Source organism: Prorops nasuta, unplaced genomic scaffold, assembly GCF_024137725.1.
Source record: "Prorops nasuta isolate Cenicafe-Biocafe unplaced genomic scaffold, Cenicafe_Pnas_1.2 PNAS00001, whole genome shotgun sequence".
In the NCBI taxonomy this organism is placed as follows: Eukaryota; Metazoa; Arthropoda; class Insecta; order Hymenoptera; family Bethylidae; genus Prorops; species Prorops nasuta.
The window spans coordinates 2,451,672-2,523,760 of NW_027116798.1; the positions used below are offsets into that span (position 1 = coordinate 2,451,672).

General features: G+C 43.1%; 2 protein-coding genes and 2 long non-coding RNA genes across 4 annotated transcripts; 2 read left to right on the top strand and 2 right to left on the bottom strand.

Annotated features, from left to right (window-relative positions):
- Positions 1–20,396: 20,396 nt before the first annotated feature.
- Positions 20,397–22,757, top strand: LOC136774614 (uncharacterized). Its single transcript, XR_010822834.1, has 3 exons — positions 20,397–21,211; positions 21,290–21,603; positions 21,901–22,757. It is a non-coding gene; the product is annotated as an uncharacterized lncRNA (long non-coding RNA).
- A 51-nt stretch (positions 22,758–22,808) lies between these two features.
- LOC136774676 (uncharacterized) lies at positions 22,809–24,813 on the bottom strand. The gene is made up of 6 exons (XM_066729092.1): positions 24,716–24,813; positions 24,451–24,645; positions 24,027–24,378; positions 23,616–23,816; positions 23,175–23,538; positions 22,809–23,074 (listed from the first exon to the last, which is right to left on the bottom strand). The coding sequence occupies exons 1-6, from the start codon at positions 24,811–24,813 to the stop codon at positions 22,809–22,811; spliced, it is 1,476 nt and encodes a 491-aa protein (XP_066585189.1).
- Positions 24,814–25,067: 254 nt separating this feature from the next.
- On the top strand, positions 25,068–27,072 carry LOC136774684 (uncharacterized). Its single transcript, XM_066729100.1, has 6 exons — positions 25,068–25,165; positions 25,236–25,430; positions 25,503–25,854; positions 26,065–26,265; positions 26,343–26,706; positions 26,807–27,072. The coding sequence occupies exons 1-6, from the start codon at positions 25,068–25,070 to the stop codon at positions 27,070–27,072; spliced, it is 1,476 nt and encodes a 491-aa protein (XP_066585197.1).
- A 51-nt stretch (positions 27,073–27,123) lies between these two features.
- Positions 27,124–29,484, bottom strand: LOC136774562 (uncharacterized). The gene is made up of 3 exons (XR_010822832.1): positions 28,670–29,484; positions 28,278–28,591; positions 27,124–27,980 (listed from the first exon to the last, which is right to left on the bottom strand). It is a non-coding gene; the product is annotated as an uncharacterized lncRNA (long non-coding RNA).
- Between the last annotated feature and the right edge of the window lie 42,605 nt (positions 29,485–72,089).

The following is a 72,089-nucleotide window of genomic DNA, read 5'->3' on the forward strand; positions in this document are numbered from 1 at the left end:
ATAGAGGGGCTAGGGTAACTCTCTTTGGGTCAAGGAGTACTTACATTGGACTAGGCTAACTTACTTGGTGTCTGGGAGAACTTATATGGGACCAGGGTAACTCACTTGTGGCCAGGGTGAACTTATAAAGGGGCTAGGGTAACTCACTTGGGGTCAGGGAGTAGTTATAAGGGACTAGGGTAAATCACTTGGGGTATGGGAGTACATATAAAGGGGCTATGATAATTCACTTGCGGTCAGAGAGTACATATAAGGGGACTAGGATAACTCACTTGGGGTCAGGGAGTACTTATAAAGGGGCTATGGTAACTCACTTGGGGCCAGGGAGTACTAATATGAAACTAGGGTAACACACTTGGGGTCAGAGAGTACTTATAAAGGGGCTAGGATAACTCACTTGCGGTCAGAGGGTACATATAAAGGGGATAGGGTGACTCACTTGCGGTCAGGGAGTACATATAAAGGGGCTAGGATAACTCACTTGGGGTCAGGGAGTACATATAATGGGGCTAGGATAACTCACTTGCGGTCGGAGAGTACAAATAAAGGGGCTAGGATAACTCACTTGGGGTCAGGGAGTACTTATATAGGGGCTAGGTTAACTCACTTGGGGTCAGGGAGTACATATAAAGGAGCTAGGATAACTCACTTACGGTCAGAGAGTACATATAAAGGGGATAGGGTGACTCACTTGCGGTCAGAGAGTACATATAAAAGGGCTATGGTAACTCACTTGGGGTCAGGGAGTACTTATAAAGGGGCAATAGTAATTCACTTTGGGTCAGGAAGTACTTATTTGGGACTAGGGTACTCACATAGGGACAAGGAGTTCTTATTTGGGACTAGGGTAACTCACTTGCGGTCAGAGAGTACATATAAAGGGGATAGGATAACTCACTTGGGGTCAGGGAGTACATATAAAGGGGCTAGGATAACTCACTTGGGGTCAGGGAGTACATATAATGGGACTAGGATAACTCACTTGGGGTCAGGGAGTACATTTATGTGACTAAGGTAACTCACTTGCGGTCAGAGAGTACATATAAAGGGGATAGGGTGACTCACTTGCGGTCAGATTGTACATATAAAAGGGCTATGGTAACTCACTTGGGGTCAGGAAGTACTTATAAAGGGGCTAAGGTAACACACTTGGGGTCAGGGAGTACTTATATGAGACTAGGGTAACACACTTGGGGTCAGGGAGTACATATATTGGGGCTAGGATAACTCACTTGCGGTCAGAGAGTACATATAAAGGGGCTAGGATAATTCACTTGGGGTCAAGGAGTACTTATATAGGGGCTAGGTTAACTCAATTGGGGTCAGGGAGTACTTCGATGGGACTAGGATAACTCACTTGGGGTCAGGGAGTACATTTATGTGACTAAGGTAACACACTTGGGGTAAGGGAGAATTTATAAAGGTGCTACGGTGACTCATTTGGGGTCAGGGAGTACCTCTATGGGAGTAGGGTAACTCACTTGTGTTCAGGGAATACATATATGAAACTAGGGTAACACACTTGGGGTCAGAGAGTACATATAAAGGGTCTAGGATAACTCACTTAGGGTCAGGGAGTACATATAAAGGGGCTAGGATAACTCACTTGGGGTCAGGGAGTACTTATAAAGGGGCTATAGTAACTCACTTGGGGTCAGGAAGTACTTATTTGGGACTAGGGTAACTCACTTGCGGTCAGAGAGTACATATAAAGGGGATAGAATAACTCACTTGGGGTCAGGAAAAACTTATAAAGGGGCTAAGGTAACACACTTGGGTTCAGGGAGTACTTATATGAGATTAGGGTAACACACTTGGGGCCAGGGAGTACTTATAAAGGGGTTTGAATAACTCACTTGCGGTCAGAGAGTACATATATGGGACTAGGGTAACTCACTTGCGGTCAGAGAGTACATATAAAGGGGATAGGATAACTCACTTGGGGCAGGGAGTACTTATAAAGACGCTATGGTACCTCACTTGGGTTCAGGGAGTACTTATATGGGACTAGGGTAACACACTTGCGGTCAGGGAGTACTTATAAAGGGGCTAGGGTAACTCTCTTTGGGTCAAGGAGTACTTACATTGGACTAGGCTAACTTACTTTGTGTCTGGGAGAACTTATTTGGGACCAGGGTAACTCACTTGTGGCCAGGGTGAACTTATAAAGGGGCTAGGGTAACTCACTTGGGGTCAGGGAGTAGTTAAAAGGGACTAGGGTAAATCACTTGGGGTATGGGAGTACATATAAAGGGGCTATGATAATTCACTTGCGGTCAGAGAGTACATATAAGGGGGCTAGGATAACTCACTTGGGGTCAGGGAGTACTTATAAAGGGGCTATGGTAACTCACTTGGGGCCAGGGAGTACTAATATGAAACTAGGGTAACACACTTGGGGTCAGAGAGTACTTATAAAGGGGCTAGGATAACTCACTTGGGGTCAGGGAGTACTTATATAGGGGCTAGGTTAACTCACTTGGGGTCAGGGAGTACATATAAAGGAGCTAGGATAACTCACTTGCGGTCAGAGAGTACATATAAAGGGGATAGGGTGACTCACTTGCGGTCAGAGAGTACATATAAAAGGGCTATGGTAACTCACTTGGGGTCAGGGAGTACTTATAAAGGGGCTATAATAATTCACTTGGGGTCAGGAAGTACTTATTTGGGACTAGGGTACTCACATAGGGACAGGGAGTTCTTATATGGGACTAGGGTAACTCACTTGCGGTCAGAGAGTACATATAAAGGGGATAGGATAACTCACTTGGGGTCAGGGAGTACATATAAAGGGGCTAGGATAACTCACTTGGGGTCAGGGAGTACATATAATGGGACTAGGATAACTCACTTGGGGTCAGGGAGTACATTTATGTGACTAAGGTAACACACTTGGGGTCAGGGAGAATTTATAAAGGTGCTACGGTGACTCATTTGGGGTCAGGGAGTACCTCTATGGGACTAGGGTAACACACTTGTGTTCAGGGAATACATCATTGAAACTAGGGTAACATACTTGGGGTCAGGGAGTACTTATAAAGGGGCTAGGATAACTCACTTGCGGTCAGAGAGTACATATAAAAGGCTAGGATAACTCACTTGGGGTCAGGGAGTACATTTATGGGACTAAGGTAACTCTCTTGGGGTCAGGGAGTACTTATAAGGGACTAGGGTAACTCACTTGGGGTCTGGGAGTACATATAAAGCGGCTTGGGTAACTCACTTGCGGTCAGAGAGTACATATAAAGGGGCTAGGATAACTCACTTGGAGTCAGGGAGTACTTCGATGGGACTAGGACAACTCACTTGGGGTCAGGGAGTACATTTATGTGACTAAGGCAACACACTTGGGGTCAGGGAGAACTTATAAAGGTGCTACGGTGACTCATTTTGGGTCAGGGAGTACCTCTATGGGACTAGGGTAACTCACTTGTGTTCAGGGAATACATATATGAAACTAGGGTAACACACTTGGGGTCAGGGAGTACTTATAAAGGGGCTAGGATAACTCACTTGGGGTCAGGGAGTACATATAATGGGACTAGGATAACTCACTTGGGGTCAGGGAGTACATATAAAGCGGCTAGGATAACTCACTTACGGTCAGATAGTACATATAAAGGGGCTTGGGTAACTCACTTGCGGTCAGAGAGTACATATAAAGGGGCTAGGATAACTCACTTGGAGTCAGGGAGTACTTCGATGGGACTAGGACAACTCACTTGGGGTCAGGGAGTACATTTATGTGACTAAGGCAACACACTTGGGGTCAGGGAGAACTTATAAAGGTGCTACGGTGACTCATTTTGGGTCAGGGAGTACCTCTATGGGACTAGGGTAACTCACTTGTGTTCAGGGAATACATATATGAAACTAGGGTAACACACTTGGGGTCAGGGAGTACTTATAAAGGGGATAGGATAACTCACTTGCGGTCAGAGAGTACATATAAAGGGTGTAGGATAACACACTTGAGGTCAGGGAGTACATATAAAGGAGCTAAGATAACTCACTTGCGGTCAGAGAGTACATATAAAGGGGATAGGGTGACTCACTTGCGGTCAGAGAGTACATATAAAAGGGCTATGGTAACTCACTTGGGGTCAGGGAGTACTTATAAAGGGGCTATAGTAATTCACTTGGGGTCAGGAAGTACTTATTTAGGACTAGGGTACTCACATAGGGACAGGGAGTTCTTATATGGGACTAGGGTAACTCACTTGCGGTCAGAGAGTACATATAATGGGGATAGAATAACTCACTTGGGGTCAGGGAACACTTATAAAGGGGCTAAGGTAACACACTTGGGTTCAGGGAGTACTTATATGAGATTAGGGTAACACACTTGGGGCCAGGGAGTACTTATAAAGGGGTTTGAATAACTCACTTCCGGTCAGAGAGTACATATAAAGGGGATAGGATAACTCACTTGGGGTCAGGGAGTACATATATGGGACTAGGGTAACTCACTTGCGGTCAGAGAGTACATATAAAGGGGATGGGATAACTCACTTGGGCCAGGGAGTACTTATAAAGGGGCTATGGTACCTCACTTGGGGTCAGGGAATACTTATATGGGACTAGGATAACTCACTTGCGGTCAGAGAGTACATATAAAGGGGATAGGATAATTCACTTGGGGTCAGGGAGTACATATATGGTACTAGGATAACTCACTTGCGTTCAGAGAGTACATATAAATGGGATAGGATAACTCACTTGGGGTCAGGGAGTACTTATAAAGGGGCTAAGGTGACACACTTGGGGTCAGGGAGTACTTATATGCGACTAGGTTAACACACTTGGGGTAAGGGAGAATTTATAAAGTTGCTACGGTGACTCATTTGGGGTCAGGGAGTACCTCTATGGGACTAGGGTAACTCACTTGTGTTCAGGGAATACATATATGAAACTAGGGTAACACACTTGGGGTCAGGGAGTACTTATAAAGGGGCTAGGATAACTCACTTGGGGTCAGGGAGTACATATAATGGGACTAGGATAACTCACTTGGGGTCAGGGAGTACATTTATGTGACTAAGGTAACTCACTTGCGGTCAGAGAGTACATATAAAGGGGATAGGGTGACTCACTTGCGGTCAGAGAGTACATATAAAAGGGCTATGGTAACTCACTTGGGGTCAGGGAGTACTTATAAAGGGGCTATAGTAATTCACTTGGGGTCAGGAAGTACTTATTTGGGACTAGGGTACTCACATAGGGACAGGGAGTTCTTATATGGGACTAGGGTAACTCACTTGCGGTCAGAGAGTACATATAAAGGGGATAGGATAACTCACTTGGGGTCAGGGAGTACATATAAAGGGGCTAGGATAACTCACTTGGGGTCAGGGAGTACATATAATGGGACTAGGATAACTCACTTGGGGTCAGGGAGTACATTTATGTGACTAAGGTAACTCACTTGCGGTCAGAGAGTACATATAAAGGGGATAGGGTGACTCACTTGCGGTCAGAGAGTACATATAAAAGGGCTATGGTAACTCACTTGGGGTCAGGGAGTACTTATAAAGGGGCTATAGTAATTCACTTGGGGTCAGGAAGTACTTATTTGGGACTAGGGTACTCACATAGGGACAGGGAGTTCTTATATGGGACTAGGGTAACTCACTTGCGGTCAGGGAGTACTTATAAAGGGGCTAGGATAACTCACTTGCGGTCAGAGAGTACATATAAAAGGCTAGGATAACTCACTTGGGGTCAGGGAGTACATTTTTGGGACTAAGGTAACTCTCTTGGGGTCTGGGAGTACATATAAAGCGGCTAGGATAACTCACTTGCGGTCAGAGAGTACATATAAAGGGGCTTGGGTAACTCACTTGCGGTCAGAGAGTACATATAAAGGGGCTAGGATAACTCACTTGGAGTCAGGGAGTACTTCGATGGGACTAGGAAAACTCACTTGGGGTCAGGGAGTACATTTATGTGACTAAGGCAACACACTTGGGGTCAGGGAGAAATTATAAAGGTGCTACGGTGACTCATTTTGGGTCAGGGATTACCTCTATGGGACTAGGGTAACTCACTTGTGTTCAGGGAATACATATATGAAACTAGGGTAACACACTTGGGGTCAGGGAGTACATATAAAGGGGCTAGGATAACTCACTTGGGGTCAGGGAACACTTATAAAGGGGCTAAGGTAACACACTTGGGTTCAGGGTGTACTTATATGAGATTAGGGTAACACACTTGGGGCCAGGAAGTACTTATAAAGGGGCTAGGGTAACTCTCTTTGGGTCAAGGAGTACTTACATTGGACTAGGCTAACTTACTTGGTGTCTGGGAGAACTTATATGGGACCAGGGTAACTCACTTGTGGCCAGGGTGAACTTATAAAGGGGCTAGGGTAACTCACTTGGGGTCAGGGAGTAGTTAAAAGGGACTAGGGTAAATCACTTGGGGTATGGGAGTACATATAAAGGGGCTATGATAATTCACTTGCGGTCAGCGAGTACATATCAGGGGGCTAGGATAAATCACTTGGGGTCAGGGAGTACTTATAAAGGGGCTATGGTAACTCACTTGGGGCCAGGGAGTACTTATATGAAACTAGGGTAACACACTTGGGGTCAGAGAGTACTTATAAAGGGGCTAGGATAACTCACTTGGGGTCAGCGAGTACATATAAAGGGGCTAGGATAACTCACTTGGGGTCAGGGAGTACATATAATGGGGCTAGGATAACTCACTTGCGGTCGGAGAGTACATATAAAAGGGCTAGGATAACTCACTTGGGGTCAGGGAGTACTTATATAGGGGCTAGGTTAACTCACTTGGGGTCAGGGAGTACATATAATGGGACTAGGATAACTCACTTGGGGTCAGGGAGTACATTTATGTGACTAAGGTAACACACTTGGGGTCAGGGAGAATTTATAAAGGTGCTACGGTGACTCATTTGGGGTCAGGGAATACCTCTATGGGACTAGGGTAAAACACTTGTGTTCAGGGAATACATCATTGAAACTAGGGTAACACACTTGGGGTCAGGGAGTACTTATAAAGGGGCTAGGATAACTCACTTGCGGTCAGAGAGTACATATAAAAGGCTAGGATAACTCACTTGGGGTCAGGGAGTACATTTATGGGACTAAGGTAACTCTCTTGGGGTCAGGGAGTACTTATAAGGGACTAGGGTAACTCACTTGGGGTTCGGGAGTACATATAAAGCGGCTAGGATAACTCCCTTGCGGTCAGAGAGTACATATAAAGGGGCTTGGGTAACTCACTTGCGGTCAGAGAGTACATATAAAGGGGCTAGGATAACTCACTTGGAGTCAGGGAGTACTTCGATGGGACTAGGACAACTCACTTGGGGTCAGGGAGTACATTTATGTGACTAAGGCAACACACTTGGGGTCAGGGAGAACTTATAAAGGTGCTACGGTGACTCATTTTGGGTCAGGGAGTACCTCTATGGGACTGGGGTAACTCACTTGTGTTCAGGGAATACATATATGAAACTAGGGTAACACACTTGGGGTCAGGGAGTACTTATAAAGGGGCTAGGATAACTCACTTGGGGTCAGGGAGTACATATAAAGGGGCTAGGATAACTCACTTGGGGTCAGGGAGTATTTATAAAGGGGCTATAGTAACTCACTTGGGGTCAGGAAGTACTTATTTGGGACTAGGGTACTCACTTAGGGACAGGGAGTTATTATATGGGACTAGGGTAACTCACTTGCGGTCAGAGAGTACATATAAAGGGGATAGAATAACTCACTTGGGGTCAGGGAACACTTATAAAGGGGCTAAGGTAACACACTTGGGGCCAGGGAGTACTTATAAAGGGGTTTGAATAACTCACTTGCGATCAGAGAGTACATATAAAGGGGATAGGATAACTCACTTGGGGTCAGGGAGTACATATATGGGACTAGGGTAACTCACTTGCGGTCAGAGAGTACATATAAAGGGGATGGGTTAACTCACTTGGGCCAGGGAGTACTTATAAAGGGGCTATGGTACCTCACTTGGGGTCAGGGAATACTTATATGGGACTAGGATAACTCACTTGCGGTCAGAGAGTACATATAAAGGGGATAGGATAATTCACCTGGGGTCAGGGAGTACATATATGGTACTAGGATAACTCACTTGCGTTAAGAGAGTACATATAATTGGGATAGGATAACTCACTTGGGGTCAGGGAGTACTTATAAAGGGGCTAAGGTAACACACTTGGGGTCAGGGAGTACTTATATGAGACTAGGGTAACACACTTGGGGTCAGGGAGTACATATATTGGGGCTAAGATAACTCACTTGCGGTCAGAGAGTACATATAAAGGGGCTAGGATAATTCACTTGGGGTCAAGGAGTACTTATATAGGGGCTAGGTTAACTCAATTGGGGTCAGGGAGTACTTCGATGGGACTAGGATAACTCACTTGGGGTCAGGGAGTACATTTATGTGACTAAGGTAACACACTTGGGGTAAGGGAGAATTTATAAAGGTGCTACGGTGACTCATTTGGGGTCAGGGAGTACCTCTATGGGACTAGGGTAACTCACTTGTGTTCAGGGAATACATATATGAAACTAGGGTAACACACTTGGGGTCAGAGAGTACATATAAAGGGTCTAGGATAACTCACTTGGGGTCAGGGAGTACATATAAAGGGGCTAGGATAACTCACTTGGGGTCAGGGAGTACTGATAAAGGGGCTATAGTAACTCACTTGGGGTCAGGAAGTACTTATTAGGGACTAGGGTACTCACTTAGGGACAGCGAGTTCTTATATTGGACTAGGGTAACTCACTTGCGGTCAGAGAGTACATATAAAGGGGATAGAATAACTCACTTGGGGTCAGGGAACACTTATAAAGGGGCTAAGGTAACACACTTGGGTTCAAGGAGTACTTATAAAGGGGCTAGGGTAACTCTCTTTGGGTCAAGGAGTACTTACATTGGACTAGGCTAACTTACTTGGTGTCTGGGAGAACTTATATGGGACCAGGGTAACTAACTTGTGGCCAGGGTGAACTTATAAAGGGGCTAGGGTAACTCACTTGGGGTCAGGGAGTAGTTATAAGGGACTAGGGTAAATCACTTGGGGTATGGGAGTACATATAAAGGGGCTATGATAATTCACTTGCGGTCAGAGAGTACATATAAGGGGGCTAGGATAACTCACTTGGGGTCAGGGAGTACTTATAAAGGGGCTATGGTAACTCACTTGGGGCCAGGGAGTACTAATATGAAACTAGGGTAACACACTTGGGGTCAGAGAGTACTTATAAAGGGGCTAGGATAACTCACTTGCGGTCAGAGGGTACATATAAAGGGGATAGGGTGACTCACTTGCGGTCAGGGAGTACATATAAAGGGGCTAGGATGACTCACTTGGGGTCAGGGAGTACATATAATGGGGCTAGGATAACTCACTTGCGGTCGGAGAGTACATATAAAGGGGCTAGGATAACTCACTTGGGGTCAGGGAGTACTTATATAGGGGCTAGGTTAACTCACTTGGGGTCAGGGAGTACATATAAAGGAGCTAGGATAACTCACTTACGGTCAGAGAGTACATATAAAGGGGATAGGGTGACTCACTTGCGGTCAGAGAGTACATATAAAAGGGCTATGGTAACTCACTTGGGGTCAGGGAGTACTTATAAAGGGGCTATAGTAATTCACTTGGGGTCAGGAAGTACTTATTTGGGACTAGGGTACTCACATAGGGACAAGGAGTTCTTATATGGGACTAGGGTAACTCACTTGCGGTCAGAGAGTACATATAAAGGGGATAGGATAACTCACTTGGGGTCAGGGAGTACATATAAAGGGGCTAGGATAACTCACTTGGGGTCAGGGAGTACATATAATGGGACTAGGATAACTCACTTGGGGTCAGGAAGTACATTTATGTGACTAAGGTAACTCACTTGCGGTCAGAGAGTACATATAAAGGGGATAGGGTGACTCACTTGCGGTCAGATTGTACATATAAAAGGGCTATGGTAACTCACTTGGGGTCAGGAAGTACTTATAAAGGGGCTAAGGTAACACACTTGGGGTCAGGGAGTACTTATATGAGACTAGGGTAACACACTTGGGGTCAGAGAGTACATATATTGGGGCTAGGATAACTCACTTGCGGTCAGAGAGTACATATAAAGGGGCTAGGATAACTCACTTGGGGTCAGGGAGTACATATAATGGGGCTAGGATAACTCACTTGCGGTCGGAGAGTACATATAAAGGGGCTAGGATAACTCACTTGGGGTCAGGGAGAACTTATATAGGGGCTAGGTTAACTCACTTGGGGTCAGGGAGTACATATAAAAGAGCTAGGATAACTCACTTGCGGTCAGAGAGTACATATAAAGGGGATAGGGTGACTCACTTGCGGTCAGAGAGTACATATAAAAGGGCTATGGTAACTCACTTGGGGTCAGGGAGTACTTATTTGGGACTAGGGTACTCACATAGGGACAGGGAGTTCTTATATGGGACTAGGGTAACTCACTTGCGGTCAGAGAGTACATATAAAGGGGATAGGATAACTCACTTGGGGTCAGGGAGTACATATAAAGGGGCTAGGATAACTCACTTGGTGTCAGGGAGTACATATAATGGGACTAGGATAACTCACTTGGGGTCAGGGAGTACATTTATGTGACTAAGGTAACTCACTTGCGGTCAGAGAGTACATATAAAAGGGCTATGGTAACTCACTTGGGGTCAGGAAGTACTTATAAAGGGGCTAAGGTAACACACTTGGGGTTAGGGAGTACTTATATGAGACTAGGGTAACACACTTGGGGTCAGGGAGTACATATATTGGGGCTATGATAACTCACTTGCGGTCAGAGAGTACATATAAAGGGGCTAGGATAATTCACTTGGGGTCAAGGAGTACTTATATAGGGGCTAGGTTAACTCAATTGGGGTAAGGGAGTACATTTATGTGACTAAGGTAACACACTTGGGGTAAGGGAGAATTTATAAAGGTGCTACGGTGACTCATTTGGGGTCAGGGAGTACCTCTATGGGACTAGGGTAACTCACTTGTGTTCAGGGAATACATATATGAAACTAGGGTAACACACTTGGGGTCAGAGAGTACATATAAAGGGTCTAGGATAACTCACTTGGGGTCAGGGAGTACATATAAAGGGGCTAGGATAACTCACTTGGGGTCAGGGAGTATTTATAAAGGGGCTATAGTAACTCACTTGGGGTCAGGAAGTACTTATTTGGGACTAGGGTACTCACTTAGGGACAGGGAGTTATTATATGGGACTAGGGTAACTCACTTGCGGTCAGAGAGTACATATAAAGGGGATAGAATAACTCACTTGGGGTCAGGGAACACTTATAAAGGGGCTAAGGTAACACACTTGGGGCCAGGGAGTACTTATAAAGGGGTTTGAATAACTCACTTGCGATCAGAGAGTACATATAAAGGGGATAGGATAACTCACTTGGGGTCAGGGAGTACATATATGGGACTAGGGTAACTCACTTGCGGTCAGAGAGTACATATAAAGGGGATGGGATAACTCACTTGGGCCAGGGAGTACTTATAAAGGGGCTATGGTACCTCACTTGGGGTCAGGGAATACTTATATGGGACTAGGATAACTCACTTGCGGTCAGAGAGTACATATAAAGGGGATAGGATAATTCACTTGGGGTCAGGGAGCACATATAAGGTACTAGGATAACTCACTTGCGTTCAGAGAGTACATATAAATGGGATAGGATAACTCACTTGGGGTCAGGGAGTACTTATAAAGGGGCTAAGGTAACACACTTGGGGTCAGGGAGTACTTATATGAGACTAGGGTAACACACTTGGGGTCAGGGAGTACATATATTGGGGCTAAGATAACTCACTTGCGGTCAGAGAGTACATATAAAGGGGCTAGGATAATTCACTTGGGGTCAAGGAGTACTTATATAGGGGCTAGGTTAACTCAATTGGGGTCAGGGAGTACTTCGATGGGACTAGGATAACTCACTTGGGGTCAGGGAGTACATTTATGTGACTAAGGTAACACACTTGGGGTAAGGGAGAATTTATAAAGGTGCTACGGTGACTCATTTGGGGTCAGGGAGTACCTCTATGGGACTAGGGTAACTCACTTGTATTCAGGGAATACATATATGAAACTAGGGTAACACACTTGGGGTCAGAGCGTACATATAAAGGGTCTAGGATAACTCACTTGGGGTCAGGGAGTACATATAAAGGGGCTAGGATAACTCACTTGGGGTCAGGGAGTACTTATAAAGGGGCTATAGTAACTCACTTGGGGTCAGGAAGTACTTATTAGGGACTAGGGTACTCACTTAGGGACAGCGAGTTCTTATATGGGACTAGGGTAACTCACTTGCGGTCAGAGAGTACATATAAAGGGGATAGAATAACTCACTTGGGGTCAGGGAACACTTATAAAGGGGCTAAGGTAACACACTTGGGTTCAAGGAGTACTTATATGAGATTAGGGTAACAAACTTGGGGCCAGGGAGTACTTATAAAGGGGTTTGAATAACTCACTTACGGTCAGAGAGTACATATAAAGGGGATAGGATAACTCACTTGGTGTCAGGGAGTACATATATGGGACTAGGGTAACTCACTTGCGGTCAGAGAGTACATATAAAGGGGATAGGATAACTCACTTGGGGTCAGGGAGTACTTATAAAGAGGCTATGGTACCTCACTTGGGTTCAGGGAATACTTATATGGGACTAGGGTAACACACTTGCGGTCAGGGAGTACTTATAGAGGGGCTAGGGTAACTCTCTTTGGGTCAAGGAGTACTTACATTGGACTAGGCTAACTTACTTGGTGTCTGGGAGAACTTATATGGGACCAGGGTAACTCACTTGTGGCCAGGGTGAACTTATAAAGGGGCTAGGGTAACTCACTTGGGGTCAGGGAGTAGTTATAAGGGACTAGGGTAAATCACTTGGGGTATGGGAGTACATATAAAGGGGCTATGATAATTCACTTGCGGTCAGAGAGTACATATAAGGGGACTAGGATAACTCACTTGGGGTCAGGGAGTACTTATAAAGGGGCTATGGTAACTCACTTGGGGCCAGGGAGTACTAATATGAAACTAGGGTAACACACTTGGGGTCAGAGAGTACTTATAAAGGGGCTAGGATAACTCACTTGCGGTCAGAGGGTACATATAAAGGGGATAGGGTGACTCACTTGCGGTCAGGGAGTACATATAAAGGGGCTAGGATAACTCACTTGGGGTCAGGGAGTACATATAATGGGGCTAGGATAACTCACTTGCGGTCGGAGAGTACAAATAAAGGGGCTAGGATAACTCACTTGGGGTCAGGGAGTACTTATATAGGGGCTAGGTTAACTCACTTGGGGTCAGGGAGTACATATAAAGGAGCTAGGATAACTCACTTACGGTCAGAGAGTACATATAAAGGGGATAGGGTGACTCACTTGCGGTCAGAGAGTACATATAAAAGGGCTATGGTAACTCACTTGGGGTCAGGGAGTACTTATAAAGGGGCAATAGTAATTCACTTTGGGTCAGGAAGTACTTATTTGGGACTAGGGTACTCACATAGGGACAAGGAGTTCTTATTTGGGACTAGGGTAACTCACTTGCGGTCAGAGAGTACATATAAAGGGGATAGGATAACTCACTTGGGGTCAGGGAGTACATATAAAGGGGCTAGGATAACTCACTTGGGGTCAGGGAGTACATATAATGGGACTAGGATAACTCACTTGGGGTCAGGGAGTACATTTATGTGACTAAGGTAACTCACTTGCGGTCAGAGAGTACATATAAAGGGGATAGGGTGACTCACTTGCGGTCAGATTGTACATATAAAAGGGCTATGGTAACTCACTTGGGGTCAGGAAGTACTTATAAAGGGGCTAAGGTAACACACTTGGGGTCAGGGAGTACTTATATGAGACTAGGGTAACACACTTGGGGTCAGGGAGTACATATATTGGGGCTAGGATAACTCACTTGCGGTCAGAGAGTACATATAAAGGGGCTAGGATAATTCACTTGGGGTCAAGGAGTACTTATATAGGGGCTAGGTTAACTCAATTGGGGTCAGGGAGTACTTCGATGGGACTAGGATAACTCACTTGGGGTCAGGGAGTACATTTATGTGACTAAGGTAACACACTTGGGGTAAGGGAGAATTTATAAAGGTGCTACGGTGACTCATTTGGGGTCAGGGAGTACCTCTATGGGAGTAGGGTAACTCACTTGTGTTCAGGGAATACATATATGAAACTAGGGTAACACACTTGGGGTCAGAGAGTACATATAAAGGGTCTAGGATAACTCACTTAGGGTCAGGGAGTACATATAAAGGGGCTAGGATAACTCACTTGGGGTCAGGGAGTACTTATAAAGGGGCTATAGTAACTCACTTGGGGTCAGGAAGTACTTATTTGGGACTAGGGTAACTCACTTGCGGTCAGAGAGTACATATAAAGGGGATAGAATAACTCACTTGGGGTCAGGAAAAACTTATAAAGGGGCTAAGGTAACACACTTGGGTTCAGGGAGTACTTATATGAGATTAGGGTAACACACTTGGGGCCAGGGAGTACTTATAAAGGGGTTTGAATAACTCACTTGCGGTCAGAGAGTACATATATGGGACTAGGGTAACTCACTTGCGGTCAGAGAGTACATATAAAGGGGATAGGATAACTCACTTGGGGCAGGGAGTACTTATAAAGACGCTATGGTACCTCACTTGGGTTCAGGGAGTACTTATATGGGACTAGGGTAACACACTTGCGGTCAGGGAGTACTTATAAAGGGGCTAGGGTAACTCTCTTTGGGTCAAGGAGTACTTACATTGGACTAGGCTAACTTACTTTGTGTCTGGGAGAACTTATTTGGGACCAGGGTAACTCACTTGTGGCCAGGGTGAACTTATAAAGGGGCTAGGGTAACTCACTTGGGGTCAGGGAGTAGTTAAAAGGGACTAGGGTAAATCACTTGGGGTATGGGAGTACATATAAAGGGGCTATGATAATTCACTTGCGGTCAGAGAGTACATATAAGGGGGCTAGGATAACTCACTTGGGGTCAGGGAGTACTTATAAAGGGGCTATGGTAACTCACTTGGGGCCAGGGAGTACTAATATGAAACTAGGGTAACACACTTGGGGTCAGAGAGTACTTATAAAGGGGCTAGGATAACTCACTTGGGGTCAGGGAGTACTTATATAGGGGCTAGGTTAACTCACTTGGGGTCAGGGAGTACATATAAAGGAGCTAGGATAACTCACTTGCGGTCAGAGAGTACATATAAAGGGGATAGGGTGACTCACTTGCGGTCAGAGAGTACATATAAAAGGGCTATGGTAACTCACTTGGGGTCAGGGAGTACTTATAAAGGGGCTATAATAATTCACTTGGGGTCAGGAAGTACTTATTTGGGACTAGGGTACTCACATAGGGACAGGGAGTTCTTATATGGGACTAGGGTAACTCACTTGCGGTCAGAGAGTACATATAAAGGGGATAGGATAACTCACTTGGGGTCAGGGAGTACATATAAAGGGGCTAGGATAACTCACTTGGGGTCAGGGAGTACATATAATGGGACTAGGATAACTCACTTGGGGTCAGGGAGTACATTTATGTGACTAAGGTAACACACTTGGGGTCAGGGAGAATTTATAAAGGTGCTACGGTGACTCATTTGGGGTCAGGGAGTACCTCTATGGGACTAGGGTAACACACTTGTGTTCAGGGAATACATCATTGAAACTAGGGTAACATACTTGGGGTCAGGGAGTACTTATAAAGGGGCTAGGATAACTCACTTGCGGTCAGAGAGTACATATAAAAGGCTAGGATAACTCACTTGGGGTCAGGGAGTACATTTATGGGACTAAGGTAACTCTCTTGGGGTCAGGGAGTACTTATAAGGGACTAGGGTAACTCACTTGGGGTCTGGGAGTACATATAAAGCGGCTTGGGTAACTCACTTGCGGTCAGAGAGTACATATAAAGGGGCTAGGATAACTCACTTGGAGTCAGGGAGTACTTCGATGGGACTAGGACAACTCACTTGGGGTCAGGGAGTACATTTATGTGACTAAGGCAACACACTTGGGGTCAGGGAGAACTTATAAAGGTGCTACGGTGACTCATTTTGGGTCAGGGAGTACCTCTATGGGACTAGGGTAACTCACTTGTGTTCAGGGAATACATATATGAAACTAGGGTAACACACTTGGGGTCAGGGAGTACTTATAAAGGGGCTAGGATAACTCACTTGGGGTCAGGGAGTACATATAATGGGACTAGGATAACTCACTTGGGGTCAGGGAGTACATATAAAGCGGCTAGGATAACTCACTTACGGTCAGATAGTACATATAAAGGGGCTTGGGTAACTCACTTGCGGTCAGAGAGTACATATAAAGGGGCTAGGATAACTCACTTGGAGTCAGGGAGTACTTCGATGGGACTAGGACAACTCACTTGGGGTCAGGGAGTACATTTATGTGACTAAGGCAACACACTTGGGGTCAGGGAGAACTTATAAAGGTGCTACGGTGACTCATTTTGGGTCAGGGAGTACCTCTATGGGACTAGGGTAACTCACTTGTGTTCAGGGAATACATATATGAAACTAGGGTAACACACTTGGGGTCAGGGAGTACTTATAAAGGGGATAGGATAACTCACTTGCGGTCAGAGAGTACATATAAAGGGTGTAGGATAACACACTTGAGGTCAGGGAGTACATATAAAGGAGCTAAGATAACTCACTTGCGGTCAGAGAGTACATATAAAGGGGATAGGGTGACTCACTTGCGGTCAGAGAGTACATATAAAAGGGCTATGGTAACTCACTTGGGGTCAGGGAGTACTTATAAAGGGGCTATAGTAATTCACTTGGGGTCAGGAAGTACTTATTTAGGACTAGGGTACTCACATAGGGACAGGGAGTTCTTATATGGGACTAGGGTAACTCACTTGCGGTCAGAGAGTACATATAATGGGGATAGAATAACTCACTTGGGGTCAGGGAACACTTATAAAGGGGCTAAGGTAACACACTTGGGTTCAGGGAGTACTTATATGAGATTAGGGTAACACACTTGGGGCCAGGGAGTACTTATAAAGGGGTTTGAATAACTCACTTCCGGTCAGAGAGTACATATAAAGGGGATAGGATAACTCACTTGGGGTCAGGGAGTACATATATGGGACTAGGGTAACTCACTTGCGGTCAGAGAGTACATATAAAGGGGATGGGATAACTCACTTGGGCCAGGGAGTACTTATAAAGGGGCTATGGTACCTCACTTGGGGTCAGGGAATACTTATATGGGACTAGGATAACTCACTTGCGGTCAGAGAGTACATATAAAGGGGATAGGATAATTCACTTGGGGTCAGGGAGTACATATATGGTACTAGGATAACTCACTTGCGTTCAGAGAGTACATATAAATGGGATAGGATAACTCACTTGGGGTCAGGGAGTACTTATAAAGGGGCTAAGGTGACACACTTGGGGTCAGGGAGTACTTATATGCGACTAGGTTAACACACTTGGGGTAAGGGAGAATTTATAAAGTTGCTACGGTGACTCATTTGGGGTCAGGGAGTACCTCTATGGGACTAGGGTAACTCACTTGTGTTCAGGGAATACATATATGAAACTAGGGTAACACACTTGGGGTCAGGGAGTACTTATAAAGGGGCTAGGATAACTCACTTGGGGTCAGGGAGTACATATAATGGGACTAGGATAACTCACTTGGGGTCAGGGAGTACATTTATGTGACTAAGGTAACTCACTTGCGGTCAGAGAGTACATATAAAGGGGATAGGGTGACTCACTTGCGGTCAGAGAGTACATATAAAAGGGCTATGGTAACTCACTTGGGGTCAGGGAGTACTTATAAAGGGGCTATAGTAATTCACTTGGGGTCAGGAAGTACTTATTTGGGACTAGGGTACTCACATAGGGACAGGGAGTTCTTATATGGGACTAGGGTAACTCACTTGCGGTCAGAGAGTACATATAAAGGGGATAGGATAACTCACTTGGGGTCAGGGAGTACATATAAAGGGGCTAGGATAACTCACTTGGGGTCAGGGAGTACATATAATGGGACTAGGATAACTCACTTGGGGTCAGGGAGTACATTTATGTGACTAAGGTAACTCACTTGCGGTCAGAGAGTACATATAAAGGGGATAGGGTGACTCACTTGCGGTCAGAGAGTACATATAAAAGGGCTATGGTAACTCACTTGGGGTCAGGGAGTACTTATAAAGGGGCTATAGTAATTCACTTGGGGTCAGGAAGTACTTATTTGGGACTAGGGTACTCACATAGGGACAGGGAGTTCTTATATGGGACTAGGGTAACTCACTTGCGGTCAGGGAGTACTTATAAAGGGGCTAGGATAACTCACTTGCGGTCAGAGAGTACATATAAAAGGCTAGGATAACTCACTTGGGGTCAGGGAGTACATTTTTGGGACTAAGGTAACTCTCTTGGGGTCTGGGAGTACATATAAAGCGGCTAGGATAACTCACTTGCGGTCAGAGAGTACATATAAAGGGGCTTGGGTAACTCACTTGCGGTCAGAGAGTACATATAAAGGGGCTAGGATAACTCACTTGGAGTCAGGGAGTACTTCGATGGGACTAGGAAAACTCACTTGGGGTCAGGGAGTACATTTATGTGACTAAGGCAACACACTTGGGGTCAGGGAGAAATTATAAAGGTGCTACGGTGACTCATTTTGGGTCAGGGATTACCTCTATGGGACTAGGGTAACTCACTTGTGTTCAGGGAATACATATATGAAACTAGGGTAACACACTTGGGGTCAGGGAGTACTTATAAAGGGGATAGGATAACTCACTTGCGGTCAGAGAGTACATATAAAGGGTGTAGGATAACACACTTGAGGTCAGGGAGTACATATAAAGGAGCTAGGATAACTCACTTCCGGTCAGAGAGTACATATAAAGGGGATAGAATAACTCACTTGGGGTCAGGGAACACTTATAAAGGGGCTAAGGTAACACACTTGGGTTCAGGGAGTACTTATATGAGATTAGGGTAACACACTTGGGGCCAGGGAGTACTTATAAAGGGGTTTGAATAACTCACTTGCGGTCAGAGAGTACATATAAAGGGGATAGGATAAGTCACTTGGGGTCAGGGAGTACATGTATGGGACTAGGGTAACTCACTTGCGTTCAGAGAGTACATATAAAGGGGATAAGATAATTCACTTGGGGTCAGGGAGTACTTATAAAGAGGCTATGGTACCTCACTTGGGTTCAGGGAATACTTATATGGGACTAGGGTAACACACTTACGGTCAGGGAGTACTTATAATGGGGCTAGGGTAACTCTCTTTGGGTCAAGGAGTACTTACATTGGACTAGGCTAACTTACTTGGTGTCAGGGAGTAGTTATAAGGGACTAGGGTAACTCACTTGGGGTATGGGAGTACATATAAAGGGGCTATGATAATTCACTTGCGGTCAGAGAGTACATATAAGGGGGCTAGGATAACTCACTTGGGGTCAGGGAGTACTTATAAAGGGGCTATGGTAACTCACTTGGGGTCAGGGAGTACATATAATGGGACTAGGATAACTCACTTGGGGTCAGGGAGTACATTTATGTGACTAAGGTAACACACTTGGGGTCAGGGAGAATTTATAAAGGTGCTACGGTGACTCATTTGGGGTCAGGGAGTACCTCTATGGGACTAGGGTAACTCACTTGTGTTCAGGGAATACATATATGAAACTAGGGTAACACACTTGGGGTCAGGGAGTACTTATAAAGGGGATAGGATAACTCACTTGCGGTCAGAGAGTACATATAAAGGGTGTAGGATAACACACTTGAGGTCAGGGAGTACATATAAAGGAGCTAAGATAACTCACTTGCGGTCAGAGAGTACATATAAAGGGGATAGGGTGACTCACTTGCGGTCAGAGAGTACATATAAAAGGGCTATGGTAACTCACTTGGGGTCAGGGAGTACTTATAAAGGGGCTATAGTAATTCACTTGGGGTCAGGAAGTACTTATTTAGGACTAGGGTACTCACATAGGGACAGGGAGCTCTTAGATGGGACTAGGGTAACTCACTTGCGGTCAGAGAGTACATATAATGGGGATAGAATAACTCACTTGGGGTCAGGGACACTTATAAAGGGGCTAAGGTAACACACTTGGGTTCAGGGAGTACTTATATGAGATTAGGGTGGTAGTGGGTCAAATGTCCTACTTTTCAGTGGGGATAAAATGGCGGCAAGATGGGCTAATTTGCACAGAAAGTATGAAAGTCTATGTTCATTATACAAATGTGGTTGAAAATGTGTGATATTGTGATCACGTGGTTTCTCGGTACATTCAATGCCAAAAACACAAGAGAGAAGTGTCAAACTGTCAAATAGAGGAGAATATATAACATATTTTGAAAAACATAAAGGTTTAAATATTCATTCTGAAGATAATTGTGATTGAAAAATAAGTGATAAGAGGATAATATATTCAGATAAGTAATTTGGTTTCGTAAGATTAAATTAAGTATATTTAAAATGAAGAATTGAAACTCTGTGGTATTTCTAACTAGTTACAGATAAGAAGGAAAACGAACTAGGAAATAAGAAGGAGCAACATTTTATATTTTATTTGAATAAATAAGAGGAAGAGAATATGAAGTACTGAATAGAAGACAAATATCCATTTGAAAGGTGCAGTCATTTAGTCGTTAACCTTACGTTTAACAAAAGGAGTATTTACTTTTTCTAAGATACAAAGAAACGTTATGGCGTAAATATATTGTATTGTAATAAACATTTGATTATTTGGCCTGAATATGACAAAACAAAAGGAAAATCAGATTTCAGGGTAAAGCAAAATTAACACAGGCTTTACAAAAGAGATGTAAAATGTCGAATAATACTCCATCCAGCAAGATTATTGCCTAAGAGATCTTGTACAGCTGCTAGTTCATTATCATTAATCTAAGACAATGCAGTAATTCATCTAAATGCTTCAAAAAATTCTTCTGAATATGCAAACATATAGGTTGGTCATCTCACACATCTTTCAAGACTAAATTTAGCCTTTACAGTAATTTGAACTTGAGAATAAACTGTAGGAGAATCGTAATGAATATCATTGTGCAAACAGTTAAAAAAAAACAGGTATTTAAACATTACTTATATATTATTGCTAAAGTAAATTATGTATGTCAAATTAATCGATGAATTATGTTCTTTCAGATTGAAATAAAAATTAATTAATATAGTAGAAAAAGATGCTAAACTGTAAGAAAAAGAAAGATATTCTACTAATTAACCTTCAATAAAAATGGTATTGCATGATCAGGAAGAAAATATTACGAAGGAAGAAGTTAATATGGAAAAGTATGAAAAAATAAGACCATGGAATGTTGATGCAATCGATCAAGGTTCTTTCCTCATATGTAAATTGCAATCAATATCAAACAGTTAAGCAAAAAGGATGACTTAAATTTTTCAGACGAAGAGAAATAATTAAATATAATATAGTTTATATAAAGGAAATTTTGAAGAAGGTGAGAGAGATTGGATTTTTAAGATATCAATATGAGAGGATGTTTCTATAAGTAAAGATTAAAAACAATCAACTAACAATTTAGGAGTCGAAATTACATTCAGTTTGCAAATGCATTCGTAGGACATCTTATTTTTTATTAAGTTTTTTGAATGTTTAAATAACCGAATAACTCAATTATAATATTGACTGACTGCTTCTTTTAAATATAATCTTCATCTAATTACAATGAGAAAAATCCTCTTGTATATATAGATACCTTAAGAAAATCTGATGACATTAAAACGTTTTCTTGCAGAATCCAATTAGTTTCTGAAAGTACGGCAAGTTATTGAATTATTTACTGCAATCATTTGGAGTTTCATGAAATAATGAATGTAACGAGTGGTTTGAATTTGGCAATGAATGCTCCTTTTTATTTTACATTCTTATTATTTTGTTTCAGGAACATTATATTATGGAACATTCAGTAATGATATATGCTGAATGTAGTATATATTCGAAGATATCAAGATATATATATCAAAGTACAAAGCCAACAAACTATTGACATAATTCCAAAGGATTAATTCATTTTATTACTGTTAGAGAATATGGAAAATAATTCCCTTAGTTTCTAAAGAAGGATAAATTATTCTTGATTACATTGCAGAACAACTTGATTAATTACTCCAATACACTAAATATGGCAAATATTAAACAAATTAATTTTTAATTAAAAATGAAGAAGTAAATAAGAAAGCTCGGTGTCTTAATGACATCGTCTAGGTGATATAAATATCGTATCATTCAAAGGAAGTAAATGCATCGCCTAAGATTATTCAGTTCAGCTGTTAATAACTTATCGCATCATCAAGCTTGCTGGCTCCAAATTAAAAGCTCTTCTTTTAAATTATATTTGCCTGTAATTAATTATACATTTAGAGCGCAAAGCTTTTGCTTAGAGTGCATAATATAATGGTACTTGCCAGAATTTATCAGCAACGTTTAAATTAATACTGATAGGAACGAATTAATTTGTATTGTTTTCTAATTGATATCATGTGATGCTCGCCTTCTTTAATAGATACAAATTCTGCTATGCGTAATGTTAAGGTTTTATCTGTATAAAATGGAAGATGCATTAATTATTTGTTGCAAATACAGGATGTAAAAAATCTCTGGAATCGAGGGAATGGCGGTGGAATTTAATAAAAATATTATCGATTATTTACCCCTATTTATTAAGATTCGTTTTATTTTCTTCAGGAGGTTTTCATTTTTATAAACGGAAGTATATAAAAATTCGTCGACTTTATGCCTCTTTATGTTTCCATTGAATCCTTCTAGTTCCTCCAAAGTTTTCCATCCTCTTCGAAGCCACTTGTCGAAATTACGGTCGCTCCTCTTTTTGTTACTGTTTTTTATGTTTAGATGGTTTCTCATTTGGCTTAATTCCGTGACATTTGTCATTATTAAATCTTTTAATTTTACTGCAAATGTTAAATAAAATGTATTGAAAAACAATTCATTTGATAATATTGTTCGACAGATAAAAAATACATTGAGTTAGAAGGAGGCATAAACACTTACATAAAAATTTGTAGAACGTAGGCCTATGTTTCATTAGATCATTCAATGATCTGTGGTAGCGCTCCTGATTATTGTTCGTTTTGACGTCCATTTGATAAACGCTAAGCGTATGTACGCCTATCTTTTTCAGCCAAAAATTGTTAATGTATACGAAAAGCTTTCGAAATTGTGGAATCGCTAGTAATTCCTTATTGGCATTTAAATTTTCTTTAATTATTGCATATCCTATTTCAATTGAAGATGCAGGCAAAAGAGGCAAATTTTGCATCTTCCGTAAGAGGAAAATTCCTTTGATGCGAATTTCAATTTTTTGAATTTCCAAGGCTCTAAATAATCTTAATTTGTTAGCATATTTTCTAACGTCCTGATATAAGAAACATTTAATTTAAATTTGAATTGTGTGTATGTACGTGTATCATTTAGTATACTATTAAAACTTACATGAACATAGTGGAAGAAACAGCTCTTTAATTTGCAGTTTGAATAAACCACTTTAATGGCATTCCGTAACCCCAACTCAAAGTCTGTCATAAAACTATTAACGTTAAAATCTTTTAAGACAGATTCTTTAAGAAATTTAAAAACTTCTATGTAATGTTGCTCTGTTTTTCTACTCATTAGGACCCATAGGCACGGTAGAAACTGTTGAAAATTCAGAATGCTATATTATTAAAACACAAGTATTAATTATAATATATCTAAAGATTTTAAAAGAGGTGGCCGCCTAACACGTCTAAAGCATAAAAACATATATTGATTTAAAACAAAATTTAAGTCGTTAATTGGAAGAGATATACCAGTAATTTTTATTTACGATCTTTTGAAAACTCATTTCTGTTTTTGTTTACACACCTTATCATCGACTCTGCCCATAATAGTTAACAATTGGTATACATCTGTCAATTTTGGCCTAGAATAATATGTTGCGTCGACGCTGAAGTCCACAGTTTTATTCATCTTTTGTAAGAAGTTTTTGTCATACAGAAACACTTGAAATTCTGCGTTAATTTCTTGTACATGTACCGAAATTATGTGCTTGTCATCATTAATCATAAATTGCATTGCATCTTGCCAAACTTCATTATTGACAATGAGCCTTATGTCTTTCAAGGTTTTAGGATTGTACGGCATTGATTGTATCCTACTTCGTTTTAAAGTACTTCTTATACTTTTTAGAGTGACAATTGCACACGCTTCAATATTCCTACAGACAAATAAGAAGAAGGGAAAAAAATCATTTTTACGCATAGGTACATTAAATCCCCCATACACTTACTCTTTCATTTTATAATTATAAGCTTCTTTCAGGGAAATCGGCGTCTTTTTTACAAAATCCACTAATTCCTCCCTAAACTTTGCTGTTTTTACATATTTACTTTCTTTCGCGTGATTGTGGACTCTTACAGCAGAAAGTTTATTGTTCATTATTTTAGCACTTCCAGAGCAATCTCTTCTTTTACATTTCAGATACCTGCATAAAGGAATTACTCAACTCCTGCAATATTTATGATTTATTTTATCACAAAAATATATTTACTTACGTTATTTCATTTCCTGCTTTATCTATCTTTTTGACATTTTTATAATAGCAAAATCCGTCCTCATACACAATTTTCAAAGTTTTTTTCAAATTACTCATTTTGATAATGAATAAAATACAAATTTATACTTTTCCCTTTTACACGATGAGGCAATGAACCTTCAATTTCTTTTTCGTTTGGCAATTTGTTATCTCATAGCCTACTTATTTTTTTCTTTTCTCGAATAAAACAAAACACAATGTAATAAGTAGGCTATGAGATAACAAATTGCCAAACGAAAAAGAAATTGAAGGTTCATTGCCTCATCGTGTAAAAGGGAAAAGTATAAATTTGTATTTTATTCATTATCAAAATGAGTAATTTGAAAAAAACTTTGAAAATTGTGTATGAGGACGGATTTTGCTATTATAAAAATGTCAAAAAGATAGATAAAGCAGGAAATGAAATAACGTAAGTAAATATATTTTTGTGATAAAATAAATCATAAATATTGCAGGAGTTGAGTAATTCCTTTATGCAGGTATCTGAAATGTAAAAGAAGAGATTGCTCTGGAAGTGCTAAAATAATGAACAATAAACTTTCTGCTGTAAGAGTCCACAATCACGCGAAAGAAAGTAAATATGTAAAAACAGCAAAGTTTAGGGAGGAATTAGTGGATTTTGTAAAAAAGACGCCGATTTCCCTGAAAGAAGCTTATAATTATAAAATGAAAGAGTAAGTGTATGGGGGATTTAATGTACCTATGCGTAAAAATGATTTTTTTCCCTTCTTCTTATTTGTCTGTAGGAATATTGAAGCGTGTGCAATTGTCACTCTAAAAAGTATAAGAAGTACTTTAAAACGAAGTAGGATACAATCAATGCCGTACAATCCTAAAACCTTGAAAGACATAAGGCTCATTGTCAATAATGAAGTTTGGCAAGATGCAATGCAATTTATGATTAATGATGACAAGCACATAATTTCGGTACATGTACAAGAAATTAACGCAGAATTTCAAGTGTTTCTGTATGACAAAAACTTCTTACAAAAGATGAATAAAACTGTGGACTTCAGCGTCGACGCAACATATTATTCTAGGCCAAAATTGACAGATGTATACCAATTGTTAACTATTATGGGCAGAGTCGATGATAAGGTGTGTAAACAAAAACAGAAATGAGTTTTCAAAAGATCGTAAATAAAAATTACTGGTATATCTCTTCCAATTAACGACTTAAATTTTGTTTTAAATCAATATATGTTTTTATGCTTTAGACGTGTTAGGCGGCCACCTCTTTTAAAATCTTTAGATATATTATAATTAATACTTGTGTTTTAATAATATAGCATTCTGAATTTTCAACAGTTTCTACCGTGCCTATGGGTCCTAATGAGTAGAAAAACAGAGCAACATTACATAGAAGTTTTTAAATTTCTTAAAGAATCTGTCTTAAAAGATTTTAACGTTAATAGTTTTATGACAGACTTTGAGTTGGGGTTACGGAATGCCATTAAAGTGGTTTATTCAAACTGCAAATTAAAGAGCTGTTTCTTCCACTATGTTCATGTAAGTTTTAATAGTATACTAAATGATACACGTACATACACACAATTCAAATTTAAATTAAATGTTTCTTATATCAGGACGTTAGAAAATATGCTAACAAATTAAGATTATTTAGAGCCTTGGAAATTCAAAAAATTGAAATTCGCATCAAAGGAATTTTCCTCTTACGGAAGATGCAAAATTTGCCTCTTTTGCCTGCATCTTCAATTGAAATAGGATATGCAATAATTAAAGAAAATTTAAATGCCAATAAGGAATTACTAGCGATTCCACAATTTCGAAAGCTTTTCGTATACATTAACAATTTTTGGCTGAAAAAGATAGGCGTACATACGCTTAGCGTTTATCAAATGGACGTCAAAACGAACAATAATCAGGAGCGCTACCACAGATCATTGAATGATCTAATGAAACATAGGCCTACGTTCTACAAATTTTTATGTAAGTGTTTATGCCTCCTTCTAACTCAATGTATTTTTTATCTGTCGAACAATATTATCAAATGAATTGTTTTTCAATACATTTTATTTAACATTTGCAGTAAAATTAAAAGATTTAATAATGACAAATGTCACGGAATTAAGCCAAATGAGAAACCATCTAAACATAAAAAACAGTAACAAAAAGAGGAGCGACCGTAATTTCGACAAGTGGCTTCGAAGAGGATGGAAAACTTTGGAGGAACTAGAAGGATTCAATGGAAACATAAAGAGGCATAAAGTCGACGAATTTTTATATACTTCCGTTTATAAAAATGAAAACCTCCTGAAGAAAATAAAACGAATCTTAATAAATAGGGGTAAATAATCGATAATATTTTTATTAAATTCCACCGCCATTCCCTCGATTCCAGAGATTTTTTACATCCTGTATTTGCAACAAATAATTAATGCATCTTCCATTTTATACAGATAAAACCTTAACATTACGCATAGCAGAATTTGTATCTATTAAAGAAGGCGAGCATCACATGATATCAATTAGAAAACAATACAAATTAATTCGTTCCTATCAGTATTAATTTAAACGTTGCTGATAAATTCTGGCAAGTACCATTATATTATGCACTCTAAGCAAAAGCTTTGCGCTCTAAATGTATAATTAATTACAGGCAAATATAATTTAAAAGAAGAGCTTTTAATTTGGAGCCAGCAAGCTTGATGATGCGATAAGTTATTAACAGCTGAACTGAATAATCTTAGGCGATGCATTTACTTCCTTTGAATGATACGATATTTATATCACCTAGACGATGTCATTAAGACACCGAGCTTTCTTATTTACTTCTTCATTTTTAATTAAAAATTAATTTGTTTAATATTTGCCATATTTAGTGTATTGGAGTAATTAATCAAGTTGTTCTGCAATGTAATCAAGAATAATTTATCCTTCTTTAGAAACTAAGGGAATTATTTTCCATATTCTCTAACAGTAATAAAATGAATTAATCCTTTGGAATTATGTCAATAGTTTGTTGGCTTTGTACTTTGATATATATATCTTGATATCTTCGAATATATACTACATTCAGCATATATCATTACTGAATGTTCCATAATATAATGTTCCTGAAACAAAATAATAAGAATGTAAAATAAAAAGGAGCATTCATTGCCAAATTCAAACCACTCGTTACATTCATTATTTCATGAAACTCCAAATGATTGCAGTAAATAATTCAATAACTTGCCGTACTTTCAGAAACTAATTGGATTCTGCAAGAAAACGTTTTAATGTCATCAGATTTTCTTAAGGTATCTATATATACAAGAGGATTTTTCTCATTGTAATTAGATGAAGATTATATTTAAAAGAAGCAGTCAGTCAATATTATAATTGAGTTATTCGGTTATTTAAACATTCAAAAAACTTAATAAAAAATAAGATGTCCTACGAATGCATTTGCAAACTGAATGTAATTTCGACTCCTAAATTGTTAGTTGATTGTTTTTAATCTTTACTTATAGAAACATCCTCTCATATTGATATCTTAAAAATCCAATCTCTCTCACCTTCTTCAAAATTTCCTTTATATAAACTATATTATATTTAATTATTTCTCTTCGTCTGAAAAATTTAAGTCATCCTTTTTGCTTAACTGTTTGATATTGATTGCAATTTACATATGAGGAAAGAACCTTGATCGATTGCATCAACATTCCATGGTCTTATTTTTTCATACTTTTCCATATTAACTTCTTCCTTCGTAATATTTTCTTCCTGATCATGCAATACCATTTTTATTGAAGGTTAATTAGTAGAATATCTTTCTTTTTCTTACAGTTTAGCATCTTTTTCTACTATATTAATTAATTTTTATTTCAATCTGAAAGAACATAATTCATCGATTAATTTGACATACATAATTTACTTTAGCAATAATATATAAGTAATGTTTAAATACCTGTTTTTTTTTAACTGTTTGCACAATGATATTCATTACGATTCTCCTACAGTTTATTCTCAAGTTCAAATTACTGTAAAGGCTAAATTTAGTCTTGAAAGATGTGTGAGATGACCAACCTATATGTTTGCATATTCAGAAGAATTTTTTGAAGCATTTAGATGAATTACTGCATTGTCTTAGATTAATGATAATGAACTAGCAGCTGTACAAGATCTCTTAGGCAATAATCTTGCTGGATGGAGTATTATTCGACATTTTACATCTCTTTTGTAAAGCCTGTGTTAATTTTGCTTTACCCTGAAATCTGATTTTCCTTTTGTTTTGTCATATTCAGGCCAAATAATCAAATGTTTATTACAATACAATATATTTACGCCATAACGTTTCTTTGTATCTTAGAAAAAGTAAATACTCCTTTTGTTAAACGTAAGGTTAACGACTAAATGACTGCACCTTTCAAATGGATATTTGTCTTCTATTCAGTACTTCATATTCTCTTCCTCTTATTTATTCAAATAAAATATAAAATGTTGCTCCTTCTTATTTCCTAGTTCGTTTTCCTTCTTATCTGTAACTAGTTAGAAATACCACAGAGTTTCAATTCTTCATTTTAAATATACTTAATTTAATCTTACGAAACCAAATTACTTATCTGAATATATTATCCTCTTATCACTTATTTTTCAATCACAATTATCTTCAGAATGAATATTTAAACCTTTATGTTTTTCAAAATATGTTATATATTCTCCTCTATTTGACAGTTTGACACTTCTCTCTTGTGTTTTTGGCATTGAATGTACCGAGAAACCACGTGATCACAATATCACACATTTTCAACCACATTTGTATAATGAACATAGACTTTCATACTTTCTGTGCAAATTAGCCCATCTTGCCGCCATTTTATCCCCACTGAAAAGTAGGACATTTGACCCACTACCATTAGGGTAACACACTTGGGGCCAGGGAGTACTTATAAAGGGGTTTGAATAACTCACTTCCGGTCAGAGAGTACATATAAAGGGGATGGGATAACTCACTTGGGCCAGGGAGTACTTATAAAGGGGCTATGGTACCTCACTTGGAGTCAGGGAATACTTATATGGGACTAGGATAACTCACTTGCGGTCAGAGAGTACATATAAAGGGGATAGGATAATTCACTTGGGGTCAGGGAGTACATATATGGTACTAGGATAACTCACTTGCGTTCAGAGAGTACATATAAATGGGATAGGATAACTCACTTGGGGTCAGGGAGTACTTATAAAGGGGCTAAGGTAACACACTTGGGGTCAGGGAGTACTTATATGAGACTAGGGTAACACACTTGGGGTAAGGGAGAATTTATAAAGGTGCTACGGTGACTCATTTGGGGTCAGGGAGTACCTCTATGGGACTAGGGTAACTCACTTGTGTTCAGGGAATACATATATGAAACTAGGGTAACTCACTTGGGGTCAGGGAGTACATATAAAGGGGCTAGGATAACTCACTTGGGGTCAGGGAACACTTATAAAGGGGCTAAGGTAACACACTTGGGTTCAGGGTGTACTTATATGAGATTAGGGTAACACACTTGGGGCCAGGAAGTACTTATAAAGGGGTTTGAATAACTCACTTGCGGTCAGAGAGTACATATAAAGGGGATAGAATAACTCACTTGTGTCAGGGAACACTTATAAAGGGGCTAAGGTAACACACTTGGGTTCAGGGTGTACTTATATGAGATTAGGGTAACTCACTTGGGGTCAGGGAGTACATATATGGGACTAGGGTAACTCACTTGCGGTCAGAGAGTACATATAAAGGGGATAGGATAACTCACTTGGGGTCAGGGAGTACTTACAAAGAGGCTATGGTACCTCACTTGGGTTCAGGGAATACTTATATGGGACTAGGGTAACACACTTGCGGTCAGGGAGTACTTATAAAGGGGCTAGGGTTACTCTCTTTGGGTCAAGGAGTACTTACTTTGGACTAGGCTAACTTACTTGGTGTCTGGGAGAACTTATATGGGACCAGGGTAACTCACTTGTGGCCAGGGTGAACTTATAAAGGGGCTAGGGTAACTCACTTAAGGTCAGGGAGTAGTTATAAGGGACTAGGGTAAATCACTTGGGGTATGGGAGTACATATAAAGGGGCTATGATAATTCACTTGCGGTCAGAGAGTACATATAAAGGGGCTTGGGTAACTCACTTGCGGTCAGAGAGTACATATAAAGGGGCTAGGATAACTCACTTGGAGTCAGGGAGTACTTCGATGGGACTAGGAAAACTCACTTGGGGTCAGGGAGTACTTATAAAGGGGCTAAGGTAACACACTTGGGGTCAGGGAGTACTTATATGAGACTAGGGTAACACACTTGGGGTAAGGGAGAATTTATAAAGGTGCTACGGTGACTCATTTGGGGTCAGGGAGTACCTCTATGGGACTAGGGTAACTCACTTGTGTTCAGGGAATACATATATGAAACTAGGGTAACTCACTTGGGGTCAGGGAGTACATATAAAGGGGCTAGGATAACTCACTTGGGGTCAGGGAACACTTATAAAGGGGCTAAGGTAACACACTTGGGTTCAGGGTGTACTTATATGAGATTAGGGTAACACACTTGGGGCCAGGAAGTACTTATAAAGGGGTTTGAATAACTCACTTGCGGTCAGAGAGTACATATAAAGGGGATAGAATAACTCACTTGTGTCAGGGAACACTTATAAAGGGGCTAAGGTAACACACTTGGGTTCAGGGTGTACTTATATGAGATTAGGGTAACTCACTTGGGGTCAGGGAGTACATATATGGGACTAGGGTAACTCACTTGCGGTCAGAGAGTACATATAAAGGGGCTAGGATAACTCACTTGGAGTCAGGGAGTACTTCGATGGGACTAGGAAAACTCACTTGGGGTCAGGGAGTACATTTATGTGACTAAGGCAACACACTTGGGGTCAGGGAGAAATTATAAAGGTGCTACGGTGACTCATTTTGGGTCAGGGAGTACCTCTATGGGACTAGGGTAACTCACTTGTGTTCAGGGAATACATATATGAAACTAGGGTAACACACTTGGGGTCAGAGAGTACATATAAAGGGTCTAGGATAACTCACTTGGGGTCAGGGAGTACATATAAAGGGGCTAGGATAACTCACTTGGGGTCAGGGAGTACTTATAAAGGGGCTATAGTAACTCACTTGGGGTCAGGAAGTACTTATTTGGGACTAGGGTACTCACTTAGGGACAGGGAGTTATTATATGGGACTAGGGTAACTCACTTGCGGTCAGAGAGTACATATAAAGGGGATAGAATAACTCACTTGGGGTCAGGGAACACTTATAAAGGGGCTAAGGTAACACACTTGGGGCCAGGGAGTACTTATAAAGGGGTTTGAATAACTCACTTGCGATCAGAGAGTACATATAAAGGGGATAGGATAACTCACTTGGGGTCAGGGAGTACATATATAGGACTAGGGTAACTCACTTGCAATCAGAGAGTACATATAAAGGGGATGGGATAACTCACTTGGGCTGGGAGTACTTATAAAGGGGCTATGGTACCTCACTTGGGGTCAGGGAATACTTATATGGGACTAGGATAACTCACTTGCGGTCAGAGAGTACATATAAAGGGGATAGGATAATTCACTTGGGGTCAGGGAGTACATATATGGTACTAGGATAACTCACTTGCGTTCAGAGAGTACATATAATTGGGATAGGATAACTCACTTGGGGTCAGGGAGTACTTATAAAGGGGCTAAGGTAACACACTTGGGGTCAGGGAGTACTTATATGAGACTAGGGTAACACACTTGGGGTCAGGGAGTACATATATTGGGGCTAAGATAACTCACTTGCGGTCAGAGAGTACATATAAAGGGGCTAGGATAATTCACTTGGGGTCAAGGAGTACTTATATAGGGGCTAGGTTAACTCAATTGGGGTCAGGGAGTACTTCGATTGGACTAGGATAACTCACTTGGGGTCAGGGAGTACATTTATGTGACTAAGGTAACACACTTGGGGTAAGGGAGAATTTATAAAGGTGCTACGGTGACTCATTTGGGGTCAGGGAGTACCTCTATGGGACTAGGGTAACTCACTTGTGTTCAGGGAATACATATATGAAACTAGGGTAACACACTTGGGTTCAGAGAGTACATATAAAGGGTCTAGGATAACTCACTTGGGGTCAGGGAGTACATATAAAGGGGCTAGGATAACTCACTTGGGGTCAGGGAGTACTTATAAAGGGGCTAGGATAACTCACTTGCGGTCAGAGAGTACATATAAAGGGTATAGGGTGACTCACTTGCGGTCAGAGAGTGCATATAAAAGGGCTATTGTAACTCACTTGGGGTCAGGGAGTACTTATAAAGGGGCTATAGTAATTCACTTGGGGTCAGGAAGTACTTATTTGGGACTAGGGTACTCACATAGGGACAGGGAGTTCTTATATGGGACTAGGGTAACTCACTTGCGGTCAGAGAGTACATATAAAGGGGATAGGATAACTCACTTGGGGTCAGGGAGTACATTTATGTGACTAAGGTAACACACTTGGGGTCAGGGAGAATTTATAAAGGTGCTACGGTGACTCATTTGGGGTCAGGGAGTACCTCTATGGGACTAGGGTAACACACTTGTGTTCAGGGAATACATCATTGAAACTAGGGTAACACACTTGGGGTCAGGGAGTACTTATAAAGGGGCTAGGATAACTCACTTGCGGTCAGAGAGTACATATAAAAGGCTAGGATAACTCACTTGGGGTCAGGGAGTACATTTATGGGACTAAGGTAACTCTCTTGGGGTCAGGGAGTACCTATAAGGGACTAGGGTAACTCACTTGGGGTCTGGGAGTACATATAAAGCGGCTAGGATAACTCACTTGCGGTCAGAGAGTACATATAAAGGGGCTTGGGTAACTCACTGGCGGTCAGAGAGTACATATAAAGGGGCTAGGATAACTCACTTGGAGTCAGGGAGTACTTCGATGGGACTAGGACAACTCACTTGGGGTCAGGGAGTACATTTATGTGACTAAGGCAACACACTTGGGGTCAGGGAGAACTTATAAAGGTGCTACGGTGACTCATTTTGGGTCAGGGAGTACCTCTATGGGACTAGGGTAACTCACTTGTGTTCAGGGAATACATATATGAAACTAGGGTAACACACTTGGGGTCAGGAAGTACTTATAAAGGGGATAGGATAACTCACTTGCGGTCAGAGAGTACATATAAAGGGTGTAGGATAACACACTTGAGGTCAGGGAGTACATATAAAGGAGCTAGGATAACTCACTTGCGGTCAGAGAGTACATATAAAGGGGATAGGGTGACTCACTTGCGGTCAGAGAGTACATATAAAAGGGCTATGGTAACTCACTTGGGGTCAGGGAGTACTTATAAAGGGGCTATAGTAATTCACTTGGGGTCAGGAAGTACTTATTTAGGACAAGGGTACTCACATAGGGACAGGGAGTTCTTATATGGGACTAGGGTAACTCACTTGCGGTCAGAGAGTACATATAAAGGGGATAGGATAATTCACTTGGGGTCAGGGAGTACATATATGGTACTAGGATAACTCACTTGCGTTCAGAGAGTACATATAAAGGGGATGGGATAACTCACTTGGGCCAGGGAGTACTTATAAAGGGGCTATGGTACCTCACTTGGGGTCAGGGAATACTTATATGGGACTAGGATAACTCACTTGCCGTCAGAGAGTACATATAAAGGGGATAGGATAATTCACTTGGGGTCAGGGAGTACATATATGGTACTAGGATAACTCACTTGCGTTCAGAGATTACATATAAATGGGATAGGATAACTCACTTGGGGTCAGGGAGTACTTATAAAGGGGCTAAGGTAACACACTTGGGGTCAGGGAGTACTTATAAGGGACTAGGGTAACTCACTTGGGGTCTGGGAGTACATATAAAGCGGCTAGGATAACTCACTTGCGGTCAGAGAGTACATATAAAGGGGCTTGGGTAACTCACTTGCGGTCAGAGAGTACATATAAAGGGGCTAGGATAACTCACTTGGAGTCAGGGAGTACTTCGATGGGACTAGGACAACTCACTTGGGGTCAGGGAGTACATTTATGTGACTAAGGCAACACACTTGGGGTCAGGGAGAACTTATAAAGGTGCTACGGTGACTCATTTTGGGTCAGGGAGTACCTCTATGGGACTAGGGTAACTCACTTGTGTTCAGGGAATACATATATGAAACTAGGGTAACACACTTGGGGTCAGGGAGTACTTATAAAGGGGCTAGGATAACTCACTTGGGGTCAGGGAGTACATATAATGGGAATAGGATAACTCACTTGGGGTCAGGGAGTACATTTATGTGAATAAGGTAACTCACTTGCGGTCAGAGAGTACATATAAAGGGGATAGGGTGACTCACTTGCGGTCAGAGAGTACATATAAAAGGGCTATGGTAACTCACTTGGGGTCAGGGAGTACTTATAAAGGGGCTAGGATAACTCACTTGGGGTCAGGGAGTACATATAATGGGACTAGGATAACTCACTTGGGGTCAGGGAGTACATTTATGTGACTAAGGTAACACACTTGGGGTCAGGGAGAATTTATAAAGGTGCTACGGTGACTCATTTGGGGTCAGGGAGTACCTCTATGGGACTAGGGTAACACACTTGTGTTCAGGGAATACATCATTGAAACTAGGGTAACACACTTGGGGTCAGGGAGTACTTATAAAGGGGCTAGGATAACTCACTTGCGGTCAGAGAGTACATATAAAAGGCTAGGATAACTTACTTGGGGTCAGGGAGTACATTTATGGGACTAAGGTAACTCTCTTGGGGTCAGGGAGTACCTATAAGGGACTATGGTAACTCACTTGGTGTCTGGGAGTACATATAAAGCGGCTAGGATAACTCACTTACGGTCAGAGAGTACATATAAAGGGGCTTGGGTAACTCACTTGCGGTCAGAGAGTACATATAAAGGGGCTAGGATAACTCACTTGGAGTCAGGGAGTACTTCGATGGGACTAGGACAACTCACTTGGGGTCAGGGAGTACATTTATGTGACTAAGGCAACACACTTGGGGTCAGGGAGAACTTATAAAGGTGCTACGGTGACTCATTTTGGGTCAGGGAGTACCTCTATGGGACTAGGGTAACTCACTTGTGTTCAGGGAATACATATATGAAACTAGGGTAACACACTTGGGGTCAGGGAGTACTTATAAAGGGGATAGGATAACTCACTTGCGGTCAGAGAGTACATATAAAGGGTGTAGGATAACACACTTGAGGTCAGGGAGTACATATAAAGGAGCTAAGATAACTCACTTGCGGGCAGAGAGTACATATAAAGGGGATAGGGTGACTCACTTGCGGTCAGAGAGTACATATAAAAGGGCTATGGTAACTCACTTGGGGTCAGGGAGTACTTATATAGGGGCTATAGTAATTCACTTGGGGTCAGGAAGTACTTATTTAGGACTAGGGTACTCACATAGGGACAGGGAGTTCTTATATGGGACTAGGGTAACTCACTTGCGGTCAGAGAGTACATATAATGGGGATAGAATAACTCACTTGGGGTCAGGGAACACTTATAAAGGGGCTAAGGTAACACACTTGGGTTCAGGGAGTACTTATATGAGATTAGGGTAACACACTTGGGGCCAGGGAGTACTTATAAAGGGGTTTGAATAACTCACTTCCGGTCAGAGAGTACATATAAAGGGGATAGGATAACTCACTTGGGGTCAGGGAGTACATATATGGGACTAGGGTAACTCACTTGCGGTCAGAGAGTACATATAAAGGGGATGGGATAACTCACTTGGGCCAGGGAGTACTTATAAAGGGGCTATGGTACCTCACTTGAGGTCAGGGAATACTTATATGGGACTAGGATAACTCACTTGCGGTCAGAGAGTACATATAAAGGGGATAGGATAATTCACTTGGGGTCAGGGAGTACATATATGGTACTAGGATAACTCACTTGCGTTCAGAGAGTACATATAAATGGGATAGGATAACTCACTTGGGGTCAGGGAGTACTTATAAAGGGGCTAAGGTAACACACTTGGGGTCAGGGAGTACTTATATGAGACTAGGGTAACACACTTGGGGTAAGGGAGAATTTATAAAGGTGCTACGGTGACTCATTTGGGGTCAGGGAGTACCTCTATGGGACTAGGGTAACTCACTTGTGTTCAGGGAATACATATATGAAACTAGGGTAACTCACTTGGGGTCAGGGAGTACATACAAAAGGGGCTAGGATAACTCAATTGGGGTCAGGGAACACTTATAAAGGGGCTAAGGTAACACACTTGGGTTCAGGGTGTACTTATATGAGATTAGGGTAACACACTTGGGGCCAGGAAGTACTTATAAAGGGGTTTGAATAACTCACTTGCGGTCAGAGAGTACATATAAAGGGGATAGAATAACTCACTTGGGGTCAGGGAACACTTATAAAGGGGCTAAGGTAACACACTTGGGTTCAGGGTGTACTTATATGAGATTAGGGTAACTCACTTGGGGTCAGGGAGTACTTACAAAGAGGCTATGGTACCTCACTTGGGTTCAGGGAATACTTATATGGGACTAGGGTAACACACTTGCGGTCAGGGAGTACTTATAAAGGGGCTAGGGTTACAATCTTTGGGTCAAGGAGTACTTACTTTGGACTAGGCTAACTTACTTGGTGTCTGGGAGAACTTATATGGGACCAGGGTAACTCACTTGTGGCCAGGGTGAACTTATAAAGGGGCTAGGGTAACTCACTTGGGGTCAGGGAGTAGTTATAAGGGACTAGGGTAAATCACTTGGGGTATGGGAGTACATATAAAGGGGCTATGATAATTCACTTGCGGTCAGAGAGTACATATAAGGGGGCTAGGATAACTCACTTGGAGTCAGGGAGTACTTATAAAGGGGCTATGGTAACTCACTTGGGGCCAGGGAGTACTAATATGAAACTAGGGAAACACACTTGGGGTCAGAGAGTACTTATAAAGGGGCTAGGATAACTCACTTGCGGTCAGAGAGTACATATAAAGGGGATAGGGTGACTCACTTGCGGTCAGGGAGTACATATAAAGGGGCTAGGATAACTCACTTGGGGTCAGAGAGTACATATATTGGGGCTATGATAACTCACTTGCGGTCAGAGAGTACATATAAAGGGGCTAGGATAATTCACTTGGGGTCAAGGAGTACTTATATAGGGGCTAGGTTAACTCAATTGGGGTAAGGGAGTACTTCGATGGGACTAGGATAACTCACTTGGGGTCAGGGAGTACATTTATGTGACTAAGGTAACACACTTGGGGTAAGGGAGAATTTATAAAGGTGCTACGGTGACTCATTTGGGTCAGGGAGTACCTCTATGGGACTAGGGTAACTCACTTGTGTTCAGGGAATACATATATGAAACTAGGGTAACACACTTGGGGTCAGAGAGTACATATAAAGGGTCTAGGATAACTCACTTGGGGTCAGGGAGTACATATAAAGGGGCTAGGATAACTCACTTGGGGTCAGGGAGTACTTATAAAGGGGCTATAGTAACTCACTTGGGGTCAGGAAGTACTTATTTGGGACTAGGGTACTCACTTAGGGACAGGGAGTTATTATATGGGACTAGGGTAACTCACTTGCGGTCAGAAAGTACATATAAAGGGGATAGAATAACACACTTGGGGCCAGGGAGTACTTATAAAGGGGTTTGAATAACTCACTTGCGATCAGAGAGTACATATAAAGGGGATAGGATAACTCACTTGGGGTCAGGGAGTACATATATAGGACTAGGGTAACTCACTTGCAATCAGAGAGTACATATAAAGGGGATGGGATAACTCACTTGGGCTGGGAGTACTTATAAAGGGGCTATGGTACCTCACTTGGGGTCAGGGAATACTTATATGGGACTAGGATAACTCACTTGCGGTCAGAGAGTACATATAAAGGGGATAGGATAATTCACTTGGGGTCAGGGAGTACATATATGGTACTAGGATAACTCACTTGCGTTCAGAGAGTACATATAATTGGGATAGGATAACTCACTTGGGGTCAGGGAGTACTTATAAAGGGGCTAAGGTAACACACTTGGGGTCAGGGAGTACTTATATGAGACTAGGGTAACACACTTGGGGTCAGGGAGTACATATATTGGGGCTAAGATAACTCACTTGCGGTCAGAGAGTACATATAAAGGGGCTAGGATAATTCACTTGGGGTCAAGGAGTACTTATATAGGGGCTAGGTTAACTCAATTGGGGTCAGGGAGTACTTCGATTGGACTAGGATAACTCACTTGGGGTCAGGGAGTACATTTATGTGACTAAGGTAACACACTTGGGGTAAGGGAGAATTTATAAAGGTGCTACGGTGACTCATTTGGGGTCAGGGAGTACCTCTATGGGACTAGGGTAACTCACTTGTGTTCAGGGAATACATATATGAAACTAGGGTAACACACTTGGGGTCAGAGAGTACATATAAAGGGTCTAGGATAACTCACTTGGGGTCAGGGAGTACATATAAAGGGGCTAGGATAACTCACTTGGGGTCAGGGAGTACTTATAAAGGGGCTATAGTAACTCACTTGGGGTCAGGAAGTACTTATTTGGGACTAGGGTACTCACTTAGGGACAGGGAGTTCTTATATGAGATTAGGGTAACACACTTGGGGCCAGGGAGTACTTATAAAGGGGTTTGAATAACTCACTTGCGGTCAGAGAGTACATATAAAGGGGATAGGATAACTCACTTGGGGTCAGGGAGTACATATATGGGACTAGGGTAACTCACTTGCGGTCAGAGAGTACATATAAAGGGGATAGGATAACTCACTTGGGGTCAGGGAGTACTTATAAAGAGGCTATGGTACCTCACTTGGGTTCAGGGAGTACTTATATGGGACTAGGGTAACACACTTGCGGTCAGGGAGTACTTATAAAGGGGCTAGGGTAACTCTCTTTGGGTCAAGGAGTACTTACATTGGACTAGGCTAACTTACTTGGTGTCTGGGAGAACTTATATGGGACCAGGGTAACTCACTTGTGGCCAGGGTGAACTTATAAAGGGACTAGGGTAAATCACTTGGGGTCAGAGAGTACTTATAAAGGGGCTAGGATAACTCACTTGGGGCCAGGGAGTACATATAAAGGGTCTAGGATAACTCACTTGGGGTCAGGGAGTACATATAATGGGGCAAGGATAACTCACTTGCGGTCGGATAGTACATATAAAGGGGCTAGGATAACTCACTTGGGGTCAGGGAGTACTTATATAGGGGCTAGGTTAACTCACTTGGGGTCAGGGAGTACATATAAAGGAGCTAGGATAACTCACTTGCGGTCAGAGAGTACATATAAAGGGGATAGGGTGACTCACTTGCGGTCAGAGAGTACATATAAAAGGGCTATGGTAACTCACTTGGGGTCAGGGAGTACTTATAAAGGGGCTATAGTAATTCACTTGGGGTCAGGAAGTACTTATTTGGGACTAGGGTACTCACATAGGGACAGGGAGTTCTTATATGGGACTAGGGTAACTCACTTGCGGTCAGAGAGTGCATATAAAGGGGATAGGATAACTCACTTGGGGTCAGGGAGTACATATAAAGGGGCTAGGATAACTCACTTGTGGTCAGGGAGTACATATAATGGGACTAGGATAACTCACTTGGGGTCAGGGAGTACTTATAAAGGGGCTATGGTAACTCACTTGGGGCCAGGGAGTACTAATATGAAACTAGGGAAACACACTTGGGGTCAGAGAGTACTTATAAAGGGGCTAGGATAACTCACTTGCGGTCAGAGAGTACATATAAAGGGGATAGGGTGACTCACTTGCGGTCAGGGAGTACATATAAAGGGGCTAGGATAACTCACTTGGGGTCAGAGAGTACATATATTGGGGCTATGATAACTCACTTGCGGTCAGAGAGTACATATAAAGGGGCTAGGATAATTCACTTGGGGTCAAGGAGTACTTATATAGGGGCTAGGTTAACTCAATTGGGGTAAGGGAGTACTTCGATGGGACTAGGATAACTCACTTGGGGTCAGGGAGTACATTTATGTGACTAAGGTAACACACTTGGGGTAAGGGAGAATTTATAAAGGTGCTACGGTGACTCATTTGGGTCAGGGAGTACCTCTATGGGACTAGGGTAACTCACTTGTGTTCAGGGAATACATATATGAAACTAGGGTAACACACTTGGGGTCAGAGAGTACATATAAAGGGTCTAGGATAACTCACTTGGGGTCAGGGAGTACATATAAAGGGGCTAGGATAACTCACTTGGGGTCAGGGAGTACTTATAAAGGGGCTATAGTAACTCACTTGGGGTCAGGAAGTACTTATTTGGGACTAGGGTACTCACTTAGGGACAGGGAGTTATTATATGGGACTAGGGTAACTCACTTGCGGTCAGAGAGTACATATAAAGGGGATAGAATAACACACTTGGGGCCAGGGAGTACTTATAAAGGGGTTTGAATAACTCACTTGCGATCAGAGAGTACATATAAAGGGGATAGGATAACTCACTTGGGGTCAGGGAGTACATATATAGGACTAGGGTAACTCACTTGCAATCAGAGAGTACATATAAAGGGGATGGGATAACTCACTTGGGCTGGGAGTACTTATAAAGGGGCTATGGTACCTCACTTGGGGTCAGGGAATACTTATATGGGACTAGGATAACTCACTTGCGGTCAGAGAGTACATATAAAGGGGATAGGATAATTCACTTGGGGTCAGGGAGTACATATATGGTACTAGGATAACTCACTTGCGTTCAGAGAGTACATATAATTGGGATAGGATAACTCACTTGGGGTCAGGGAGTACTTATAAAGGGGCTAAGGTAACACACTTGGGGTCAGGGAGTACTTATATGAGACTAGGGTAACACACTTGGGGTCAGGGAGTACATATATTGGGGCTAAGATAACTCACTTGCGGTCAGAGAGTACATATAAAGGGGCTAGGATAATTCACTTGGGGTCAAGGAGTACTTATATAGGGGCTAGGTTAACTCAATTGGGGTCAGGGAGTACTTCGATTGGACTAGGATAACTCACTTGGGGTCAGGGAGTACATTTATGTGACTAAGGTAACACACTTGGGGTAAGGGAGAATTTATAAAGGTGCTACGGTGACTCATTTGGGGTCAGGGAGTACCTCTATGGGACTAGGGTAACTCACTTGTGTTCAGGGAATACATATATGAAACTAGGGTAACACACTTGGGGTCAGAGAGTACATATAAAGGGTCTAGGATAACTCACTTGGGGTCAGGGACTACATATAAAGGGGCTAGGATAACTCACTTGGGGTCAGGGAGTACTTATAAAGGGGCTATAGTAACTCACTTGGGGTCAGGAAGTACTTATTTGGGACTAGGGTACTCACTTAGGGACAGGGAGTTCTTATATGAGATTAGGGTAACACACTTGGGGCCAGGGAGTACTTATAAAGGGGTTTGAATAACTCACTTGCGGTCAGAGAGTACATATAAAGGGGATAGGATAACTCACTAGGGGGCCAGGGAGTACATATATGGGACTAGGGTAACTCACTTGCGGTCAGAGAGTACATATAAAGGGGATAGGATAACTCACTTGGGGTCAGGGAGTACTTATAAAGAGGCTATGGTACCTCACTTGGGTTCAGGGAGTACTTATATGGGACTAGGGTAACACACTTGCGGTCAGGGAGTACTTATAAAGGGGCTAGGGTAACTCTCTTTGGGTCAAGGAGTACTTACATTGGACTAGGCTAACTTACTTGGTGTCTGGGAGAACTTATATGGGACCAGGGTAACTCACTTGTGGCCAGGGTGAACTTATAAAGGGACTAGGGTAAATCACTTGGGGTCAGAGAGTACTTATAAAGGGGCTAGGATAACTCACTTGGGGCCAGGGAGTACATATAAAGGGTCTAGGATAACTCACTTGGGGTCAGGGAGTACATATAATGGGGCAAGGATAACTCACTTGCGGTCGGATAGTACATATAAAGGGGCTAGGATAACTCACTTGGGGTCAGGGAGTACTTATATAGGGGCTAGGTTAACTCACTTGGGGTCAGGGAGTACATATAAAGGAGCTAGGATAACTCACTTGCGGTCAGAGAGTACATATAAAGGGGATAGGGTGACTCACTTGCGGTCAGAGAGTACATATAAAAGGGCTATGGTAACTCACTTGGGGTCAGGGAGTACTTATAAAGGGGCTATAGTAATTCACTTGGGGTCAGGAAGTACTTATTTGGGACTAGGGTACTCACATAGGGACAGGGAGTTCTTATATGGGACTAGGGTAACTCACTTGCGGTCAGAGAGTACATATAAAGGGGATAGGATAACTCACTTGGGGTCAGGGAGTACATATAAAGGGGCTAGGATAACTCACTTGTGGTCAGGGAGTACATATAATGGGACTAGGATAACTCACTTGGGGTCAGGGAGTACATTTATGTGACTAAGGTAACACACTTGGGGTAAGGGAGAATTTATAAAGGTGCTACGGTGACTCATTTGGGTCAGGGAGTACCTCTATGGGACTAGGGTAACTCACTTGTGTTCAGGGAATACATATATGAAACTAGGGTAACACACTTGGGGTCAGAGAGTACATATAAAGGGTCTAGGATAACTCACTTGGGGTCAGGGAGTACATATAAAGGGGCTAGGATAACTCACTTGGGGTCAGGGAGTACTTATAAAGGGGCTATAGTAACTCACTTGGGGTCAGGAAGTACTTATTTGGGACTAGGGTACTCACTTAGGGACAGGGAGTTATTATATGGGACTAGGGTAACTCACTTGCGGTCAGAGAGTACATATAAAGGGGATAGAATAACTCACTTGGGGTCAGGGAACACTTATAAAGGGGCTAAGGTAACACACTTGGGGCCAGGGAGTACTTATAAAGGGGTTTGAATAACTCACTTGCGATCAGAGAGTACATATAAAGGGGATAGGATAACTCACTTGGGGTCAGGGAGTACATATATAGGACTAGGGTAACTCACTTGCAATCAGAGAGTACATACAAAGGGGATGGGATAACTCACTTGGGCTGGGAGTACTTATAAAGGGGCTATGGTACCTCACTTGGGGTCAGGGAATACTTATATGGGACTAGGATAACTCACTTGCGGTCAGAGAGTACATATAAAGGGGATAGGATAATTCACTTGGGGTCAGGGAGTACATATATGGTACTAGGATAACTCACTTGCGTTCAGAGAGTACATATAATTGGGATAGGATAACTCGCTTGGGGTCAGGGAGTACTTATAAAGGGGCTAAGGTAACACACTTGGGGTCAGGGAGTACTTATATGAGATTAGGGTAACACACTTGGGGTCAGGGAGTACATATATTGGGGCTAAGATAACTCACTTGCGGTCAGAGAGTACATATAAAGGGGCTAGGATAATTCACTTGGGGTCAAGGAGTACTTATATAGGGGCTAGGTTAACTCAATTGGGGTCAGGGAGTACTTCGATTGGACTAGGATAACTCACTTGGGGTCAGGGAGTACATTTATGTGACTAAGGTAACACACTTGGGGTAAGGGAGAATTTATAAAGGTGCTACGGTGACTCATTTGGGGTCAGGGAGTACCTCTATGGGACTAGGGTAACTCACTTGTGTTCAGGGAATACATATATGAAACTAGGGTAACACACTTGGGGTCAGAGAGTACATATAAAGGGTCTAGGATAACTCACTTGGGGTCAGGGAGTACATATAAAGGGGCTAGGATAACTCACTTGGGGTCAGGGAGTACTTATAAAGGGGCTATAGTAACTCACTTGGGGTCAGGAAGTACTTATTTGGGACTAGGGTACTCACTTAGGGACAGGGAGTTCTTATATGAGATTAGGGTAACACACTTGGGGCCAGGGAGTACTTATAAAGGGGTTTGAATAACTCACTTGCGGTCAGAGAGTACATATAAATGGGATAGGATAACTCACTTGGGGTCAGGGAGTACATATATGGGACTAGGGTAACTCACTTGCGGTCAGAGAGTACATATAAAGGGGATAGGATAACTCACTTGGGGTCAGGGAGTACATATAAAGGGGCTAGGATAACTCACTTGGGGTCAGGGAGTACATATAATGGGACTAGGATAACTCACTTGGGGTCAGGGAGTACATATAAAGGGGATAGGATAACTCACTTGGGGTCAGGGAGTACTTATAAAGAGGCTATGGTACCTCACTTGGGTTCAGGGAGTACTTATATGGGACTAGGGTAACACACTTGCGGTCAGGGAGTACTTATAAAGGGGCTAGGGTAACTCTCTTTGGGTCAAGGAGTACTTACATTGGACTAGGCTAACTTACTTGGTGTCTGGGAGAACTTATATGGGACCAGGGTAACTCACTTGTGGCCAGGGTGAACTTATAAAGGGACTAGGGTAAATCACTTGGGGTCAGAGAGTACTTATAAAGGGGCTAGGATAACTCACTTGGGGCCAGGGAGTACATATAAAGGGTCTAGGATAACTCACTTGGGGTCAGGGAGTACATATAATGGGGCAAGGATAACTCACTTGCGGTCGGATAGTACATATAAAGGGGCTAGGATAACTCACTTGAGGTCAGGGAGTACTTATATAGGGGCTAGGTTAACTCACTTGGGGTCAGGGAGTACATATAAAGGAGCTAGGATAACTCACTTGCGGTCAGAGAGTACATATAAAGGGGATAGGGTGACTCACTTGCGGTCAGAGAGTACATATAAAAGGGCTATGGTAACTCACTTGGGGTCAGGGAGTACTTATAAAGGGGCTATAGTAATTCACTTGGGGTCAGGAAGTACTTATTTGGGACTAGGGTACTCACATAGGGACAGGGAGTTCTTATATGGGACTAGGGTAACTCACTTGCGGTCAGAGAGTACATATAAAGGGGATAGGATAACTCACTTGGGGTCAGGGAGTACATATAAAGGGGCTAGGATAACTCACTTGGGGTCAGGGAGTACATATAATGGGACTAGGATAACTCACTTGGGGTCAGGGAGTACATTTATGTGACTAAGGTAACACACTTGGGGTCAGGGAGAATTTATAAAGGTGCTACGGTGACTCATTTGGGGTCAGGGAGTACCTCTATGGGACTAGGGTAACACACTTGTGTTCAGGGAATACATCATTGAAACTAGGGTAACACACTTGGGGTCAGGGAGTACTTATAAAGGGGCTAGGATAACTCACTTGCGGTCAGAGAGTACATATAAAAGGCTAGGATAACTCACTTGGGGTCAGGGAGTACATTTATGGGACTAAGGTAACTCTCTTGGGGTCAGGGAGTACTTATAAGGGACTAGGGTAACTCACTTGGGGTCTGGGAGTACATAAAAAGCGGCTAGGATAACTCACTTGCGGTCAGAGAGTACATATAAAGGGGCTTGGGTAACTCACTTGCGGTCAGAGAGTACATATAAAGGGGCTAGGATAACTCACTTGGAGTCAGGGAGTACTTCGATGGGACTAGGATAACTCACTTGGGGTCAGGGAGTACATTTATGTGACTAAGGTAACACACTTGGGGTAAGGGAGAATTTATAAAGGTGCTACGGTGACTCATTTGGGGTCAGGGAGTACCTCTATGGGACTAGGGTAACTCACTTGTGTTCAGGGAATACATATATGAAACTAGGGTAACACACTTGGGGTCAGGGAGTACTTATAAAGGGGATAGGATAACTCACTTGCGGTCAGAGAGTACATATAAAGGGTGTAGGATAACACACTTGAGGTCAGGGAGTACATATAAAGGAGCTAGGATAACTCACTTGCGGTCAGAGAGTACATATAAAGGGGATAGGGTGACTCACTTGCGGTCAGAGAGTACATATAAAAGGGCTATGGTAACTCACTTGGGGTCAGGGAGTACTTATAAAAGGGCTATAGTAATTCAATTGGGGTCAGGAAGTACTTATTTAGGACTAGGGTACTCACATAGGGACAGGGAGTTCTTATATAGGACTAGGGTAACTCACTTGCGGTCAGAGAGTACATATAAAGGGGATAGGATAACTCACTTGGGGTCAGGGAACACTTATAAAGGGGCTAAGGTAACACAATTGGGTTCAGGGAGTACTTATATGAGAATAGGGTAACACACTTGGGGTCAGGGAGAACTTATAAAGGTGCTACGGTGACTCATTTTGGGTCAGGGAGTACCTCTATGGGACTAAGGTAACTCACTTGTGGTCAGATAGTACTTATTTGGGACTAGGGTAACTCACTTGCGGTCAGAGAGTACATATAAAGGGGATAGAATAACTCACTTGGGGTCAGGGAACACTTATAAAGGGGCTAAGGTAACACACTTGGGTTCAGGGAGTACTTATATGAGATTAGGGTAACACACTTGGGTCCAGGGAGTACTTATAAAGGGGTTTGAATAACTCACTAGCGGTCAGAGAGTACATATAAAGGGGATAGGATAACTCACTTGGGGTCAGGGAGTACATATATGGGACTAGGGTAACTCACTTGCGGTCAGAGAGTACATATAAAGGGGCTAGGATAATTCACTTGGGGTCAAGGAGTACTTATATAGGGGCTAGGTTAACTCAATTGGGGTCAGGGAGTACTTCGATGGGACTAGGATAACTCACTTGGGGTCAGGGAGTACATTTATGTGACTAAGGTAACACACTTGGGGTAAGGGAGAATTTATAAAGGTGCTACGGTGACTCATTTGGGGTCAGGGAGTACCTCTATGGGACTAGGGTAACTCACTTGTGTTCAGGGAATACATATATGAAACTAGGGTAACACACTTGGGGTCAGAGAGTACATATAAAGGGTCTAGGATAACTCACTTAGGGTCAGGGAGTACATATAAAGGGGCTAGGATAACTCACTTGGGGTCAGGGAGTACTTATAAAGGGGCTATAGTAACTCACTTGGGGTCAGGAAGTACTTATTTGGGACTAGGGTACTCACTTAGGGACAGGGAGTTCTTATATGGGACTAGGGTAACTCACTTGCGGTCAGAGAGTACATATAAAGGGGATAGAATAACTCACTTGGGGTCAGGAAAAACTTATAAAGGGGCTTAGGTAACACACTTGGGTTCAGGGAGTACTTATATGAGATTAGGGTAACACACTTGGGGCCAGGGAGTACTTATAAAGGGGTTTGAATAATTCACTTGCGGTCAGAGAGTACATATAAAGGGGATAGGATAACTCACTTGGGGTCAGGGAGTACATATATGGGACTAGGGTAACTCACTTGCGGTCAGAGAGTACATATAAAGGGGATAGGATAACTCACTTGGGGTCAGGGAGTACTTATAAAGAGGCTATGGTACCTCACTTGGGTTCAGGGAGTACTTATATGGGACTAGGGTAACACACTTGCGGTCAGGGAGTACTTATAAAGGGGCTAGGGTAACTCTCTTTGGGTCAAGGAGTACTTACATTGGACTAGGCTAACTTACTTGGTGTCTGGGAGAACTTATATGGGACCAGGGTAACTCACTTGTGGCCAGGGTGAACTTATAAAGGGACTAGGGTAAATCACTTGGGGTCAGAGAGTACTTATAAAGGGGCTAGGATAACTCACTTGGGGTCAGGGAGTACATATAAAGGGTCTAGGATAACTCACTTGGGGTCAGGGAGTACATATAATGGGGCAAGGATAACTCACTTGCGGTCGGATAGTACATATAAAGGGGCTAGGATAACTCACTTGGGGTCAGGGAGTACTTATATAGGGGCTAGGTTAACTCACTTGGGGTCAGGGAGTACATATAAAGGAGCTAGGATAACTCACTTGCGGTCAGAGAGTACATATAAAGGGGATAGGGTGACTCACTTGCGGTCAGAGAGTACATATAAAAGGGCTATGGTAACTCACTTGGGGTCAGGGAGTACTTATAAAGGGGCTATAGTAATTCACTTGGGGTCAGGAAGTACTTATTTGGGACTAGGGTACTCACATAGAGACAGGGAGTTCTTATATGGGATTAGGGTAACTCACTTGCGGTCAGAGAGTACATATAAAGGGGATAGGATAACTCACTTGGGGTCAGGGATTACATATAAAGGGGCTAGGATAACTCACTTGGGGTCAGGGAGTACATATAATGGGACTAGGATAACTCACTTGGGATCAGGGAGTACATTTATGTGACTAAGGTAACACACTTGGGGTCAGGGAGAATTTATAAAGGTGCTACGGTGACTCATTTGGGGTCAGGGAGTACCTCTATGGTACTAGGGTAACACACTTGTGTTCAGGGAATACATATATGAAACTAGGGTAACACACTTGGGGACAGGGAGTACTTATAAGGGACTAGGGTAACTCACTTGGGGTCTGGGAGTACATATAAAGCGGCTAGGATAACTCACTTGCGGTCAGAGAGTACATATAAAGGGGCTTGGGTAACTCACTTGCGGTCAGAGAGTACATATAAAGGGGCTAGGATAACTCACTTGGAGTCAGGGAGTACTTCGATGGGACTAGGACAACTCACATGGGGTCAGGGAGTACATTTATGTGACTAAGGCAACACACTTGGGGTCAGGGAGAACTTATAAAGGTGCTACGGTGACTCATTTTGGGTCAGGGAGTACCTCTATGGGACTAGGGTAACTCACTTGTGTTCAGGGAATACATATATGAAACTAGGGTAACACACTTGGGGACAGGGAGCACTTACAAAGAAGCTAGGTAACTCACTTGCGGTCAGAGAGTACATATAAAAGGCTAGGATAACTCACTTGGGGTCAGGGAGTACATATAAAGGAGCTAGGATAACTCACTTGCGGTCAGAGAGTACATATAAAAGGCTAGGATAACTCACTTGGGGTCAGGGAGTACATTTATGGGACTAAGGTAACTCTCTTGGGGTCAGGGAATACTTATAAGGGACTAGGGTAACTCACTTGGGGTCTGGGAGTACATATAAAGCGGCTAGGATAACTCACTTGCGGTCAGAGAGTACATATAAAGGGGCTAGGGTAACTCACTTGGAGTCAGGGAGTACTTCGATGGGACTAGGACAACTCACATAGGGTCAGGGAGTACATTTATGTGACTAAGGCAACACACTTGGGGTCAGGGAGAACTTATAAAGGTACTACGGTGACTCATTTTGGGTCAGGGAGTACCTCTATGGGACTAGGGTAACTCACTTGTGTTCAGGGAATACATATATGAAACTAGGGTAACACACTTGGGGACAGGGAGTACTTACAAAGGGGCTAGGATAACTCACTTGCGGTCAGAGAGTACATATAAAGGGTGTAGGATAACACACTTGAGGTCAGGGAGTACATATAAAGGAGCTAGGATAACTCACTTGCGGTCAGAGAGTACATATAAAGGGGATAGGGTGACTCACTTGCGGTCAGAGAGTACATATAAAAGGGCTATGGTAACTCACTTGGGGTCAGGGAGTACTTATAAAGGGGCTATAGTAATTCAGTTGGGGTCAGGAAGTACTTATTTGGGACTAGGGTACTCACATAGGGACAGGGAGTTCTTATATGGGACTAGGGTAACTCACTTGCGGTCAGAGAGTATATATAAAGGGGATAGGATAACTCACTTGGGGTCAGGGAACACTTATAAAGGGGCTAAGGTTACACACTTGGGTTCAGGGAGTACTTATATGAGAATAGGGTAACACACTTGGGGTCAGGGAGAACTTATAAAGGTGCTACGGTGACTCATTTTGGGTCAGGGAGTACCTCTATGGGACTAAGGTAACTCACTTGTGTTCATGGAATACATATATGAAACTAGGGTAACACACTTGGGGTCAGGGAGTACTTATAAAGGGGGTAGGATAACTCACTTGCGGTCAGAGAGTACATATAAAGGGTCTAGGATAACTCACTTGGGTTGAGGGAGTACATATAAAGGGGCTAGGATAACTCACTTGGGGTCAGGGAGTACTTATAAAGGGGCTATAGTAACTCACTTGTGGTCAGATAGTACTTATTTGGGACTAGGGTACTCACTTAGGAAAAGGGAGTTCTTATATGGGACTAAGGTAACTCACTTGCGGTCAGAGAGTACATATAAAGGGGATAGGATAACTCACATGGGGTCAGGGAACACTTATAAAGGGGCTAAGGTAACTCACTTGGGGCCAGGGAGTACTAATATGAAACTAGGGTAACACACTTGGGGTCAGGGAGTACATATAAAGGGGATAGGATAACTCACTAGGGGTCAGGGAGTACATATATGGGACTAGGGTAACTCACTTGCGGTCAGAGAGTACATATAAAGGGGTTAGGATAACTCACTTGGGGTCAGGGAACACTTATAAAAGGGGTAATGTAACACACTTGGGTTCAGGGAGTACTTATATGTGACTAGGGTAACACACTTGGGGTCAGGGAGTACTTATAAAGGGGTTTGAATAACTCACTTGCGGTCAGAGATTACGTATAAAGGGGATAGGATAACTCACTTGGGGTCAGGGAGTACTGATAAAGGGGCTAGGGTAACTCTCTTTGGGTCAAGGAGTACTTATATTGGACTAGGCTAACTCACTTGGTGTCTGGGAGAACTTATATGGGACCAGGGTAACTCACTTGTGGCCAGCGTGTACTTATAAACTGGCTAGGGTAACTCACTTTGGATCAGGGAGTAGTTATAAGGGACTAGGGTAATTCACTTGGGGTATGGGAGTACATATAAAGGGGCTATGATAACTCACTTGCGGTCAGAGAGTACATATAAAGGGGATAGGATAACTCACTTGGGGTCAGGGAACACTTATAAAAGGGGTAATGTAACACACTTGGGTTCAGGGAGTACTTATATGTGACTAGGGTAACACACTTGGGGTCAGGGAGTACTTATAAAGGGGTTTGAATAACTCACTTGCGGTCAGAGATTACGTATAAAGGGGATAGGATAATTCACTTGGGGTCAGGGAGTACTGATAAAGGGGCTAGGGTAACTCTCTTTGGGTCAAGGAGTACTTATATTGGACTAGGCTAACTCACTTGGTGTCTGGGAGAACTTATATGGGACCAGGGTAACTCACTTGTGGCCAGGGTGTACCTATAAACTGGCTAGGGTAACTCACTTGGGATCAGGGAGTAGTTATAAGGGACTAGGGTAATTCACTTGGGGTATGGGAGTACATATAAAGGGGCTATGATAACTCACTTGCGATCAGAGAGTACATATAAGGGGGCTAGGATAACTCACTTGGGGTCAGGGAGTACTTATAAAGTTGCTATGGTAACTCACTTGGGGCCAGGGAGTACTAATATGAAACTAGGGTAACACACTTGGGGTCAGGGAGTACATATAAAGGGGCTAGGATAACTCACTTGGGGTCAGGGAGTACATATAATGGGGCTAGGATAACTCATTTGCGGTCAGAGAGTACATATAAAGGGGCTAGGATAACTCACTTGGGGTCAGGGAGTACTTATATAGGGGCTAGGTTAACTCACTTGGTGTCAGAGAGGACTTCGATGGGACTAGGATAACTCACTTGGGGTCAGGGAGTACATTTATGTGACTAAGGTAACACACTTGGGGTAAGAGAGAATTTATAAAGGTGCTACGGTGACTCATTTGGGGTCAGGGAGTACCTCCAAGGGACTAGGGTAACTCACTTGTGTTCAGGGAATACATATATGAAACTAGGGTAACATACTTGGGGTCAAGGGGTACTTATAAAGGGGCTAGGATAACTCACTTGCGGTCAGAGAGTACATATAAAGGGTCTAGGATAACTCACTTGGGGTCAGGGAACACTTATAAAGGGGCTAAGGTAACACACTTGGGTTCAGGGAGTACTTATATGAGATTAGGGTAACACACTTGGGGCCAGGGAGTACTTATAAAGGGGTTTGAATAACTCACTTCCGGTCAGAGAGTACATATAAAGGGGATAGGATAACTCACTTGGGGTCAGGGAGTACATATATGGGACTAGGGTAACTCACTTGCGGTCAGAGAGTACATATAAAGGGGATGGGATAACTCAATTGGGCCAGGGAGTACTTATAAAGGGGCTATGGTACCTCACTTGGGGTCAGGGAATACTTATATGGGACTAGGATAACTCACTTGCGGTCAGAGAGTACATATAAAGGGGATAGGATAATTCACTTGGGGTCAGGGAGTACATATATGGTACTAGGATAACTCACTTGCGTTCAGAGAGTACATATAAATGGGATAGGATAACTCACTTGGGGTCAGGGAGTACTTATAAAGGGGCTAAGGTGACACACTTGGGGTCAGGGAGTACTTATATGCGACTAGGGTAACACACTTGGGGTAAGGGAGAATTTATAAAGGTGCTACGGTGACTCATTTGGGGTCAGGGAGTACCTCTATGGGACTAGGGTAACTCACTTGTGTTCAGGGAATACATATATGAAACTAGGGTAACTCACTTGGGGTCAGGGAGTACATATAAAGGGGCTAGGATAACTCACTTGGGGTCAGGGAACACTTATAAAGGGGCTAAGGTAACACACTTGGGTTCAGGGTGTACTTATATGAGATTAGGGTAACACACTTGGGGCCAGGAAGTACTTATAAAGGGGTTTGAATAACTCACTTGCGGTCAGAGAGTACATATAAAGGGGATAGAATAACTCACTTGTGTCAGGGAACACTTATAAAGGGGCTAAGGTAACACACTTGGGTTCAGGGTGTACTTATATGAGATTAGGGTAACTCACTTGGGGTCAGGGAGTACATATATGGGACTAGGGTAACTCACTTGCGGTCAGAGAGTACATATAAAGGGGCTAGGATAACTCACTTGGAGTCAGGGAGTACTTCGATGGGACTAGGAAAACTCACTTGGGGTCAGGGAGTACATTTATGTGACTAAGGCAACACACTTGGGGTCAGGGAGAAATTATAAAGGTGCTACGGTGACTCATTTTGGGTCAGGGAGTACCTCTATGGGACTAGGGTAACTCACTTGTGTTCAGGGAATACATATATGAAACTAGGGTAACACACTTGGGGTCAGAGAGTACATATAAAGGGTCTAGGATAACTCACTTGGGGTCAGGGAGTACATATAAAGGGGCTAGGATAACTCACTTGGGGTCAGGGAGTACTTATAAAGGGGCTATAGTAACTCACTTGGGGTCAGGAAGTACTTATTTGGGACTAGGGTACTCACTTAGGGACAGGGAGTTATTATATGGGACTAGGGTAACTCACTTGCGGTCAGAGAGTACATATAAAGGGGATAGAATAACTCACTTGGGGTCAGGGAACACTTATAAAGGGGCTAAGGTAACACACTTGGGGCCAGGGAGTACTTATAAAGGGGTTTGAATAACTCACTTGCGATCAGAGAGTACATATAAAGGGGATAGGATAACTCACTTGGGGTCAGGGAGTACATATATAGGACTAGGGTAACTCACTTGCAATCAGAGAGTACATATAAAGGGGATGGGATAACTCACTTGGGCTGGGAGTACTTATAAAGGGGCTATGGTACCTCACTTGGGGTCAGGGAATACTTATATGGGACTAGGATAACTCACTTGCGGTCAGAGAGTACATATAAAGGGGATAGGATAATTCACTTGGGGTCAGGGAGTACATATATGGTACTAGGATAACTCACTTGCGTTCAGAGAGTACATATAATTGGGATAGGATAACTCACTTGGGGTCAGGGAGTACTTATAAAGGGGCTAAGGTAACACACTTGGGGTCAGGGAGTACTTATATGAGACTAGGGTAACACACTTGGGGTCAGGGAGTACATATATTGGGGCTAAGATAACTCACTTGCGGTCAGAGAGTACATATAAAGGGGCTAGGATAATTCACTTGGGGTCAAGGAGTACTTATATAGGGGCTAGGTTAACTCAATTGGGGTCAGGGAGTACTTCGATTGGACTAGGATAACTCACTTGGGGTCAGGGAGTATATTTATGTGACTAAGGTAACACACTTGGGGTAAGGGAGAATTTATAAAGGTGCTACGGTGACTCATTTGGGGTCAGGGAGTACCTCTATGGGACTAGGGTAACTCACTTGTGTTCAGGGAATACATATATGAAACTAGGGTAACACACTTGGGGTCAGAGAGTACATATAAAGGGTCTAGGATAACTCACTTGGGGTCAGGGAGTACATATAAAGGGGCTAGGATAACTCACTTGGGGTCAGGGAGTACTTATAAAGGGGCTAGGATAACTCACTTGCGGTCAGAGAGTACATATAAAGGGTATAGGGTGACTCACTTGCGGTCAGAGAGTGCATATAAAAGGGCTATTGTAACTCACTTGGGGTCAGGGAGTACTTATAAAGGGGCTATAGTAATTCACTTGGGGTCAGGAAGTACTTATTTGGGACTAGGGTACTCACATAGGGACAGGGAGTTCTTATATGGGACTAGGGTAACTCACTTGCGGTCAGAGAGTACATATAAAGGGGATAGGATAACTCACTTGGGGTCAGGGAGTACATTTATGTGACTAAGGTAACACACTTGGGGTCAGGGAGAATTTATAAAGGTGCTACGGTGACTCATTTGGGGTCAGGGAGTACCTCTATGGGACTAGGGTAACACACTTGTGTTCAGGGAATACATCATTGAAACTAGGGTAACACACTTGGGGTCAGGGAGTACTTATAAAGGGGCTAGGATAACTCACTTGCGGTCAGAGAGTACATATAAAAGGCTAGGATAACTCACTTGGGGTCAGGGAGTACATTTATGGGACTAAGGTAACTCTCTTGGGGTCAGGGAGTACCTATAAGGGACTAGGGTAACTCACTTGGGGTCTGGGAGTACATATAAAGCGGCTAGGATAACTCACTTGCGGTCAGAGAGTACATATAAAGGGGCTTGGGTAACTCACTGGCGGTCAGAGAGTACATATAAAGGGGCTAGGATAACTCACTTGGAGTCAGGGAGTACTTCGATGGGACTAGGACAACTCACTTGGGGTCAGGGAGTACATTTATGTGACTAAGGCAACACACTTGGGGTCAGGGAGAACTTATAAAGGTGCTACGGTGACTCATTTTGGGTCAGGGAGTACCTCTATGGGACTAGGGTAACTCACTTGTGTTCAGGGAATACATATATGAAACTAGGGTAACACACTTGGGGTCAGGAAGTACTTATAAAGGGGATAGGATAACTCACTTGCGGTCAGAGAGTACATATAAAGGGTGTAGGATAACACACTTGAGGTCAGGGAGTACATATAAAGGAGCTAGGATAACTCACTTGCGGTCAGAGAGTACATATAAAGGGGATAGGGTGACTCACTTGCGGTCAGAGAGTACATATAAAAGGGCTATGGTAACTCACTTGGGGTCAGGGAGTACTTATAAAGGGGCTATAGTAATTCACTTGGGGTCAGGAAGTACTTATTTAGGACAAGGGTACTCACATAGGGACAGGGAGTTCTTATATGGGACTAGGGTAACTCACTTGCGGTCAGAGAGTACATATAAAGGGGATAGGATAATTCACTTGGGGTCAGGGAGTACATATATGGTACTAGGATAACTCACTTGCGTTCAGAGAGTACATATAAAGGGGATGGGATAACTCACTTGGGCCAGGGAGTACTTATAAAGGGGCTATGGTACCTCACTTGGGGTCAGGGAATACTTATATGGGACTAGGATAACTCACTTGCCGTCAGAGAGTACATATAAAGGGGATAGGATAATTCACTTGGGGTCAGGGAGTACATATATGGTACTAGGATAACTCACTTGCGTTCAGAGAGTACATATAAATGGGATAGGATAACTCACTTGGGGTCAGGGAGTACTTATAAAGGGGCTAAGGTAACACACTTGGGGTCAGGGAGTACTTATAAGGGACTAGGGTAACTCACTTGGGGTCTGGGAGTACATATAAAGCGGCTAGGATAACTCACTTGCGGTCAGAGAGTACATATAAAGGGGCTTGGGTAACTCACTTGCGGTCAGAGAGTACATATAAAGGGGCTAGGATAACTCACTTGGAGTCAGGGAGTACTTCGATGGGACTAGGACAACTCACTTGGGGTCAGGGAGTACATTTATGTGACTAAGGCAACACACTTGGGGTCAGGGAGAACTTATAAAGGTGCTACGGTGACTCATTTTGGGTCAGGGAGTACCTCTATGGGACTAGGGTAACTCACTTGTGTTCAGGGAATACATATATGAAACTAGGGTAACACACTTGGGGTCAGGGAGTACTTATAAAGGGGCTAGGATAACTCACTTGGGGTCAGGGAGTACATATAATGGGAATAGGATAACTCACTTGGGGTCAGGGAGTACATTTATGTGAATAAGGTAACTCACTTGCGGTCAGAGAGTACATATAAAGGGGATAGGGTGACTCACTTGCGGTCAGAGAGTACATATAAAAGGGCTATGGTAAGTCACTTGGGGTCAGGGAGTACTTATAAAGGGGCTAGGATAACTCACTTGGGGTCAGGGAGTACATATAATGGGACTAGGATAACTCACTTGGGGTCAGGGAGTACATTTATGTGACTAAGGTAACACACTTGGGGTCAGGGAGAATTTATAAAGGTGCTACGGTGACTCATTTGGGGTCAGGGAGTACCTCTATGGGACTAGGGTAACACACTTGTGTTCAGGGAATACATCATTGAAACTAGGGTAACACACTTGGGGTCAGGGAGTACTTATAAAGGGGCTAGGATAACTCACTTGCGGTCAGAGAGTACATATAAAAGGCTAGGATAACTCACTTGGGGTCAGGGAGTACATTTATGGGACTAAGGTAACTCTCTTGGGGTCAGGGAGTACCTATAAGGGACTATGGTAACTCACTTGGTGTCTGGGAGTACATATAAAGCGGCTAGGATAACTCACTTACGGTCAGAGAGTACATATAAAGGGGCTTGGGTAACTCACTTGCGGTCAGAGAGTACATATAAAGGGGCTAGGATAACTCACTTGGAGTCAGGGAGTACTTCGATGGGACTAGGACAACTCACTTGGGGTCAGGGAGTACATTTATGTGACTAAGGCAACACACTTGGGGTCAGGGAGAACTTATAAAGGTGCTACGGTGACTCATTTTGGGTCAGGGAGTACCTCTATGGGACTAGGGTAACTCACTTGTGTTCAGGGAATACATATATGAAACTAGGGTAACACACTTGGGGTCAGGGAGTACTTATAAAGGGGCTAGGATAACTCACTTGGGGTCAGGGAGTACATATAATGGGAATAGGATAACTCACTTGGGGTCAGGGAGTACATTTATGTGAATAAGGTAACTCACTTGCGGTCAGAGAGTACATATAAAGGGGATAGGGTGACTCACTTGCGGTCAGAGAGTACATATAAAAGGGCTATGGTAAGTCACTTGGGGTCAGGGAGTACTTATAAAGGGGCTAGGATAACTCACTTGGGGTCAGGGAGTACATATAATGGGACTAGGATAACTCACTTGGGGTCAGGGAGTACATTTATGTGACTAAGGTAACACACTTGGGGTCAGGGAGAATTTATAAAGGTGCTACGGTGACTCATTTGGGGTCAGGGAGTACCTCTATGGGACTAGGGTAACACACTTGTGTTCAGGGAATACATCATTGAAACTAGGGTAACACACTTGGGGTCAGGGAGTACTTATAAAGGGGCTAGGATAACTCACTTGCGGTCAGAGAGTACATATAAAAGGCTAGGATAACTCACTTGGGGTCAGGGAGTACATTTATGGGACTAAGGTAACTCTCTTGGGGTCAGGGAGTACCTATAAGGGACTATGGTAACTCACTTGGTGTCTGGGAGTACATATAAAGCGGCTAGGATAACTCACTTACGGTCAGAGAGTACATATAAAGGGGCTTGGGTAACTCACTTGCGGTCAGAGAGTACATATAAAGGGGCTAGGATAACTCACTTGGAGTCAGGGAGTACTTCGATGGGACTAGGACAACTCACTTGGGGTCAGGGAGTACATTTATGTGACTAAGGCAACACACTTGGGGTCAGGGAGAACTTATAAAGGTGCTACGGTGACTCATTTTGGGTCAGGGAGTACCTCTATGGGACTAGGGTAACTCACTTGTGTTCAGGGAATACATATATGAAACTAGGGTAACACACTTGGGGTCAGGGAGTACTTATAAAGGGGATAGGATAACTCACTTGCGGTCAGAGAGTACATATAAAGGGTGTAGGATAACACACTTGAGGTCAGGGAGTACATATAAAGGAGCTAAGATAACTCACTTGCGGGCAGAGAGTACATATAAAGGGGATAGGGTGACTCACTTGCGGTCAGAGAGTACATATAAAAGGGCTATGGTAACTCACTTGGGGTCAGGGAGTACTTATATAGGGGCTATAGTAATTCACTTGGGGTCAGGAAGTACTTATTTAGGACTAGGGTACTCACATAGGGACAGGGAGTTCTTATATGGGACTAGGGTAACTCACTTGCGGTCAGAGAGTACATATAATGGGGATAGAATAACTCACTTGGGGTCAGGGAACACTTATAAAGGGGCTAAGGTAACACACTTGGGTTCAGGGAGTACTTATATGAGATTAGGGTAACACACTTGGGGCCAGGGAGTACTTATAAAGGGGTTTGAATAACTCACTTCCGGTCAGAGAGTACATATAAAGGGGATAGGATAACTCACTTGGGGTCAGGGAGTACATATATGGGACTAGGGTAACTCACTTGCGGTCAGAGAGTACATATAAAGGGGATGGGATAACTCACTTGGGCCAGGGAGTACTTATAAAGGGGCTATGGTACCTCACTTGAGGTCAGGGAATACTTATATGGGACTAGGATAACTCACTTGCGGTCAGAGAGTACATATAAAGGGGATAGGATAATTCACTTGGGGTCAGGGAGTACATATATGGTACTAGGATAACTCACTTGCGTTCAGAGAGTACATATAAATGGGATAGGATAACTCACTTGGGGTCAGGGAGTACTTATAAAGGGGCTAAGGTAACACACTTGGGGTCAGGGAGTACTTATATGAGACTAGGGTAACACACTTGGGGTAAGGGAGAATTTATAAAGGTGCTACGGTGACTCATTTGGGGTCAGGGAGTACCTCTATGGGACTAGGGTAACTCACTTGTGTTCAGGGAATACATATATGAAACTAGGGTAACTCACTTGGGGTCAGGGAGTACATACAAAAGGGGCTAGGATAACTCACTTGGGGTCAGGGAACACTTATAAAGGGGCTAAGGTAACACACTTGGGTTCAGGGTGTACTTATATGAGATTAGGGTAACACACTTGGGGCCAGGAAGTACTTATAAAGGGGTTTGAATAACTCACTTGCGGTCAGAGAGTACATATAAAGGGGATAGAATAACTCACTTGGGGTCAGGGAACACTTATAAAGGGGCTAAGGTAACACACTTGGGTTCAGGGTGTACTTATATGAGATTAGGGTAACTCACTTGGGGTCAGGGAGTACTTACAAAGAGGCTATGGTACCTCACTTGGGTTCAGGGAATACTTATATGGGACTAGGGTAACACACTTGCGGTCAGGGAGTACTTATAAAGGGGCTAGGGTTACAATCTTTGGGTCAAGGAGTACTTACTTTGGACTAGGCTAACTTACTTGGTGTCTGGGAGAACTTATATGGGACCAGGGTAACTCACTTGTGGCCAGGGTGAACTTATAAAGGGGCTAGGGTAACTCACTTGGGGTCAGGGAGTAGTTATAAGGGACTAGGGTAAATCACTTGGGGTATGGGAGTACATATAAAGGGGCTATGATAATTCACTTGCGGTCAGAGAGTACATATAAGGGGGCTAGGATAACTCACTTGGGGTCAGGGAGTACTTATAAAGGGGCTATGGTAACTCACTTGGGGCCAGGGAGTACTAATATGAAACTAGGGAAACACACTTGGGGTCAGAGAGTACTTATAAAGGGGCTAGGATAACTCACTTGCGGTCAGAGAGTACATATAAAGGGGATAGGGTGACTCACTTGCGGTCAGGGAGTACATATAAAGGGGCTAGGATAACTCACTTGGGGTCAGGGAGTACATATATTGGGGCTATGATAACTCACTTGCGGTCAGAGAGTACATATAAAGGGGCTAGGATAATTCACTTGGGGTCAAGGAGTACTTATATAGGGGCTAGGTTAACTCAATTGGGGTAAGGGAGTACTTCGATGGGACTAGGATAACTCACTTGGGGTCAGGGAGTACATTTATGTGACTAAGGTAACACACTTGGGGTAAGGGAGAATTTATAAAGGTGCTACGGTGACTCATTTGGGTCAGGGAGTACCTCTATGGGACTAGGGTAACTCACTTGTGTTCAGGGAATACATATATGAAACTAGGGTAACACACTTGGGGTCAGAGAGTACATATAAAGGGTCTAGGATAACTCACTTGGGGTCAGGGAGTACATATAAAGGGGCTAGGATAACTCACTTGGGGTCAGGGAGTACTTATAAAGGGGCTATAGTAACTCACTTGGGGTCAGGAAGTACTTATTTGGGACTAGGGTACTCACTTAGGGACAGGGAGTTATTATATGGGACTAGGGTAACTCACTTGCGGTCAGAGAGTACATATAAAGGGGATAGAATAACACACTTGGGGCCAGGGAGTACTTATAAAGGGGTTTGAATAACTCACTTGCGATCAGAGAGTACATATAAAGGGGATAGGATAACTCACTTGGGGTCAGGGAGTACATATATAGGACTAGGGTAACTCACTTGCAATCAGAGAGTACATATAAAGGGGATGGGATAACTCACTTGGGCTGGGAGTACTTATAAAGGGGCTATGGTACCTCACTTGGGGTCAGGGAATACTTATATGGGACTAGGATAACTCACTTGCGGTCAGAGAGTACATATAAAGGGGATAGGATAATTCACTTGGGGTCAGGGAGTACATATATGGTACTAGGATAACTCACTTGCGTTCAGAGAGTACATATAATTGGGATAGGATAACTCACTTGGGGTCAGGGAGTACTTATAAAGGGGCTAAGGTAACACACTTGGGGTCAGGGAGTACTTATATGAGACTAGGGTAACACACTTGGGGTCAGGGAGTACATATATTGGGGCTAAGATAACTCACTTGCGGTCAGAGAGTACATATAAAGGGGCTAGGATAATTCACTTGGGGTCAAGGAGTACTTATATAGGGGCTAGGTTAACTCAATTGGGGTCAGGGAGTACTTCGATTGGACTAGGATAACTCACTTGGGGTCAGGGAGTACATTTATGTGACTAAGGTAACACACTTGGGGTAAGGGAGAATTTATAAAGGTGCTACGGTGACTCATTTGGGGTCAGGGAGTACCTCTATGGGACTAGGGTAACTCACTTGTGTTCAGGGAATACATATATGAAACTAGGGTAACACACTTGGGGTCAGAGAGTACATATAAAGGGTCTAGGATAACTCACTTGGGGTCAGGGAGTACATATAAAGGGGCTAGGATAACTCACTTGGGGTCAGGGAGTACTTATAAAGGGGCTATAGTAACTCACTTGGGGTCAGGAAGTACTTATTTGGGACTAGGGTACTCACTTAGGGACAGGGAGTTCTTATATGAGATTAGGGTAACACACTTGGGGCCAGGGAGTACTTATAAAGGGGTTTGAATAACTCACTTGCGGTCAGAGAGTACATATAAAGGGGATAGGATAACTCACTTGGGGTCAGGGAGTACATATATGGGACTAGGGTAACTCACTTGCGGTCAGAGAGTACATATAAAGGGGATAGGATAACTCACTTGGGGTCAGGGAGTACTTATAAAGAGGCTATGGTACCTCACTTGGGTTCAGGGAGTACTTATATGGGACTAGGGTAACACACTTGCGGTCAGGGAGTACTTATAAAGGGGCTAGGGTAACTCTCTTTGGGTCAAGGAGTACTTACATTGGACTAGGCTAACTTACTTGGTGTCTGGGAGAACTTATATGGGACCAGGGTAACTCACTTGTGGCCAGGGTGAACTTATAAAGGGACTAGGGTAAATCACTTGGGGTCAGAGAGTACTTATAAAGGGGCTAGGATAACTCACTTGGGGCCAGGGAGTACATATAAAGGGTCTAGGATAACTCACTTGGGGTCAGGGAGTACATATAATGGGGCAAGGATAACTCACTTGCGGTCGGATAGTACATATAAAGGGGCTAGGATAACTCACTTGGGGTCAGGGAGTACTTATATAGGGGCTAGGTTAACTCACTTGGGGTCAGGGAGTACATATAAAGGAGCTAGGATAACTCACTTGCGGTCAGAGAGTACATATAAAGGGGATAGGGTGACTCACTTGCGGTCAGAGAGTACATATAAAAGGGCTATGGTAACTCACTTGGGGTCAGGGAGTACTTATAAAGGGGCTATAGTAATTCACTTGGGGTCAGGAAGTACTTATTTGGGACTAGGGTACTCACATAGGGACAGGGAGTTCTTATATGGGACTAGGGTAACTCACTTGCGGTCAGAGAGTACATATAAAGGGGATAGGATAACTCACTTGGGGTCAGGGAGTACATATAAAGGGGCTAGGATAACTCACTTGGGGTCAGGGAGTACATATAATGGGACTAGGATAACTCACTTGGGGTCAGGGAGTACATATAAAGGGGATAGGATAACTCACTTGGGGTCAGGGAGTACTTATAAAGAGGCTATGGTACCTCACTTGGGTTCAGGGAGTACTTATATGGGACTAGGGTAACACACTTGCGGTCAGGGAGTACTTATAAAGGGGCTAGGGTAACTCTCTTTGGGTCAAGGAGTACTTACATTGGACTAGGCTAACTTACTTGGTGTCTGGGAGAACTTATATGGGACCAGGGTAACTCACTTGTGGCCAGGGTGAACTTATAAAGGGACTAGGGTAAATCACTTGGGGTCAGAGAGTACTTATAAAGGGGCTAGGATAACTCACTTGGGGCCAGGGAGTACATATAAAGGGTCTAGGATAACTCACTTGGGGTCAGGGAGTACATATAATGGGGCAAGGATAACTCACTTGCGGTCGGATAGTACATATAAAGGGGCTAGGATAACTCACTTGAGGTCAGGGAGTACTTATATAGGGGCTAGGTTAACTCACTTGGGGTCAGGGAGTACATATAAAGGAGCTAGGATAACTCACTTGCGGTCAGAGAGTACATATAAAGGGGATAGGGTGACTCACTTGCGGTCAGAGAGTACATATAAAAGGGCTATGGTAACTCACTTGGGGTCAGGGAGTACTTATAAAGGGGCTATAGTAATTCACTTGGGGTCAGGAAGTACTTATTTGGGACTAGGGTACTCACATAGGGACAGGGAGTTCTTATATGGGACTAGGGTAACTCACTTGCGGTCAGAGAGTACATATAAAGGGGATAGGATAACTCACTTGGGGTCAGGGAGTACATATAAAGGGGCTAGGATAACTCACTTGGGGTCAGGGAGTACATATAATGGGACTAGGATAACTCACTTGGGGTCAGGGAGTACATTTATGTGACTAAGGTAACACACTTGGGGTCAGGGAGAATTTATAAAGGTGCTACGGTGACTCATTTGGGGTCAGGGAGTACCTCTATGGGACTAGGGTAACACACTTGTGTTCAGGGAATACATCATTGAAACTAGGGTAACACACTTGGGGTCAGGGAGTACTTATAAAGGGGCTAGAATAACTCACTTGCGGTCAGAGAGTACATATAAAAGGCTAGGATAACTCACTTGGGGTCAGGGAGTACATTTATGGGACTAAGGTAACTCTCTTGGGGTCAGGGAGTACTTATAAGGGACTAGGGTAACTCACTTGGGGTCTGGGAGTACATAAAAAGCGGCTAGGATAACTCACTTGCGGTCAGAGAGTACATATAAAGGGGCTTGGGTAACTCACTTGCGGTCAGAGAGTACATATAAAGGGGCTAGGATAACTCACTTGGAGTCAGGGAGTACTTCGATGGGACTAGGATAACTCACTTGGGGTCAGGGAGTACATTTATGTGACTAAGGTAACACACTTGGGGTAAGGGAGAATTTATAAAGGTGCTACGGTGACTCATTTGGGGTCAGGGAGTACCTCTATGGGACTAGGGTAACTCACTTGTGTTCAGGGAATACATATATGAAACTAGGGTAACACACTTGGGGTCAGGGAGTACTTATAAAGGGGATAGGATAACTCACTTGCGGTCAGAGAGTACATATAAAGGGTGTAGGATAACACACTTGAGGTCAGGGAGTACATATAAAGGAGCTAGGATAACTCACTTGCGGTCAGAGAGTACATATAAAGGGGATAGGGTGACTCACTTGCGGTCAGAGAGTACATATAAAAGGGCTATGGTAACTCACTTGGGGTCAGGGAGTACTTATAAAAGGGCTATAGTAATTCAATTGGGGTCAGGAAGTACTTATTTAGGACTAGGGTACTCACATAGGGACAGGGAGTTCTTATATAGGACTAGGGTAACTCACTTGCGGTCAGAGAGTACATATAAAGGGGATAGGATAACTCACTTGGGGTCAGGGAGTACATATAAAGGGGATAGGATAACTCACTTGGGGTCAGGGAGTACTTATAAAGAGGCTATGGTACCTCACTTGGGTTCAGGGAGTACTTATATGGGACTAGGGTAACACACTTGCGGTCAGGGAGTACTTATAAAGGGGCTAGGGTAACTCTCTTTGGGTCAAGGAGTACTTACATTGGACTAGGCTAACTTACTTGGTGTCTGGGAGAACTTATATGGGACCAGGGTAACTCACTTGTGGCCAGGGTGAACTTATAAAGGGACTAGGGTAAATCACTTGGGGTCGGAGAGTACTTATAAAGGGGCTAGGATAACTCACTTGGGGCCAGGGAGTACATATAAAGGGTCTAGGATAACTCACTTGGGGTCAGGGAGTACATATAATGGGGCAAGGATAACTCACTTGCGGTCGGATAGTACATATAAAGGGGCTAGGATAACTCACTTGAGGTCAGGGAGTACTTATATAGGGGCTAGGTTAACTCACTTGGGGTCAGGGAGTACATATAAAGGAGCTAGGATAACTCACTTGCGGTCAGAGAGTACATATAAAGGGGATAGGGTGACTCACTTGCGGTCAGAGAGTACATATAAAAGGGCTATGGTAACTCACTTGGGGTCAGGGAGTACTTATAAAGGGGCTATAGTAATTCACTTGGGGTCAGGAAGTACTTATTTGGGACTAGGGTACTCACATAGGGACAGGGAGTTCTTATATGGGACTAGGGTAACTCACTTGCGGTCAGAGAGTACATATAAAGGGGATAGGATAACTCACTTGGGGTCAGGGAGTACATATAAAGGGGCTAGGATAACTCACTTGGGGTCAGGGAGTACATATAATGGGACTAGGATAACTCACTTGGGGTCAGGGAGTACATTTATGTGACTAAGGTAACACACTTGGGGTCAGGGAGAATTTATAAAGGTGCTACGGTGACTCATTTGGGGTCAGGGAGTACCTCTATGGGACTAGGGTAACACACTTGTGTTCAGGGAATACATATATGAAACTAGGGTAACACACTTGGGGACAGGGAGTACTTATAAGGGACTAGGGTAACTCACTTGGGGTCTGGGAGTACATATAAAGCGGCTAGGATAACTCACTTGCGGTCAGAGAGTACATATAAAGGGGCTTGGGTAACTCACTTGCGGTCAGAGAGTACATATAAAGGGGCTAGGATAACTCACTTGGAGTCAGGGAGTACTTCGATGGGACTAGGACAACTCACATGGGGTCAGGGAGTACATTTATGTGACTAAGGCAACACACTTGGGGTCAGGGAGAACTTATAAAGGTGCTACGGTGACTCATTTTGGGTCAGGGAGTACCTCTATGGGACTAGGGTAACTCACTTGTGTTCAGGGAATACATATATGAAACTAGGGTAACACACTTGGGGACAGGGAGCACTTACAAAGGGGCTAGGTAACTTACTTGCGGTCAGAGAGTACATATAAAAGGCTAGGATAACTCACTTGGGGTCAGGGAGTACATATAAAGGAGCTAGGATAACTCACTTGCGGTCAGAGAGTACATATAAAAGGCTAGGATAACTCACTTGGGGTCAGGGAGTACATTTATGGGACTAAGGTAACTCTCTTGGGGTCAGGGAATACTTATAAGGGACTAGGGTAACTCACTTGGGGTCTGGGAGTACATATAAAGCGGCTAGGATAACTCACTTGCGGTCAGAGAGTACATATAAAGGGGCTAGGGTAACTCACTTGGAGTCAGGGAGTACTTCGATGGGACTAGGACAACTCACATAGGGTCAGGGAGTACATTTATGTGACTAAGGCAACACACTTGGGGTCAGGGAGAACTTATAAAGGTGCTACGGTGACTCATTTTGGGTCAGGGAGTACCTCTATGGGACTAGGGTAACTCACTTGTGTTCAGGGAATACATATATGAAACTAGGGTAACACACTTGGGGACAGGGAGTACTTACAAAGGGGCTAGGATAACTCACTTGCGGTCAGAGAGTACATATAAAGGGTGTAGGATAACACACTTGAGGTCAGGGAGTACATATAAAGGAGCTAGGATAACTCACTTGCGGTCAGAGAGTACATATAAAGGGGATAGGGTGACTCACTTGCGGTCAGAGAGTACATATAAAAGGGCTATGGTAACTCACTTGGGGTCAGGGAGTACTTATAAAGGGGCTATAGTAATTCAGTTGGGGTCAGGAAGTACTTATTTGGGACTAGGGTACTCACATAGGGACAGGGAGTTCTTATATGGGACTAGGGTAACTCACTTGCGGTCAGAGAGTATATATAAAGGGGATAGGATAACTCACTTGGGGTCAGGGAACACTTATAAAGGGGCTAAGGTTACACACTTGGGTTCAGGGAGTACTTATATGAGAATAGGGTAACACACTTGGGGTCAGGGAGAACTTATAAAGGTGCTACGGTGACTCATTTTGGGTCAGGGAGTACCTCTATGGGACTAAGGTAACTCACTTGTGTTCATGGAATACATATATGAAACTAGGGTAACACACTTGGGGTCAGGGAGTACTTATAAAGGGGGTAGGATAACTCACTTGCGGTCAGAGAGTACATATAAAGGGTCTAGGATAACTCACTTGGGTTGAGGGAGTACATATAAAGGGGCTAGGATAACTCACTTGGGGTCAGGGAGTACTTATAAAGGGGCTATAGTAACTCACTTGTGGTCAGATAGTACTTATTTGGGACTAGGGTACTCACTTAGGAAAAGGGAGTTCTTATATGGGACTAAGGTAACTCACTTGCGGTCAGAGAGTACATATAAAGGGGATAGGATAACTCACATGGGGTCAGGGAACACTTATAAAGGGGCTAAGGTAACACACTTGGGTTAAGGGAGTACTTATATGAGACTAGGGTAACACACTTGGGATCAGGGAGTACTTATAAAGGGGTTTGAATAACTCACTTGCGGTCAGAGAGTACGTATAAAGGGGATAGGATAACTCACTTGGTGTCTGGGAGAACTTATATGGGACCAGGGTAACTCAATTGTGGCCAGGGTGTACTTATAAATTGGCTAGGGTAACTCATTTGGGGTCAGGGAGTACTATATGGGACTAAGGTAACTCTCTTGGGGTCAGGGAGTACTTATAAGGGACTAGGCTAACTCACTTGGGGTCTGGGAGTACATATAAAGCGGCTAGGATAACTCACTTGCGGTCAGAGAGTACATATAAAGGGGCTTGGGTAACTCACTTGCGGTCAGAGAGTACATATAAAGGGGCTAGGATAACTCACTTGGGGTCAGGGAGTACTTCGATGGGACTAGGACAACTCACTTGGGGTCAGGGAGTACATTTATGTGACTAAGGCAACACACTTGGGGTCAAGGAGAACTTATAAAGGTGCTACGGTGACTCATTTTCGGTCAGGGAGTACCTCTATGGGTCTAGGGTAACTCACTTGTGTTCAGGGAATACATATATGAAACTAGGGTAACACACTTGGGGTCTGGGAGTACATATAAAGCGGCTAGGATAACTCACTTGCGGTCAGAGAGTACATATAAAGGGGCTAGGGTAACTCACTTGGAGTCAGGGAGTACTTCGATGGGACTAGGACAACTCACATAGGGTGAGGGAGTACATTTATGTGACTAAGGCAACACACTTGGGGTCAGGGAGAACTTATAAAGGTGCTACGGTGACTCATTTTGGGTCAGGGAGTACCTCTATGGGACTAGGGTAACTCACTTGTGTTCAGGGAATACATATATGAAACTAGGGTAACACACTTGGGGACAGGGAGTACTTACAAAGGGGCTAGGATAACTCACTTGCGGTCAGAGAGTACATATAAAGGGTGTAGGATAACACACTTGAGGTCAGGGAGTACATATAAAGGAGCTAGGATAACTCACTTGCGGTCAGAGAGTACATATAAAGGGGATAGGGTGACTCACTTGTGGTCAGAGAGTACATATAAAAGGGCTAATGTAACTCACTTGGGGTCAGGGAGTACTTATAAAGGGGCTATAGTAATTCAGTTGGGGTCAGGAAGTACTTATTTGGGACTAGGGTACTCACATAGGGACAGGGAGTTCTTATATGGGACTAGGGTAACTCACTTGCGGTCAGAGAGTATATATAAAGGGGATAGGATAACTCACTTGGGGTCAGGGAACACTTATAAAGGGGCTAAGGTTACACACTTGGGTTCAGGGAGTACTTATATGAGAATAGGGTAACACACTTGGGGTCAGGGAGGACTTATAAAGGTGCTACGGTGACTCATTTTGGGTCAGGGAGTACCTCTATGGGACTAAGGTAACTCACTTGTGTTCATGGAATACATATATGAAACTAGGGTAACACACTTGGGGTCAGGGAGTACTTATAAAGGGGGTAGGATAACTCACTTGCGGTCAGAGAGTACATATAAAGGGTCTAGGATAACTCACTTGGGTTGAGGGAGTACATATAAAGGGGCTAGGATAACTCACTTGGGGTCAGGGAGTACTTATAAAGGGGCTATAGTAACTCACTTGTGGTCAGATAGTACTTATTTGGGACTAGGGTACTCACTTAGGAAAAGGGAGTTCTTATATGGGACTAAGGTAACTCACTTGCGGTCAGAGAGTACATATAAAGGGGATAGGATAACTCACATGGGGTCAGGGAACACTTATAAAGGGGCTAAGGTAACTCACTTGGGGCCAGGGAGTACTAATATGAAACTAGGGTAACACACTTGGGGTCAGGGAGTACATATAAAGGGGATAGGATAACTCACTTGGGGTCAGGGAGTACATATATGGGACTAGGGTAACTCACTTGCGGTCAGAGAGTACATATAAAGGGGTTAGGATAACTCACTTGGGGTCAGGGAACACTTATAAAAGGGGTAATGTAACACACTTGGGTTCAGGGAGTACTTATATGTGACTAGGGTAACACACTTGGGGTCAGGGAGTACTTATAAAGGGGTTTGAATAACTCACTTGCGGTCAGAGATTACGTATAAAGGGGATAGGATAACTCACTTGGGGTCAGGGAGTACTGATAAAGGGGCTAGGGTAACTCTCTTTGGGTCAAGGAGTACTTATATTGGACTAGGCTAACTCACTTGGTGTCTGGGAGAACTTATATGGGACCAGGGTAACTCACTTGTGGCCAGCGTGTACTTATAAACTGGCTAGGGTAACTCACTTTGGATCAGGGAGTAGTTATAAGGGACTAGGGTAATTCACTTGGGGTATGGGAGTACATATAAAGGGGCTTTGATAACTCACTTGCGGTCAGAGAGTACATATAAAGGGGATAGGATAACTCACTTGGGGTCAGGGAACACTTATAAAAGGGGTAATGTAACACACTTGGGTTCAGGGAGTACTTATATGTGACTAGGGTAACACACTTGGGGTCAGGGAGTACTTATAAAGGGGTTTGAATAACTCACTTGCGGTCAGAGATTACGTATAAAGGGGATAGGATAATTCACTTGGGTTCAGGGAGTACTGATAAAGGGGCTAGGGTAACTCTCTTTGGGTCAAGGAGTACTTATATTGGACTAGGCTAACTCACTTGGTGTCTGGGAGAACTTATATGGGACCAGGGTAACTCACTTGTGGCCAGGGTGTACCTATAAACTGGCTAGGGTAACTCACTTGGGATCAGGGAGTAGTTATAAGGGACTAGGGTAATTCACTTGGGGTATGGGAGTACATATAAAGGGGCTATGATAACTCACTTGCGATCAGAGAGTACATATAAGGGGGCTAGGATAACTCACTTGGGGTCAGGGAGTACTTATAAAGTTGCTATGGTAACTCACTTGGGGCCAGGGAGTACTAATATGAAACTAGGGTAACACACTTGGGGTCAGGGAGTACATATAAAGGGGCTAGGATAACTCACTTGGGGTCAGGGAGTACATATAATGGGGCTAGGATAACTCATTTGCGGTCAGAGAGTACATATAAAGGGGCTAGGATAACTCACTTGGGGTCAGGGAGTACTTATATAGGGGCTAGGTTAACTCACTTGGTGTCAGAGAGGACTTCGATGGGACTAGGATAACTCACTTGGGGTCAGGGAGTACATTTATGTGACTAAGGTAACACACTTGGGGTAAGAGAGAATTTATAAAGGTGCTACGGTGACTCATTTGGGGTCAGGGAGTACCTCCAAGGGACTAGGGTAACTCACTTGTGTTCAGGGAATACATATATGAAACTAGGGTAACATACTTGGGGTCAAGGGGTACTTATAAAGGGGCTAGGATAACTCACTTGCGGTCAGAGAGTACATATAAAGGGTCTAGGATAACTCACTTGGGGTCAGGGAACACTTATAAAGGGGCTAAGGTAACACACTTGGGTTCAGGGAGTACTTATATGAGATTAGGGTAACACACTTGGGGCCAGGGAGTACTTATAAAGGGGTTTGAATAACTCACTTCCGGTCAGAGAGTACATATAAAGGGGATAGGATAACTCACTTGGGGTCAGGGAGTACATATATGGGACTAGGGTAACTCACTTGCGGTCAGAGAGTACATATAAAGGGGATGGGATAACTCAATTGGGCCAGGGAGTACTTATAAAGGGGCTATGGTACCTCACTTGGGGTCAGGGAATACTTATATGGGACTAGGATAACTCACTTGCGGTCAGAGAGTACATATAAAGGGGATAGGATAATTCACTTGGGGTCAGGGAGTACATATATGGTACTAGGATAACTCACTTGCGTTCAGAGAGTACATATAAATGGGATAGGATAACTCACTTGGGGTCAGGGAGTACTTATAAAGGGGCTAAGGTGACACACTTGGGGTCAGGGAGTACTTATATGCGACTAGGGTAACAC

Coding starts and splice junctions, on each gene's coding strand:
- LOC136774676 (XM_066729092.1), bottom strand. CDS start 24,813: ATGAGTAATTTGAAAAAAACTTTGAAAATTGTGTATGAGGACGGATTT. Junction 24,646..24,715: donor AAAGCAGGAAATGAAATAAC/GTAAGTAAATAT, acceptor TCCTTTATGCAG/GTATCTGAAATGTAAAAGAA. Junction 23,817..24,026: donor TGGGCAGAGTCGATGATAAG/GTGTGTAAACAA, acceptor AATTTTCAACAG/TTTCTACCGTGCCTATGGGT.
- LOC136774684 (XM_066729100.1), top strand. CDS start 25,068: ATGAGTAATTTGAAAAAAACTTTGAAAATTGTGTATGAGGACGGATTT. Junction 25,166..25,235: donor AAAGCAGGAAATGAAATAAC/GTAAGTAAATAT, acceptor TCCTTTATGCAG/GTATCTGAAATGTAAAAGAA. Junction 25,431..25,502: donor TATAATTATAAAATGAAAGA/GTAAGTGTATGG, acceptor ATTTGTCTGTAG/GAATATTGAAGCGTGTGCAA.